At 41.8% G+C, this 72,089-nt stretch overlaps 1 pseudogene across 1 annotated transcript; it reads left to right on the forward strand.

The window, feature by feature from the left end:
• The first annotated feature begins 10,939 nt into the window (after positions 1-10,939).
• Positions 10,940-31,946, forward strand: LOC308244130 (protein SPT2 homolog; annotated as a pseudogene). Its single transcript has 3 exons — positions 10,940-11,450; positions 30,525-31,307; positions 31,406-31,946. The product of its transcript is annotated as a protein SPT2 homolog (transcript).
• Positions 31,947-72,089: the final 40,143 nt, after the last annotated feature.

The following is a 72,089-nucleotide window of genomic DNA, read 5'->3' on the forward strand; positions in this document are numbered from 1 at the left end:
CTCTGTTGCTTTGTGTGGCCTCATGCTGAGAATCAGGGTCCCTGTGTGTGCATGCACCAAGTATTGGAATCACTGGCTCTTAGTGTGAATGCACTGGGTGTCAGGGATCCCAGGCGCACACAATATGAAACAGAATGAAGTCACTGGTGCTTAGTGCTGCCTCCTGCCTGGAGAATCGGGGTCCCATACAGCTTGAAGGACTGGGTTGCACAGTAGCACTGTGTCAGCAGGAGGTCCACTCCTGCACTGCAGAAAACAGACTTCTGTGCGTGCTTGCCCAGAATCGAAGTCAGGTGGCACTGCCACCCTGTGTTGGCTTTGGGTTTGGTCACCTGATTGCGGGGAACATAGTCCCAGTTTTTGCATGCTCCCAGGCTCAAATTCCTGTAGCGGAGCTGCGGCCAGTGAGAGGGATGGGTCTATCAGTTACTATGGCGCTGCCCGCGAGCCTGCAAGGAGGAGATAGGCTTTGTGACTCACAGAAATCTGCAGCCAGGATGTCTGGATTCTTGGTGTCTGTGGGTCTGCAGCTGTGGTTGCAGGTCTCTGTCCCCAGTGACTGAAGGGTCCTGGTTTGTGTCTGAGTCCAGACTGGGTGGTGCCTAGTCCCAAGCAACTCTGTTTCTCAAGATGGCGTGGTCTCTGTGCCTGAGCTGGCTGCCCCGGAGTGTCCACATTGGGAGTGGGGCTCCACCATCTAAGACATTTAGTGTGGAAAACTGGACATTTGCCAGTTACTTCCAAAGACTACTAAAGCCTGTGGACCTACATAGGTCTATACTAATTGGTGGCAGCTGCATTTAAATCTGCAAGAGAATTAAAGGTTAATACAACATCCTATATAATAAAGAGGTAATATGCAAATTGACTGCCATGCCCTAGCGCAAGATGGCCGCCCCATGTGGTCACAAGATGGCCACTCCCATGTGGTTACAAGATGGTCACCACAAGATGGCCTGCAGGGCAGGGCAGTTGGGGGGGACAGGCCTGCAATGGAGGGCAGTTGGGGTGGACCAGGCCTGCAGGGGAGGACAGTTGGAGGGGACCAGGCCTGCAGAGGAGGGGAGTTGGGGGTGACCAGGTCGGCAGGGGAGGGCATTTGGGGGCAATTGGGCCAGCAGGGGAGCAGTTAGGCATCAATCAGGCTGGCATGGGAGTGGTTAGGGGACAATCAAGCAGGCAGGCAGGCAGGCAGGCGAGTGGTTAGGAGCCAGCAGTTCCAGATTGTGAGAGGTATGTCCGACTGCTGGTTTAGGCCCGATCCCCCAGGTATTGGGTGTAAACCGGCAGTCAGACATTTCTCGAGGGGTCCCAGATTGGAAAGAATGCAGGTTGGGCTGAGGGACACCCCCCCCCCCAATGCACGAATTTCATGCACCGGGCCTCTATACATGATGAAGTATAACATTGGCACTGTAGCCACTTCTGTCAGCCAAATCTTCTGCTACCAAACATGACACATGGTAGGGCTATACAAACATCTCAGGGAGGTTATTAAAGTTTATTTTTGACCTTTCTAAACAAAGTAAAATTGTCCTTGACTCTCTGGAGCCATGTTCATGAGAAGAAGGCATCAGCCAAGTCTATCATGTGGTGCATTGCTCTAATGCCATGTAGGGTGATCCATGCTCTTGGCTATAACCAGCACCTGGAAGTGTAGCAGGAAAGTCACCTTGCTCAGTTCTCTGCAAGCCACTGTCAGGGCTGTGCATGGCAGCTAGTTCTTTTCTCTAGTCACAAACACAGTCTTTCTAATTTCCCTAAAATGCATTCTGACATGGGAGAAAGTTATTTTGCTGTACACAGGCAGCTAACCTTTACACAACTGGGCTTGGACATCTGCCCAGCAAACTTTGGTCTACAAGTTCAACATGCAGCCTCAGGTCCTCCCAGCCCAGTGGGGTTTCAGCCAGTCCCTAAGTCCGACTCCTCCTTTCTAGGAGAGTCTGAAAGTCCTGAAGGCTCTCTGGTCCATGGAGAGTGCCTTCCCTTTACCCTTTCCTGTTAACCCTGTTTACCAGTTACAGGGCCTTGCCATCCCTGTATCTCACCACTGCTTAGTTTCTAGTGGCGAGTCAAACACAGCTAGGGCTGCAGGGAAAGACAAATTTGCACATAGCAAAGTGCTCCGGTGGTGGCTTGGGCATTAGGCCCTTGTCTTCCCACCTGTCCTCTTTCCTGGCAGAGACCTTGGCCTTTCTCACAGGCTTCTTGTAAGTAAGAACAGGGCATCTGGCCCCCTCCCCTAACCGGGTGTCTTGGCCCACCCCTTAATCTAAGGAGTTAAATCTTTCAGTTTCTCTGGAAGAGTTCAAGGCACTGGAAGCCCTCTAACTCAAAGGAAATGTTTTCTTTTTTAATAATTTCATTAATTTTTTGTAGTTTTAACTTTTTAATTAGTAAGCCAAATTCTTAAATCCTTTAATTTATTGTGCAGCAGCTCAGGTGTCAGGTTATTGTCTGGCATTCCCCACTTTCTCACTGCTACTGCTTCTTCCAGCCGCTGCAGGTGGCTCGGGCATCTACCACTCCCCCGCTGCCCCCCAATACTGCCTTCTTTAACCTGGTTTACTGGCCTATATTATTTAATTAATTTAATTTTAATATTTCTTTTCTCCTTCTTATTATACTGCATACAATCTTTATAAATTTTACACTTTTAAATTAGCCTTTAAACCTTCTTTCTATGTCCTTAAGAAATGCATAGCCATGCCTTAGACCTTCTATTTAGTATTTTTATTCTAATATTTTTTCTTATTCTTAGAAATCTCAATCTTTTAATGATTACTAAAAAGTAAACATCTAGCATTTATAATTCAGTTCATCAATATTATTTTTTGAGAGAGAGAGCAGAGGAATTTTTGTGTTACCTCACGGCCCTTGAGATGCTATAAAACTGTATTTCAGTTAAGTTAAAGTTTAAAGGGGATAAAATGGGACAGAAAAATTTATTGTGCTTTGTAAAAAGATTGCAGTCTTGAGCCCAGTACAGCTTAGATAAGACACCTGGTAGGCTACCAAGGACGGACCAGACCCCCATGCCAGCAGAGCGGTCTGCAGCCAGCAAAATCAACAAAAACCTATCTCTCCCCGCTCTCCCTGCTGATGCCCCCCCCCCCTTTTCTGCATTAACCATTTACTCTGTCCTTAGCAGGGGAAACAAGGCAAGTGGTCTGAAGTCCTGTATATCCAGGCTTTTTATACTCAGGGCACATCCTTCTTTTTGTGACAGCTGCTCATCCTTCCAGACTTTTTTCTTTTTAACTTTAAGCCCCCACAGGATCTTAAATCCTCCTCCTCCTTTACTACTTTCGATATCTCCTATGATCCCCCTGTCCCCTAGCCTAGGGCTCCTCGATCTCAGTAGGCTGAGAGCCTACTACCTTACCCAGCGAATCCCACCACCACCACCCCATCTCACACCCGCTCCAGAGCAGTTCTCGGCTCTCTTCCTTTCCCAGTCAGAGCGGAAGCTGTCCCTAATAGAGACCCATTGTAAATATATCAGAAAGGGCAGGCAGGTTGCAGGTCTCGGGACCACATGATTCTCTGCTTGCTAGAAGGGCTGAAAAGGCAGCCCACAAAGCAGTTAATTATGCCTTCTTTACAAATGGTTAACTTGAAAGGCTTTTTTCTTGCTTTTCCTTGGAACTTAGCCAGCCTTTGTTTTAAGCTTCTCTGGGCTACAACCTTTACAAATTTTTAACCTTTAAATCAATCCTAGAATTCTAAAATTTTAACCCAACATAACAAAATCATAAATCAGAGAAGAGCAAATTAAAGTCCCTACTACAAAACATAGACAGAAATTTTATTAGGTAAGCAGGCCAATTCCCTCTCTGACAGAGCAAAAAACCCCTGAGGAAAAAAGAAAAGAAATCCCAGCAGCTGCTTAAGGATTTTTGCAGTCTGTCAAAGCACTCAGCCTTAAATAAATCAAACGTTTTAGCCAGATGAGTCAACAGAATTACAGAATAAATCAAAGTAGCTTTTGATTTTACCCAGGCTTTCACACTTATATTTATAGACCAGTTAATGAACAGATAATTATGCCAAGACAGACAGACAAATGAAAGTGAGGATGGGTAATCTGTATCCATAGATTCATTCAGATGCCTGTCTGTCCATGTCGCTTGGGAGCTTAGATTTGTCTTATAAAACCCCAGGCCTGGTCACCTCTGAACAGGGGTGAGTCACCATTATGCCATATGACAAATCATGGAAATGCAGGTTAGGGCCCACTCAGACTCCGTAACTGAGGTTGTGGAGCCACACAATGGATAGGAGAGCACATGAACTCTCCCTCTGCATTCACACTCTTTCAGCAGACAATCACTCGTGGAGGTTAAACAGTTAACCAAAACACTGCCTAACTCCCCTAATAGCCCTGGGGGCACTCCCGGCACCCATGCCCCAGGAACAGGACAGGATTCTCAACCAATGTATTGGTGAGAACCTCACCAGAGAAGTTTCATCTGCGTCCAGTCCTTCTCTCGGTACTAGATGACTAGTCACAGGCATACAGACAGAAAAGTGAACTCAAAAGTCCTTAATTGAATTTGAATTTATTCAGCTCAGGAGGCTTTCTTTCTGATGACTCATAAAGAATGTAGGGGCATGTCAGGTGTTCCTTGTCTGTCTGTCAAGACCACCGAGAAGTGTCTCCGGGGCCCTGGTACTTCGTCAGGTGGTACCTCCCCTTAGAGATCCTCAGGGCTGGCAGCCAGCTGGGGGAGGCCATCCATCCAGGCGTCTGAGACCAGGTGCCACTAGGCACCTGTCTCTTATCTTGCTGGAGCCTCCAAATGTTGTATCATAAATCAGCGAGCTAGACAAGACACCATAATGGGTCAATTAGTTAAGAATCATCTTTATTTCATGCAGGTTCAGAGCAGAATACCTCTGTCAAATTCTGAACAAACACAGGAAGGAGTATTCCCTTTTTATGTCATTCTAGGTCTTTGTGCAAGTTATTTTTGCAGACAGCTCGTAACCTTGAGTATATATCATATCTAACAAACACCTGTCATATCTATACAACTTGTAACCTTGAGTACATATCATATCTATAGTAACACCTGGTATGGGAGTACATATCAGTATCAGTGTATCAGCCCCTTACGTTGGATGGCAAGCTTGGAAGGTCAGGCAGTTAAGTTTATCTTTCCTATTATTTAAGCTAAAAAGCAAAGTTATTTTACAGAATAAGAGACCATCTAAAAATGACGGAGTTGACTTACAGAGCAAGGGACTATCTAAAAATAGCAGAGAATTTCAAATAGCAGGTTTTCCAAAGGAGGAATTACTGTTATGCTTCACTCTACCATTTCCCAAAGCATTTTATATACCAAATGTTTCCTCATTGTTTTTCACATTCATTTGTATGTGAATTAATTGAACAGAATAGAAGGTTTAGTAAGTTACCGAAATCCATCAGTAAATTTTGTAAGATAAAGATGTCTCCTTAGATCAGTTGTGAAAATGTGCCTTATAAAATAAGTGGTGTTGGAACACAGGGCAAACAGCAGGTCACAGATACAGGACAACCAGCAGGATTTTTTCTGATTTGAGAGATGGGGTGGACATTAGTGAGCATTTCCTGTGGGACCACTTTTCATGAGCATGCCCTGCAGGCTGAACACCAGAATACTGGAGTGCACTGCTTACCTGAGCTGCGTGGTCCCATCTTAAAGTCTCTCTGGAGGCAGAGCCAAGGTGCAGAGGCTTGGACTGTCAGCAATGAATGAACTACACTATAAAACAGGAGAATTTGGCCTGGCCAGTGTTGCTCAGTTGTTAGAGGGTCAGCCCTCACTGGGAAGAGTTGTAGGTTTGATTCCCAGTCAAGGGCATGTACCTGGGTTGCAGGTTTGATACCCCATGAGTATAGGAGGCAACCAATTGATGTGTCTCCCTCACATTGATTTTTCTCTCTTTTTCCTGCTCCCTCCCTCCCCTCCACTATCTAAAAGATCAATGGAGAAAATGTCCTCAGTTGAGGACTAACCAAAAAAAGGTATTTTTTTCCAAGTTACAAAATGAAAACCCTGAGAAATCTGTTCTGTGTTAAAAAGAACATTGCTTGTAAATCTTAGAACCAGGCTCAGGTAGATTCCAGGGACCCCAAGCTTTAGAGTTTCCCTTTCTCATAACTGCTGGGATTGCACAGGAAGAGGTGCAGATTATGAAAGGAGCCACTTTGGGCTAAAAAATTAGGAAGAATTTTTATTCTCTTTAGTCTAAGAGACCAGGCTTGGTGAGCAAAGGAAAAACTTGTGTTGCCATTACAACAGTCTAGCCTATTATTTATAAACTAAAGGCCCAGTACATGAAATTCATGCACTGGGGGGTGGGCGCGTTCCCTCAGCCCAGCCTGCTCCCTCTTGCAGTCCAGGAGCCCTTGGGGGATGTCCGACTGAAGGACCTAAGCTGTCAGTTGGACATCTGAGCACTACTAGGGAGGCAGGAGTGGCTCCCGCCAGCACTGCTGCACAGGCCAGCGGTGAGCCCAGCTACTGGCTTAGTGGCTCTCCCACTGTGGGAGCACACTGACCACCAGGGGGCAGCTCTTGCTTTGAGCATCTGCTCCCTGGTTGTCAGTGTGCATCATAGCGACCAGTTGTTCTGCCATTCAGTTGATTTTCATATTAGCCTTTTATAATATGGGACTAGGGTGCCAGTACACGAAATTCGTGCACTGGGAGTGGGGGTGTCCCTCAGCCCAGCCTGCACCCTCTCCAATCTGGGACATCCCTCTCACAATCCGGGATTGCTGGCTCCCAACTGCTCGCCTGCCTACCTGATTGAATGCCCCTAACTGCTTCTGCCTGCCAGCGTGATCACCCCCTAACCACTCCCCTGCCAGCCTGATCGATGCCTAACTGCTCCCCTGCCAGCAGGATCACCCCCATTACCCTCCCCTGCCGGCCTGGTTGCCCCCAACTGCCCTCCCCTGCCAACCTGATCGCCCCCAACTGCCCTCCCCTGCTGGCCAGGTCACCCCCAACTGCACTCCCCTGCAGGCTCAGTCCCCCACAACTGCCCTCCCCTGCTGGCCATATTGTGGTGGCCATCTTGTGATGACATGGGCGTGGCCATCTTGTGATCACATGGGGGCAGCTATCTTGTGACCACATGGTGGTGGCCATCTTGTGACCACATGGGTGAGGCCATCTTGTGATCACATGGAGATGGCCATCTTGCGATGACATGGGTGTGGCCATCTTATGACCACATGGGGATGGCCATCTTGTGTGAGGGTGTGACAGTCAATTTGCATATTACATCTTTATTATCTAGGATTATCCCATGTTTTCCTCTAGAACATTTTTCCTAAAATGAAAATGGCTTTCTGTGTGCAGTTTATGTAAGCAATAAAATATAGAGTTAATTCAAAATTCTACCCCAAGAGTTAAAAAAACTGCTATCATTTTAAATATATCTCCCTTCAGACATCTCAACATGTGCACATTTCCTTTCTTCTGTTTTATCTCTATATAATTTACTATTTTAGGTTCTTAATATGGATGCAAAACATGTAAATTTTCAACTTTTATTCCTAATATGTGCATTTATGAGTGCACATTTTTTCATAAGTTTTGGTATGTGGTATTATCATTTAGTTCAACTTATTTTCTAACTTGAATTGTGATGTATTTTGGGGGTTAGAAGTGTATTTGACAACTTTTAAATATAAGGAGTTTCTAGGTACTTCAGTTCCTGATTTCTGGATTAACTACAATGACAACAAGAAAAATATTGTATATAATTTCAATTCTTTGAAGTTAGTTGAAACCTGCTTCATAGTCCAGCAGGTTCACTTGAAAAATAATTGAAATGCTCCTTCACTGCCATCTCGTGTTCATCTTGGGAGTAGCACCTTAGTGCAGGTCAGCAGGACAAGGGGGTGGCTATAGTGGAGCATCTCTAAGTGCTGAATTAAATGCTATTAAGGAGTATATTTCAGAACTTTTAAAATTAAGAACTTTCCTATCATCAACCAATCAACAAATGACAAGTGCTGGCAAGGATATGTAGAAAAAGGAACCCTCGTGCACTGCTGGTGGGAATGCAGACTGGTGCAGCCACTGTGGAAAACAGTATGGAATTTCCTAAAAAACTTAAATATGAAGCTCCCATTTGACCCAGTAATCACACTTCTAGGGCTATATCCCAAGAAATCAGAAACACCAATCAGAAAAAATTATATGCACCCCCATGTTCACAACAGCACAATTTACAATAGCTAAGATTTGGAAACAGCCTAAGAGCCCATCACCAGATGAGTGGATTAGAAAACTATGGTACATTTACAAAATGGAATACTATGTAGCTGTAAAAAAGAAAGAACTCTTACCATTCACGATAGCATGGATGGACCTGGATACCATTATGCTGAGAGAAATAAGCCAGTCGGAGAAAGATAAATATCACATGACCTCACATTTTTGTGGAATATAATGAACAAAATAAACTGATGAACAAAAATAAATCCAGAGACTTAGAAGCATCAAACAGACCATCCAACCTCAGATGAAGGCAGGGGAGCGTGGGGGGAAAGGGAGAGATCAACCAAAGAACTTGTATGTATGTGCAACTTGGGATTAATACCTTAGTGCCTTTCAGCAGGAAAAGTTGTTGGGTATAGTGGGTTATCTGATTGTTGAATGCAGTTTGCTGCTCAGGTTGTTGAAGTGTTTTACATCCTTACTGAAGTCTTGGTGTGAGGCTATTGGTTCTGAAAGAGGTATGCTCTGTCTCTGAATGAGAGAGGTGTGTTAAACTTATTACGATTATAAATGTATCTAGTTTTCCTTGTAGCTCTCTTCTATGTACTTCGATTTCATGTTATGAAGTGCTTGTGAATTTGGATATTCTTGGTAAAATGAAATTATTGATATGAAGTGCTCTTTATTTATAGTAATGCTTTTTGCCTTCAAGTCTCCTGTGTTATCATATACTTTTTATTTGGTTTATGTTTGCTTAATATATTTTTTTCCATTCTTTCACTTTGTACCCTTAGGTTTTCAGTAGCTTTCAGTTTTTATATTAGTTATGAGTAAAATGAGTTAATTTTTGGTTCAATATTTTTCCCCATTCAGTTGTTCCAACACTCTTTATTATATAATGCATATTTTCCCACAGACCTAAGGAGATATTTTTATTTTACCAAATTTCCATATGTATTTGAGTCTATTACTGGACTTTGTTTTCTGTTCCATCAGTTTATCTATTCACAGGACATTACCCAAGTTTTTTAATTACTGTAGTTTTTTAACACAACTAGAGGCCTGATGCATGAAGATTTGTGCAAGAATGGGCCTTCCTTACCCTGGCTGCCAGCACTGCCTTCGCTCTGGAGCCGCCTTTTCGCTCTGGCCTGAAGCCCTCTTTCTGCCTTGCCACGCTGCCCAGAGGCCCAGAGTGGCCAGGGCAGTGCAGAACACCTGCATCATCTCCATGGCAATGATGCAAGTGTCCTGCCCCACCCCCAGCTGCTCAGCGCCTGCAAATTAACCCGCCATCTTTGTTGGGTTAATTTGCATACTCACTCCTGATTGGCTGGTGGGCATCACAAAGGTATGGTCAATTTGCATCTTACTCTTTTATCATGTAGATACATTATTCTATCTGTTTGGGTAGCTTTTATTCATTCATTTTTTTCAGAATTATATTTAAAAATATTTTTATTAATTTCAGAGAGGAAAGGAGAGGGAGACAGAGAAACATCAATGATGAGAGAGAATCATCGATCAGCTGTCTTCTGCATGCTTCCCACTAGGGAGATCAAGTCTGCAATTGGGACATGTGACCTGACCAGGAATCAAGCTGTAACCACCTTATTCATGGGTCAACAACTGAGCCATGATGGCCAGGCCAGAATTTTCTTTTACATTTTTCATTTTAACATGTGAACTTAAATGAGCTTGTTTTGGTCTTAAAAATCTTGCTGATACTTTAATCAAATCATAATAAATTTATAATCAACATTGGGAGATTGACATCATTATGTTTTTTGGTTTTTTTTACCCAAGAATACGATGTTACTATCCAGTTGTTCAAGTGTCAGTTATTGGGTAGCATTTAAAAATTTTATTTATACAGATTGTGCACACTTTTGTTAAGATCATTCCTAGGCATCTTATGTTTTGTTGCCATTGTACATTTTCTTTGATTATATATTTCATGTACTGTTTTAAAGGATATGTATTTATATGCATGTTATCTCTCTCTTCCTCTCTGAAATAAATTAAAAAATATGAAATGAGTAAGATTATTGATTGTTAGTAAAAAAATCAATATGAACTTTTGTTTCTTCACCATATAAGCAAGTATTCAGACATTTTGGGAGTACAAGTCTATCACCATTTCCTGAACAAAGATTTAAAAAAATATATGGTAATACTGATTTTCAGAGAGAGTGGAAGGGAAAGGGAGAGAGAGACTGAAACATTGATGAGATAGAGATATCACTTCAATCAGCAGCCTCCTGCACGCCCCCTTCAGGGGATTGAACCCACAACCCTGGCATGTGCCCTGACCAGGAATTGAACCAGCAACCTCTTGGTGCCTGAGAGAATAATCAATCCACTGAGCCACACCAGCCAGGCTGAACTGAGATTTAACAATTAAACTAAAATAACTTATTCTCAACTGAATGATTATGTCAATGAATGCGGAACAATCTACTAATTTATCTTGTGGATGTAAAACTTTTATTTAAAGTTTCAAAGGTGGGAGTGCAGCATTGGACTTGTAAGGATATAGGCTGCTTGAGGAAGGGGGCAGGCAGACCGCCTTGGACAGTGCCAGAATTGGTCATGCTGAGTAGAGGTAGGAAAGAGGCGGCCACCCAGTTCATTTGGCTGCAGCTGCCAGTGGGTAAGATGCACTTTCATTCCTCTCTGAGAGCCGGCCCATTTTATCTAGTTCAGTCAACATGGATTTCAGGGAAATTCTCAAGATAGCTTCTGAAGGACAAGGAACCAACAGCATACCAAAAAGGTATAGTTTGGCAGTGGGTCCTCACAAAAAAGACCCCAAAGTTAAGGGTGTCCAATTAGCAGCATACAAGCTTTTCTCAGAAGAAAAGTGGAGGAGCTCAGACAAAAAGCCTTAGAGAAAAAAAGGAGAAAAGAAGAACTAGTGAAAAAGTGAATTGAGCTAAAACATGAGAAGAAAGCAAGAGCTATGGCCAAGAGGACAAAGGACAATTTCCATGGTTAAATGGGATTCCTGTTGAGGAAAAGTCATAGAAAAGACAGGCAATGGAAAGCCACTAGACAGGGAACAGACCAAGAGTATGAAATGGAAGAATTCTTAGAATACAATCAAGCAGCATCAGAGCAAGAACCTCCTCCCAAAGTTGAAAGTAAACCAAAGGTCCCCCTTAAAAGTGCCCCACCATCATGAACTTCACTGACCTACTCAGGCTGGCTGAGAAAAAGCAATATGATGTGAGAGTCCATGTCCCGCGTGGTTCTGGCTTTGGGATCTGGAGAAGGGCTGTGAGCAAATGATGAAACAAGACAAGAAATAATAACTTGGAATTAATGGGGGCCAGGCGCAGAGTCCAATGCAAGGGCAAGGACTTCACTGGTGCCCAGGCCCTGCCAGCCTTTTATTCAATTTTAGATACACATATTGCCCTTAGGCAGGCAATTCTGGTAACAGACAGACTATCTTAAAGGTCAGTAAATATTAGTAAAGATTTACTTTGAGAGTATTTGGTCAGGAAATTGCTTGAGCTGTTGTGGAGCAAGCGCGAGTGAATGACCACTGGAGTCCAGACCAAATTAAAATTTAGGGAGCCTTTATTAGCTGGCCAGCTGGCCGGCCAGCCGGCCGGTGACTGCTCTGCCTTTACCCATGCAAGGAGTCCAGAGAGCAGCCCCGACCCTTTGTGCAGGACCACTTTTAAGCACATTAACCACATCCTGTTTTTGCAGACCAAGTAACCCAAGACAAAACAGTTTTTCCTAAGCAATGTCAGGATCATGCCATTGACAACCATGTTATTCACAGGGTCATCCTGTTCTTCAGAAAGCTGACAGTGATCTATGAAAGAAGGCCTACATGCTGGGAAGGGGCCATGAGACCGTATCTCAAGGCCTGGCCTGGTGTCAGCACTGACAACTCTATCTGGGTAAAGGTCTCTCTGGAATGGGCAAAAATTCCCACTCTCCAACACAGCCACCATTGTCTCAACTAAACAATCAGTGCATAGCTTTGGCCCTAGCCAGAGCTCAAGGTTCACGAGCCTTCTGCGTTCCTTGTTTACACTTTTCTTATAGGGAAGGCAATGGGTAGCTTCCAACATCTCCCCCTTCTCTTTTTCTTAATAAATGTTGAAAAGTGAATGCCACCTGAAGGCTTCAAGTCCTTTTAAGATTCTTCATTCCACATCTGCAGACTAGAAATAAACATAAGAATAAAAATGAGACAAGCAATAGTGGTTATGCTGAGAGGCAAATGTAAGGAGATCCAGTGGAAGTGATTAAATTCTTTCATGTTTTTTTTAAATTTCTGCCAGGCATCTAAGGAATTAGTTTGTAAGTTTGCCTGGGATAATTGTACAACATGCTGTTGTAATTCTAAAATATCAAGGGTTGTGTTACCTTTACTCCAAACACCAAGGTGATTTTTTATTGATTCCCAATAGGGAAGTGGGAGGGGCGCATGTAACACAAATCTGGGAAAAATTATAATAACACTACAAAGATATTCTTTGCTCTAAGCTGTGGATTTTATCACCCATCCACAAGACTGTAGACTTTAATGCTGATAATTCTATCTCAAACTGGCTATCAATTCGTTTTTGTATAGACCGGTTGTACAAACTGAAAAGTTTGAACAGTTTGTACCATGGATGAAGCAGCAATTCCCACAGAAGTAAGTAACGTTACAAGGGCAAAGAGTCCTGCAATTAACATTCCAGGAAATCTTTTTTGTCTTTTTAAGATTTTTACCAGATCATGTAACATTTAGTAGGTTTGATGAGATTCCCAAGGCTCGGTTAGGTTGGTAAGAAACTAAGCAAAAGCCGGTTGTTTTAAAATCATGAGGGAATCCTTTTGGAATGTAAAATTAATACAATGGGATAGTGTGCAGCCTATGCATGACACCTCATACAGATGGATTTTAATATTAAAGTGCATCTGGATGGGGCCTGAGAGGAGTACAAACGGATCAAATACACAGGTGGTGGCAAATACTGTCTTATTGGGAGTTCCCCATAAGATATGAATGGAATTATCTGAGCTATAGTTAAAACTATACTATTTAATAGGTGCAAGCGCAGCAGCTCATTTCCATTATGTGTTTTGTAGGGGCCAATTGTCATGTTGAAATTGAGATCCAACAAATCCTCCTCCATGCCATGAAATGGAATGATTAGCTTCAACATATAGATAGGATGCGTTCCCCTTCCATTTTAGGGTGCGATTGTTACTATATGCAGACCTGTAGGGGCTCCAATCCACAAAGGAAAAACTGTTATTAAGTTTGCTGGTAGTAGGGTAATCACTATAACAGTCTTGCCAATTAATTTCTTCCTAGGTGGGGTCCCATTCATAAGACTTTTTACATAATGGCTTAGTGTGTGGGGGGGGTGTCTTAGTAAGGTTATATTTTCTGCACCTCTCCCCAGAGCAAGTAGTGATAGTAGATGTATTTGGGCTTTTGCTTCCCCCTCCTTTAGTGTCCATGTTAGCCAGAAGCTTCTTTTTAATTTTACACACAAAGGACAGTGGTTTGGTTCTGTGTCATACAAAAAGGAAGCTAGGTGGTGATACCCATGTAATTATACTTTGCCCATATACTTCCTTGCCCCACCAGTGGTCCTCCTGGGTGACCAAGGTGTTTGGTGTTATTGGTGACTACATTGGGCAGGAGATCAGCCCACATAAGGGGTCTTACCCATGGAGGGTCAGGAGCATAAGTCCAAAATACTTCCCCATTTGCCCCGGTAGCATTACCGCACAGCTGATGACTGCTAGCAGGGCAAGAAAGACATTCTCAGGCGTTCTTGGAGTTCTGGTCTCCTCACAAATTCGCTCAGATTTCTGGACCATCTTCTTCTCCATCCCCTGGTGACCTCTGGGCTTTGTCTCATCCTCCTCCCACTCCTTATCTTCAGTGGGTTGCTTGGGGCTGCTGCTATCTGTGGCTGGGGTAGTCGATTGTCTGCAGCTGTAAAGCATGGCTCCAGGTGCAAGGTCCTCATTAACCTGGCCATTTCCTCCCTCGGATCCATGTTGAACTTTAATATTTCTTTTGGGAATCCACATGGGCTTCGAGAAATTTTCTGGAAATATACAAGCGTAGCCTTAACCAAATGTTAACAGGGGGTTGGGACCCTTCCATAAACCAGACTCGGAATCTTTCCATTTAACCAGACCATTTTCCTTTGGCTTATTCTGACACCAGTTTATTTCAATGGGTGTTGCCATTGGCATCACAAGGGAAAAAATTTAAAGTAATTAAGGCTTAGTGTAGTCTACCTACAGGTGATTTCTCCATATTCCCCCTTTTCTGTTTTTTAATTTGGGACTTTACCTATGATGTTGGCATTCTATAATTGCCTGTCCCTGCGAATTATATGGTATTCATGTAATGTGCTGAATTTTCCACTTTTTACAAAATTGCTGGAAATGACAGGTTATGTAAGCTGGTCCATTGTCAGTTTTTTTTTAAATATATTTTATTGATATTTTACAGAGAGGAAGGGAGAGGGATAGAGAGCTAGAAACATCAATGAGAGAGAAACATCGATCAGCTGCCTCCTGCACACCCCCCACTGGGGATGTGCCAGCAACCACAGTACATGCCCTTGACCAGAATCGAACCTGGGACCCTTGAGTCCGCAGGCCAATGCTCTATCCACTGAGCCAAACCGGTTTCAGCCCATTGTCAGTTTTAATGATTTTTGGAATGGCCATGATGGAAAAAGCAGCCAGGCAATGATTAATAACCTGTTTTGCCATTTCTCCTGTAGATGCAGTAGCCCATAGGCCCTTTGAAAAGGTATATACAGAGACATGTAATGCCCCAAGGTGTCCAAAAGGAGTATAATGCGTTACATCCATTTGCCAGATATGTTCCCTTATCAATCCTCAAGGGTTAATTCCTGTATTAAACCCTTAAGGCAGATGTAACATGCAAGTGGGACATTCTCTGATAATCTGTTTTGCCTGCTGTCGAGTGATCAAGAATTGTTTGGACAACATTTTGGCAGGCTGATGTAAAAGCTGATGAGATTCTGAGGCCTGTTTTAATAAAGCAACCAAGTGATCAGCATGTGCATTTTCTTTTGTTAGTCTGCCAGGTGAGCCAGGTGAGCCCACTGTGAGCCCTGATGTGAGTGTACAATCTGCTGAACTTGTTTAAATAGTAAAAAATAAACTCTGGTCACTGAGCCATTTTAACAGAGCAGTTTCAATTCTATTCACTAGGCCCACAGCATAAGAAGAGCCAGAGATAATATTAAGAAGCTCTTGGAAATCCTGCAATGCAGCCTTAATAGCCTCTAATTCAATTCTTTGTACAGAAGTATGACTGGTCAGTATGACTCGGTCTGAATTCATTGTATGATAGGCAGCTTTACCACTTGATGATCCATCAGTAAAAAGAGTTAATGCTCCAGGAATAGGTTCCTGCCTAGTAATTTTTGGTATAGAAAGGGGGTATAATATAAAAACGGTCGTAATTTGTCTTTTAAAAGGTGACAACTAAGTTCCCCTGAATATCCACTTAGTCCAATTTGCCAATTCAAATCTGTTTGAAATAATATTTCTAATTGCTTCCCAGTGAGGGGAAGGTAAATGCATTGGGGTTCTTCTCCTCTAAGCTGCCTGCAGCACTTTCTAAGTTGAGGTATCAACTGAACCATAAGTTCTATATATGTAACCACAGTTTCAGAGGATTGATGCCCTAGGTGGACCCATTCAATAAAAGCAGGAGTGTTTTTTTTTGGAAGATGACTTCAGTGGGACTATTTGCAGTAGGGTTAATCTGTCCCAATAAAGGCAATTCAGGCTCTACCCATGCTACTTGGGCTCAGGAGATTGCCTGCTCAATTCTTAGCAACTTCTTCCTAGCTTCATCTGTTAAAGTTAAGGATGAGGAAAGATTAAAGTCACCCCTAAGTATATTAAATAAATTTGTCACTTCTCCTGTAGAGATTTTCAGATAAGGTCTTAACCAGTCAATGCCCCCTAATACTTTTTGAAAGTCAGTTAAAGTTTTAAGGCAATCTTATTTCCACCTTATAAGGCCTAATACATTGGTTTTCAATTGTGGTTCTCAGATATTTGAAAGGCGTTTCTTTCTGTACCTTTTCTGGAGCAATTTTTACATTGACAAGGTCTGCTCTTCCCATGGACTTGCTAAGAGCAAGTCATCCATGTAATGAATAATGTAACATCAGGAATATTTGTCCCTTAAAGGCTGAACAGCTTGAGCTACATATTTTTGACACTAGGTGGGGCCATTGGCCATTCCTTGAGGCAAAACTTTCCATTGATATCTTTTCATGGGTTCTATATTGTTAATAGCTGGCACTGAAAATGCAAATCTCTGTTTATCTTGAGGTGCCAAGGGAATGGTGAAGAAACAATCCTTAAGATCTACTACTATAAGAGACCAATCTAGAGGGATTTGCAAAGGCGCTGGGAGTCCAGGCTGTAAAGCTTCCATGGTTTGCATAGTAGTGTTAACCGCTCTAAGATCATGTAACAATTGCCATTTTCCTGCTGCCTTCTTAGGTATAGTAAATATAGGTATATTCCAAGGACTATTGGAAGACTCTACGCTCTATTTGTTCCTGTATTAATTCATGAATATGACCTAATTTCTCCTTGGTTAATGGCCATTGATCCACCCATATATGTCTATCATCTTTCCATTGTATAGGATCTGCATGAGGGTGAGGAGATCGAGCAGTAACCACTCCTCAAAAGGTCGGTATCCTAATCCTCGTCTTCCTGGGTTTCCTTTGGCTTGGATGGGCTCTTTAATTTCCTGATTATTTTTTCCAAAGCTTTGACCAGTCTGATATCCCATCTAAGTTATTAACTGCTGTCCTTTGCTGGTAATAATACAAGCTTGTAAACCTTCTAAAACATCCCGGCCCCATAAGTTGACTGCAATCCCAGAGACTATGTAAGGCTGAAATCATCCTGTCTGTCCTTCTTCATCTTGCCACTTTAATACTGCAGCCCTGCATTGTGTATTATCAGGAAATCTGACCCCCATGATAGAGCTTATAGCTTCTACCATGGACCAACTTGGAGGCCAGAATTCTTTGCTGATAATGCTGACATCCGCTCCAGTGTCTGTCAGCCTTTAAACCGTTTTCCCTCTATTTTTAAATTAATCATAGGATGGGTTTTGCTAATTTCATGTATCCGATAGATATCTGAGCTTCCAAATCCTTGTGTTCCTTTTTCCTATTTATAGCTTCGCCTTGCTGAATAAAAGGGAGAAGTAGTATCTGAGCAATTCTTTTTCCTGAAGTAATTTGCATAATATGATTACATTCTAATATTACCTTAATTTCTCCCTCATAGTCTGAATCTATGACTCCAGGCAGAACAGTTAGTCCATTCAGAGTTTTTCCACTTCTCCCTAAGATTAATCCTAAAGTTCTTGGTGGCACAGGTCCCCAGATTCCTGTAAGAACAGCTTGCCGAACCATATCGGGGATCAAAGTGACCGGTATAGTACTCTTAAGAACTAGGCCTGTGCTCCCTGGAGTGGCTCAGATGAGGGAGTCCACTGTGGGCCTTGCAGGGCAAATTTCCCCGATTGATGATGGGGTTGGGGGCCGTTTCCCTGTGGTTGGCCATTCCCTATGTCTTGATCTAATGGCTGCCGATTTTTATGAATTTTCGATCTACATTAACCAACCCAATGGTTTTTTTTCTGACTTCTAGGACACAGAGAGGTTTAATCTGTTGATTGAATTGAGAGGCAGAATGCTCACACCTTTCCCTAGATCACCACATTGTGTCCTTCTTGGTTGCTTACATTCTTTTTTAAAATGTCCTGTTCTTCCACAATTGTTACACCTTTTATTCCCCACTGTTACAGCGAGTAAGTTTGCTTGAAAGGTGTCTGACCCCACATTCTGACACTCTTGAATCTTTTCTGTAATGGTACTATTTTTTCTCAGAGGCATCAGGCATTTCTTACAATCAGCATTGGCATTTTTATAAGCTAATTGCTGAATTAAAATGTCTCCTGCTGTTTCATGTTGAATCTGTCATCTCACTGCTTGAGTGAGGCAAGTCACAAAGTCAGAAAATGACTCTCTAGGCCCCTGCATACATTTACTAAGAGCTCCCTCAGGGTCGCCTTTTGATGGTAAAGCCCACCAAGCTCTTCTTCCACAAAGTCTAATTTGCTCATATGCCTGTTGCACATAATTTAGCTGATTTTGCTTGTCATTATATTGTCCCAGTCTTGTCAGCATTTCATAAATTATTTGAGCATTCAGCCTGCAGTTTGCATGGGCGTGCTCCTGACATTTGTCCAAAAATTCTCCCTTCCATAGTAAATAATCTGCTCCTTGAGCCAGAGAATACCAATCGTAAGGAGCTAAGAATGCTTCAGAAATATTAGTCATAATTTCTCCAGTAAAAGAGCTATAGGACCATTCTGGACTTTGCTTTCACGCGAGGCCTTTATCATTTTAAAGTCAAATTTTTCATGCTGTCTTATTATATGATTCACGAGCTGTGGGTCAGCTACTTGTATAATAGAAAAAGTAAGTTGGTCCTCCACCGTCATGTCCTTTAATCTTTCTCGGATAGCTCTTTGCATAGGTGATTCTATTAATGGTGAATTAAATGTTTCAGGATTAGGACATGGAGGTGGAGGGGGCCATGAAGGCCATTCCTCCAATTTTTCTTTTTGCTCCTCTTTAGGAGAGGAAGGTGCAAGGGAGGGAGTTTATCCTCTTTTCTGTTTCTCTAAAAGGCTCTAGCAAATGCAATACCATGTTCCACAAGGAGAAACAATTTGGAGGCAAATTTTTCCCCTGCTGCTGAGGTTTTTTCAAGTTCTGACTCTTTCCCAACATTCAACATCTAATGTACCTTCTTCAGGAAACCAGGGATTATGTTCTATAATAACAACAAAAAGTATAAAAAAATACCTTATGACACTTTAATTCCTTTATCCTTAAGCATGCAAACCAAAAGTCTACAATAAAGCTTCTCCCCTTTTGACAAATTCTGCCCCATTGGCCTAGCTAAAAAAAGATCTTCCCACCCTACTTACAGATCTCGACTTCCGTAGCTGGCTATGGGCTTTGCACACTGTGAATTTCCCCACCTATCCGGTGAATTCTTTTTTCCCACCTTGCTGGTTAAACTTTGTTTTTCTGCTCCAGGCAAATCTTCTTCTCTAGACATCCATCATTCGAGGTGCCAGATGTGAGAGTCAACGCCCCACATGGCTCAGGGTTTGGGATCTGGAGAAGGGCCATGGTCAAATGATGAGAAAAGACAAGAAATAATAAATTGGAAGTAATGGGGGGCCAGACGGAGCGTCCAATGCAAGGGCAAGGACTTCACTGGTGCCCAGGCCCTGCCAGCCTTTTATTCAATTTTATTTTATTATTTTTTATTATTTTTTATTTTTTAATTGTTTGAAGTTTTACAAATAGTAGTACATATGTCTCCTTTTTTTCCCCCCATTGACCTCCCCCCGGCCTCCCCTTCCCCCCAGTACATGCCTTTACCTGCCCCCCCGCCAGTGTCTTTTATCCATTGGTTATGTTTATATGCATGCATACAAGTCCTTCGGTTGATCTCTTACAGCCCCCGCCCCCCAACCACCTCTGCCTTCCCGCTGTAGTTTGACAGTCTGTTCAATGCTTCTTTGCCTCTGTATCTATTTTTCCCCCATTTCTTTCCTTTAAAAAATCTTGCCTCTGCAGACTAGAAATAAACATATAATAACAAAAAATGTTTGAGTCCCAATTTCAATGTCCAACAGTTCTGAGTCCCCGTTTCAATGTCAAACAGTTCCTTAAGTGTACATGTCAGCAATGATATCTTGGTGGTTGGCACATGGTGGCAATGCAGGTCCGACCCTCTCTGGTTTGGTCCTAGGCAACCTGCTGAGTCACACAGCTGCTGACTGCTAGCGTGGCAAGGCGTCGTCAGTGTCTTCCATCTCTGGACTGTTTCTCCTCTTGTCTTTGTTGTTGGAGCAGACCTGTTAATTCCTCTCTGTTGCAGGAAACCACATGGTCTTGGAGTTGTTTTCTGAAAATATACAAACATATTCTCGACCAAAAGTTAATAAAGGAATCTTTTCTATATAATTGATTTGGGGTCCTTTTTATTTTTGCCCAAAGGATTTTCCTTTGTCTTATTTAGACACCATGTGTGTTTTTCATGGGTGTCTTGCTGTTAGCATTACAAATGAAAACTAATTTTGTAAAGTAAAAGTTTTCTAGATGTAATTTACTTATAGGATATTTTTCCTTACATGATATTACCCTACTACCCCCCCTTTTTTGATAAATGGAGGCTTTTGTAAACTTTATAATGCAGTCTTGATAACTTTATATTTTAATTTTTTGCACAAAAATATGACTGCTTTAGTTTCATTGCATGTTCAGGAATTTTACCATGAGATGAACTACCAATAGAAATTTTAGTTACCACATTATGAACAGCTTTTTGTCCAGTACAATTAAATTTTCTTGAATATTCACTTACTTCAATTAGCCTATTTAAATTAATCTGAACACTTGATTATTATTTTACTGTCAAATTTAATACTCTACCAACAATCTTAATTTACCCTATAAATATTAGTGGAAAGGATTATTTGCATTCTTGAGTAGGCCCTGAGCACTCCTGGTGCTAGGCTGGATATAGATATAGGGCAGCTGCTGTTGGCCAAGTCTCTGTTAGCTGTGTCCCAATCTGAGCTGGGCGTGAGAAGCAAAGCAGCCATGGGGGCAGGAGACCTCCCTCAGACGGGGTGAGGTTCAGGCCCCTGCAAGGTTGGGTGGGTGAGGGTCTGTGCCCCACCTCTGTTGATCCACAAGTTCTCTCCTGATTGCCCCTTTGCGACTGTGCCTGTGTTAGGTTGTTCCTTCCCTGAGGAATCTTACCCGTCTCTGGCTAACCAGTCATCCTTCAGGGCCAAACAGGGTGATGTGAGGTTCATGTCTGTCTCCTTGGTAGCCTATGCCCCCATGGCCTCCACGCCCAGCACCTGCCTTGGGATCCCCTGGCCTGCTGGCGGGGCCCCGGCACTGATCACATATCTCGGGGAACTCAGGTTTCTTCTCCAGGGAGGGCCCAGCTCACACGATTGGGCAGAGACAGATCCATGGTACCAGCCACCATGAGGCTTCAAGCTCATCATGAACAGAAAGCTCAGGCAACTGCTGAGGGCAATTGGATTGTGAGAAGAGGGTCCCTCTTGGCACAAAAGGCAAGAGGAGGCAATATAGAATGCTCAAGTGCCTTCCCAGTGCCTTAATTCCTTCTGAAAGGGATTATATCATTTCATGTCTTTTTTTTTTTTTTTAAATTGTTGCCCAACATTCCAAGAATTAGTTTGTAAATTTGTTTGGAATAATTGTACAATATGCTGTTGTAAAATATCTAAAATTATAATGACATTGTAGAATAATATCATGTAAGGATATTCTTTGCTCTAGGGCATGGCAATTCAATTTCAAACTGGCTGCCAATTTCTTTTTGTAACTTTATATAAACTTTGTCAGGAAGGCAAAAACACAAATTATTCCCCCATAATCCCCCACCCCCCACTTATGCCCCACACCCTTGTTGTCTGTGTCCATTGATTAGGCTCATATGCATGCACACAAGTCCCTTGGTTGATCTCTCCCCCTTACCCCCACCCTCCCCTACCTTCCCTGAGGTATGAGGTGCTGTTCGACATTTCTCAGTCTCTGGATCTGTTCTTGTTCATCAGTTTATGCTTTTCATTATATTCCACAAATGAGTGAGATCATGAGATATTTATCTTTCTCTGCCTGGCTTATTTCACTTAACATAATACTCTCCATCTCCATCCATGTTGTTGCAAATGGTAGGAACTCCTTTTTTACTGCAGCGTAGTATTCCATTGTGTAGATATACCGCAGTTTTTTAATCCACTAATCTGCTGATGGGCATTTAGGCTGTTTCCAAATCTTAGCTATGGTGAATTGTGCTGCTATGAACATAGGGGTGCATATATCCTTTCTGATTCGTGTTTCTAGTTTCTTGGTATATATTCCTAGAAGTGGGATCACTGGGTCAAATGGCAGTTCCATTTTTAGTTTTTTGAGGAAACTCCATACTGTTCTCCACAGTGGCTGCACCAGTCTGCATTCCTACCAGCAGTGCATGAGGGTTCCTTTTTCTCCACATCCTCGCCAGCACTTGTCATTTGTTGATTTGGTGATAATAGCCATTCTAACAAGTGTGAGATGGTACCGCATTGTTGTTTTGATTTGCATCTCTCTGATGATTAGTGACTTTGAGCATGTTTTCATGTGTCTCTTGGCCTTCCTTCTGTCTTCTTTCGAAAAGTGTCTATTTAGATCAGTTGCCCATTTTTTGATTGGGTTGTTTATCTTCTTTTTGTTAAGTTGCATGAGTTCCCTGTAAATGTTGGAGATTAAACCCTTATTGTTGATATCATTGGCAAATATGTTCTCCCATGCAGTGGGCTTTCTTGTTGTTTTATTGATGGTTTCCTTTGCTGTGCAAAAGCTTTTTATTTTCATGTAGTCTCATTTGTTTATTTTCTCTTTAGTTTCCATTGCCCTAGGAGCAGTATCAGTGAAGAAGTTCCTTCGGCATATGTCTGAGATTTTTCTGCCTGTAGATTCCTCTAGTATTTTTATGGTTTCCCATCTTATGTTTAAGTCCTTTATCCATTTTGAGTTTATTTTTGTGTATGGGGTAAGTTGGTGATCTGGCTTCATTTTTTTGCATGTGTCTGTCCAATTTTCCCAAAACCATTTGTTGAAGAGACTGTCTTGACTCCATTGTATGTTCCTGCCTCCTTTGTCAAATATTAATTAAGCATAGTGATTTTAGGTCGATATCTGGATTCTCTATTCTATTCCATTGGTCTATATGTCTGTTCTTGTGCCAGTACCAGGCTGTTTTGAGAACAGTGGCTTTGTAATACAGCTTGAAATCTGGTATTGAGATACCTCCTACTTTATTCATCTTTCTCAGGATTGCTGTGGCTATTCGGGGTCTTTTTTTATTCCAGATGAATTTTTGGAGAGTTCTTTCTAGGTCTGTGAAATATGCCGTTGGTATTTTAATGTGGAGTGCATTGAATCTATAGATTGATTTGGGTAGTATGGACATTTTAATGATGTTGATTATCCCAATCCATGAACATGGTATGTTCTTCCACCTGTTTACATCTTCTTCTATCTCTTTTTTCAGTGTCGTGTAGTTTTCCGCGTATAGGTCTTTTACCTCCTTGGTTAGGTTTATTCCTAAGTATCTTAATTTTTTTGGTGCGATGGAAAATGGGATTGCTTTTTTAGTCTCTCTTTCTGTAAGTTCACTATTGGTGTATAGAAATGCCATAGATTTCTTGGCGTTAATTTTGTATCCTGCTACATTGCCAGATTCACTTATTAAGTCTGTTAGTTTTTTGATGGAGTCTTTTGGGTTTTTTATGTACAATATCATGTCATCTGCAAATAAGGACAACTTTACTTCTTCTTTTCCAATTTGGATGCCTTTTATTTCTTCTTCTTGTCTAATTGCAATGGCTAATACTTCCAGTACTATGTCAAACAGGAGTGGTGAGAGTGGGCATCCCTGTCTTGTTCCTGTTCTTAGGGGAAGTGGTTTTAGTTTTTGCCTATTGAGTATGATGTTAGCTGTGGGTTTATCATATATAGCTTTTATTATGTTGAGGTATGATCCTTCTATTCCCACCTTGTTGAGAGTTTTTATCAAGAAAGGGTATTGGATTTTGTCAAATGCTTTTTCTGCATCAATTGATATGACTATGTGATTTTTATCTCTCAATTTGTTTATGTGATGTATCACGTTAATTGATTTGCGGATATTGTACCATTCTTGCATTCCTGGGATAAATCCTACTTGGTCATGGTGTATGATCTTTCTGATGTACTGCTGGATCTGATTTGCTAGAAATTTGTTGAGGATTTTGGCATCTACGTTCATGAGGAATATTGGCCTGTAATTCTCTTTCATTGTGTTGTCTTATCTGGTTTTGGTATTAGGGTGATGCTGGCTTCATAGAAGGAGTTTGGAAGTGTTCCTTCCTCTTGAATTTTTTGGAATAGTCTGAGGAGGATATGTTTTAGTTCTTCCTTGAATGTTTGGTAAAACTCTCCTGTGAAGCCATCTGGCCCCGGGCTTTTATTTGCTGTAAGCTTTTTGATGACTGCTTCAATTTCTTCCATAGTTACTGGCATATTGAGCTGTTTAGATTCTTCCTGATTGAGTTTTGGAAGGTTATATTTTTCTAGGAATATGTCCATTTCCTCCAGGTTGTTCAGTTTGTTGGAATAGAGTGGTTCATAGTATTTTTTAACAATCCTTTGTATTTCGGTGGGATCTGTCGTTATTTCACCTCTTTCATTTCTGATTTTGTTTATTTGGGTCCTCTCTCTTTGCTTCTTGGTGAGCCTGGCTAGAGGTTCATCAATCTTGTTTATCCTTTCAAAGAACCAGGTTTTGTTGATCTTTTGTATTGTTTCTCTGGTCTCTATGTCGTTTATCTCTGCTCTGATCGTTATTATTTCCTTCCTTCCACTTACACTGGGCTTTTCTTGTTGCTCCTTTTCTAACTCTTTGAGTTGTTGGGTTAGGTAATTTATTACCATTGTTTCTTGTTTTTTTGCATTATGCTTGTAGAACTATGAACTTCCCTCTCAAGAATGCTTTTGCTGTGGCCCATAGATTTTGGATTGGTGTGTTTTCATTGTCATTTGTTGCCATGATGTTTTTTATTTCTTCTTGATCTCTCTGGAAACCCAGTCATGGTTTAATAGCATGCTGTTTAGTCTCCATGTGTTTGATTTCTTTTGGTTGTTTTTATTGTAGTTGATTTCCAGTTTTATGCCACTGTGGTCTGTTAAGATGCTTTATATGATTTCTATCTTCTTGAATTTGAAAAGATTTTGCCTATGTCCCAAAATATGTTCTATTTTTGAAAATGACCCATGTGCACTTGAGAAGAATGTATATTCTGTGGCTTTGGGGTGAAATGTTCTGAAGATGTCAATTAATACCATCTGGTCTAGTGAGTCATTTAGGATTGATGTTTCTTTGCTGATTTTTTGTTTAGAGGATTTGTCCAATGGTGATAGTGGGGTATTAAAGTCTCCTACTATGATTGTATTGCTGTCAATCTCTCCCTTGATATCCTCCAGGAGATTTTTTATGTATTTGGGTGCTCCTGTATTGGGTGCATATATGTTTACCAGAGTTATTTCTTCTTGTTGGATTGCTCCCTTTAGTGTTATGAAGTGGCCTTCCTTATATCTTGTTATGTTCTTCACTTTGAGATCTAATTTGTCAGATATAAGTGTTGCTACCCCAGCTTTTTATTTTCATTTCCATTCGCCTGGAAGACCTTTTTCCATCCCTTCACCCTCAGTCTGTGTGCATCTTTTTTTCTGAGGTGGTTTTCTTGTAGACAGCAGATATATGGGTCTTGTTTTCTTATCCAATCCGTTACCCTATGTCTTTTGATTGAGGCATTTAATCCATTTACATTTAAAGTTATTGATAGCTACTTATTTGTCGCCATTCCTATTCTTTACACCTGTGTTCCTTCTTCGCTTCCTATTTCTTTTTTTTTTTTTTTTTTTTTTTTACAGCAGACCCTTTAGCATTTCTTGCATTGCTGGTTTGGTGGTAATAAATTCCCTTAGTCCTTTTTTGTCTGTGAAGCTCCTGATTTCACCTTCAATTTTGATTGATAGCCTTGCTGGGTACAGTATTCTTGGATTCAGACCCTTCCTTTGCATGACTTTGTATATTTCATTCCATTCCCTTCTGGCCTGATGAGTTTCTGTTGAGAAATCAGTTGCTAGTCTGATGGGGGTTCCTTTGTAGGTAACTTTCTGTCTCTCTCTTGCCGCTTTTAAGATTCTTATTTTTTCATTGGTGTTTGCCAGTTTAATTATAGTGTGCCTTGGCGTCAGTCTTTTGGGGTTCATTTTGCTTGGGACTCTGTGAGCTTCTTGGATTTGTGTGGGTTTTTTCTTTCCTATATCAGGGAAGTTTTCTGTCATTATTTCTTCAAACAGGTTTTCTATTCCTTGCTCTGTTTCCTTTCCTTCTGTAACCCCTATTATGCGGATGTTGTTTTGTTTCGTGTTGTCCCAAAGTTCCCTTATGCTCTCTGCCTGACTTTTAATTTTTTTTCTAGAAGCTGCTCTACTTGAGTATTTTTTCCCATCTTGTCTTCTAGCTCACTGATGTGGTCCTCTGCTTCTTCTAGTCTACTCTTGATGCTTTCTATTGAGTTCTTTACAGCAGCAATGTCATTTTTCATTTCTTCTTGGTTCTTCTTCATTTCCTCTTGGTTCTTACTCATATTGTCGAATTTGTCTTCCATTCTTTTCAGCCACCTAATGACCATTTCTCTGAATTCTTTCTCTGGCAGGTTGCTTGCCTCCATTTCGTTTACTTCCTTTTCTGGTGAAACCTGCTTTTCTTTCATATGCGGGCTGTGTCTTTGTCTTTCCATGGTCTCTCTTCTCTGGATGTCTGGTTATGTAGTTCTCTCTCTCCTGCGTTGATTTAAAGGCACAAAATACAACACAACCAGGTACAACACACAAGGCACTAAACAGAAATGTATTCACGATATTAATAACCTCCAATAAAGTTGGCCACCAGAGAAAGGCAAATTAGGGAATAGGAGAGAAAGAAGAACAGGAAAAAGAAAGAAAGAAAAAAAAGGAGTGTCAAAATGAAATTGGGAAAAGGAAAAAAAAAAGTAAGAGATACAAGAAAGAGACTAAGAGAGAAAGGGGAACAAACTATATATATGGGGAGAAAACTCCAATAGAACAACCACTAATCCCAGCAAATCCCAGTAACAAGTACCTGGGGAATAATACAAACTACAGGACCAACTAATATCAAGTGAAGCAAGGGAAAACAGAAGCAAAAAACAAACAAAAACAAATCAAACAAAAAAACAACCATCCAAAAAAAGAATAAGCAAAACAATCTCACAAAAAAGCATAAAAATTCGATATAATCAACATTCAAGCAAACAACAACAAAAGGACAGAGTGAAAGACATTTTTTTGGATAGTTAAGATAGCGAAGAGAGAGGTGTGTTTGGACTTGGAGCAGAGGATTGTAGATTAGACATATACGTCGGGTGAAATTATATCAGGAGGTAAACAGAAAGAATAGGGAAAATCTAAAGCAGAAAAGGGGTAAGATAAACAGGACACCAAAAGGGGAAAGGTTAGGAAGAGAGTGATGGCATAAAGGTAGAGTTGAGATAGAGTAAAACGGTGCTAAAGGAAAGATGAAACTAGAATGTAGAACACTAATCCCAAAGTAAAATAAAGAGAAAATAAAATGATACTTTAAAAAAAAAAAGGTAAAATAGTAGTAGTAATGATACCGATTGAAAATAAAAATGTAATAATTAAAAGGGTAAAATCAAGTGAGGAAAAAAGAAAAAAATTGGTTTCTTGAGTAAAAGATGCAAAAAATGAAAATAAAAATATAAAAATAAAAAATAAAATAAATAAAATGTGCAGTAGTGAAGGTCATTCACTTCCTCTATTGTTCTGTTTTGCATGCCTGTTTCTCAGTCCGGACAGTATTGCAGTTCCCTGCGTTCCACTGCTCCTCAGTGTTGTAAGCCAGTCCTGATTTTTAAGCAGGCAGTGTGTCTTAATTTCTCGTATTCCTTTATTTTTGATTACACAAGAGTCAATTTGTGATTCAGCCGCTGGGTGGTAGTGTTTCTGGATTCACTTCCAGATCTCTTTGGCCTCTCTAGCTTGTATTTACATCTTCTTTCCCTGTGGCACTCAATACAGGTTTATGGAAGTGGGCTCAGAGCTGGCTCTCCGATCGTCACTCCCTGCTCCGATCCCCAGGTTCCAGAAAAACACTTTCCCCTGAAGTCTCCCAGGGTGTCCCCAACTGGGTGATCCTATGTATTGGGCTTAGTAATCAGAAGCAAGGATTTGAAGAGGAAAAAGCCCAAGTGTGCGAACAATGGGTGTGCGTGCAAGTCTAAGCAGCCGGCACACCTTTGAAATTCTTAGGCTGTCCCTGCACGTCAGATCAAAATGGGTTGCTTTTTAGAGATCCCTTCTGTTAGCAGCTCTGAGGACCCCCTTCCACATTCACAGATCACACCAGCTCCAACAGCCGTGGATTTTCTAGGCTCAGACTTCCCTGGTCCTCCAGCTCCCGCAAAACGCGCGTTCCTCTCTCCCGTCGGGACCAGAGACCTCACCTTATCCCAAGCAAAACCTGACCTTTCCGTGGTTGAGTGTAGAGCTCCTCTGAATCCGTGTGTTTGCGCCAACTGGGGACTGGTGTTCTGGGGCTTGCAGCTGTTCCGTGGGTGCCGCAGTTGTGGATTTTCAGGCTTCCCATAAGCTCCACTTTCCCTTTCCAGATGGCGCCAACTCCGCATCAGAGCCGTAGTTCTGGGAGGGAACCCAGCCGTAGTGAGGGCTGCCGGGTCAGGGGAACCCTGTCTAGCAGTCCCCCACCTTCTTCTGGAGTTTAGCTGTCCCTTAACTTGCCAACAAACACTCCTCGTGGAACCCTCAGCTGTTCTTTCTTTCTACTCCAGGACAAGGCTCCGAACATGTCTGTCTATTCGGCTGCTATTTTTTTTCCCCACACTGAATTCTTTCTCTGTTAAGCTGCTAGCCTCAATTTCATTTATCTCCCTTTCTGGTGATTCCTCTTTTTCTTTCCTTTGGGCGTTGCTTTTTGTCTCCCCATGTTTTCCTGTATAGTTTTAATTGTAGATCCAATTGCTTTGCTACCCAGGTTCTTTTGGTGATGGTGCTACTAGTGTAATCTCTCAGTTCTCCTGGGCTTGGTAATCTAGTGTAGCTCACTACTTGAGCTATTTGGGTTCTCTTGATGTAGGCCTGCAAGCTTGAGAGGCACAACTGTGGTGTCTAGAAGTCAGCAGCCATGGAGGGGAGTATCCCAATTTTTGCTGTCTTGCACCCTTAATTGAAATCACGTGTGCCCAGTGGGGACTCACAGTGGCACCAAGGAACTGTCTGTCGGGGTGATGTGGCTCAGGGGGCCTGCACTCTGGACAGGTGTGGCTGTGATGCCCAGAGTTCTGTAGTTATGGGGTGGGCAGACTCAGCTTTCGCTGCTGCACCTGTGGTGGATAGGCACTTACTCCCAGTGGTGGCTCACAGGAGCACCCGCGGTAAATTCACCAGCGAGGCACACTGAAGCACTCTGAAATGCCCTGGCAGTGTAGCTGTGTAATTGAGGTGCCTAGCTTCTAAAGATTTCTCTTTAGGGCAGATCCTATGGCCTCAGGGAGTATTCAGATTCCATGGTGTTATTCAGGGTGAGATCTGGGTGTGGCTATATTGGTTGCCTGGAGAATGGAGGGAGGGGTTATCTTTCAGGAGAAAATAGCGACTGGGGCTTAGATATGACTCAGCACCAGACTCACTTCCACCTCTCCTGGACTGTCCGCTGCCTACACTCCCCAGATTCCACAAGCCCACTCCTTCTTCTGCACCTCAGCCACAGGTAAGTGTCTGTATCCTAAAGGTCCTATGAACTAGGTTCAGTGGAGAAATGTGCAGGCCCCAGCGTGAGGAGGGACCGCTTCTCTGCAAGTTCCTCTCTTGTCAGCACTGCATGGTCCGGCAGCTCTTCAGGGCTGCCTTTGAGCTCAGATCCCAAATCCAGGGTCTAAAATCCCCTACCTCCCGCAGTCCCGTGGACGCTTTTTTTTTTCTCTTTCAGTCAAACGCTTTGCCTGTCCTCAGGGATGCGGCTTGGCACCATGTAGTTTCTCCCTGACCTTCTGGGCACAGAGGTTCAGCAGATTCTACTGACTAGATCTTTGATTTTACCTTTATTGGGGGGATCTCTGCCCTTCCCAGCTGCAAACTGTCTCAGCAGCTGCGCCTCCTTCGCCAATTCCGGCTGGATTCCACTCGTTTCAGCTGCTCCCTCTATTTGCTCCGGGACAAGGCTCAGGACACGTCCGTCTATTCCGCTACCATTTTGTCGCCCCTCCTTTTATTCAATTTTAGATACAGATATTGCACTTAGTCAGGCAGGCAATTCTGGTAACAGAAAGACTATCTTAAAGGTCATTAAATATTAGTAAAGATTTACTTTGAGAGTATTTGGTTAGGAAATTGTTTGAGCCACCATTGTCTCAACTAAACAATCAGTGCATAGCTTTGGCCCTTGCCAGAGCTCAAGGTTCATGAGCCTTCTGCATTCCTTGTTTACACTTTTCTGATAGGGAAGACAATGACTAGCTGCCAACAGTATGAACCAGTGGAAACCAAGGTAGTGAAAAAAAACAACACAGAATAGTTGCCTATGATTGCACAAGAACTTAGAAAGTGAAAACTTCTTGAATGAAGACATATGAATAAGAAGCCTGAAGCAGATGCAGGACTACCTCTGACCAAAATGGTGCCCTCTCATACAGAAAGTGTGGGCACAAAACCTAGAAGAGTTTCCAGGGACAAGCATCCTTCTCCCAAAGGTACTCCCCTTCCTCATGCTGAGAAGAAATCCAGACCCAGCACAGATAATAAGAAACATTTAGGTTTGTTTTCATCCAAATCCATGCCAGGAGAGAGGACCAAAGTAGGATCTAGCAACTGTTCCCAAGCCTCACTTCAGAAGGACCATGACAAGCCTGTTTTCAATGGGGCTGGAAAGACCCACTTGAGCACCTTTTCACCAAGTGTTCCAAAGACTTCTGCTAAAGGGACTCAGAAATCTGTTACTGAGCACACAACCAAAATACCTCCTCTCCATCCTAGCCATTCCAGACCTGGACCTGTGGTCTCCCCACATAAGGCTAAGAGTCCAGGTGTCAGGCAGTCAGGCAGCAGCTCCAGCCTAGCTACTGGGCAGCCCATCACGGGGAGTCTTCGGCCTATGGTTAGTTCTGGCTCCGTTCCTAGGCACCAGAATGGCAGCTCCAGCTAAGGACCTGAGTGATCAATCAGTAGGACCAAGAGGCCAGCCAGTGACTTAAATCCTCCTGGAAGGACAGTCAGCAGTACAGGTGGCTCTGATGACCCATCAGTGGCCCAGGTGGTTCTAGGAAGTCAGTGGTCAGTTCTGGTGACTCTGGGTGGCCTGTGCACAATCCACATGACCGACAACCAAAGAGTGTCTCAGTAACCCCCAAGAGGTCAGTCAGTGGCTCTGGGAGATCCGTAAGTGGCATACTTTCAGCTGGACAGACTGTCAGCAGTTCAGGCCCTAGAAGACCAGTGAGCAGCTTGGGACCTGGGTGAATAGTTAGTAGCTTAGATCCCCCCATAAACCCAAATGCACTTTTGTCTCAGAAACAATATCTTCTAAGAATATAATTATCCAGTCCTCCAATGGACAGATGAATGGAATGAAGCCTTCTTTAGCTAGCTACAGATCTGTCCAACGTTCTCAAGGGTTTCCCTTCCCTGGTGGTTACAAAAGACAGTGAGAATATGAAGAGGAGGAAGATGAGAACTATGACTCCAAAATGGAAGATTTTATCAAAAATGAAGGAGAATCTCAGGAAGAAATATCTAAGCACATTCTTTGGCTATGACCAAAAAAAAAAAAAATATATACAAAGATGAAGAAGCAAAGAGTTTAAGACCAGTTATGCAAGAGGACTTACAGGAAATGAGATAGGAGGAAGAAGCAATGAAATGCGGAGAGGTCAAGAAGCTGAAAAGACATTAGCTGCTGCTTTTATTTAATTTTGTGAAACACTGGAGACACTCTACTGCAAAGAAGTCCTGTCTTTGGACTGAAGAAGCCCATTATCATTTTAGATTTACTAGTGGCCCAGTGCACGAAATTCGTGAACAGGGGTGGGGGGAAGGTGTTCCTGAGCCCGGCCAGCACTCTCTCCAATCTGGGAACCCTTGGGGGATGTGCAGGATCGGGCCTACTCTGGCAGTTGGACATCCCTCTCACAATCCAGGACTGCTGGCTCGTAACCGCTTTCCTGCCTGCCTGTGTGCCTGCCTGATTGCCCCTAACCACTTCTGCCTGCCAGCCTGATCACCCCCTAACCACTCACCTGCCAGCCTGATTGACACCTAACTGCTCCCCTGCTGGCCTGATTGCCCCCAACTGCCCTCTCCTGCCACAACCTGCCTTCTCCGCCGGGACCCGCCTCCTCTGCGTGAGGCGGAGGAGATGCTGAGACCCCTAGGCCTCACCACATGAAGTGGCTGCTGGGCCCCGCTTCCTCTGTGCACTTGGCCATCTTGTGGCAGCCATCTTGTGGCAATGTCACAAGCAAGGGCCACCTAGGCTTTTATTAGTATAGATACTTGGATGCTCAAGGACAAGGAATGGATACTATACACTGAGTGGCCAGATTATTATGATCTCTGAACACATAATTATCTGGCCACTCAGTATATATATCCTATCTAATAAAAGAGTAATATGCAAATTGACCATACCTCCACTACACCCACAAGCCACGCCCACCAGCCAATCAGGAGCGAGTATGCAAATTAACCCAACCAAGATGGCTGAGGCCACAGAGAGAGCAGGAGGGTTGGGTTTTTCCAGCAATAGAGCATACCAAGCTTTCTGCCTGCACTGGCTGGCCCATGCCTCCGCTCAAGGCTATAAGTTTCAATTATAGAAGATAAATCCCAGATACTAGGGCCTCCTCTTGGGTTGCCAGGGGGCGTGGCCAGCCTACAAACCACCACAGGCCCCTCACCCAGCTGCCCCATGCCCCGAGAAAACCCCCACCCTGATCTGGGACATCCTTCAGGGCAAACCAGCCGGCCCCCACCCATGCACCAGGCCTCTATCCTATCTAATCCTATCTAATAAAAGAATAATATGCAAACTGACCATCACTCTAACACACAAGATGGCTGCCCACATGTGGACAAAGATGATTGCTCCCATGTGGACACAAGATGGCCACCACAAGATGGCCAGCATGGGAGGGCAGTTAGGGGTGACCAGACCAGCAGAGGGAAGTTGGGGGCAACTGGGTTGGCAGGGAATGGCAGTTGGGGAGGGGGGACCAAGGCCTGCAGGGGAGATCAGTTGGGGGTGACAAGGCCTGCAGGGGAGAGCAGTTAGGGGCAAACAGGCTGGCAGGGGAGCAATTAGGCATCAATCAGGCTGGCAGGGGAGTGGTTAGGGGGTGATCAGGCTGGCAGGCAGAAGTGGTTAGGGGCAATCAGAAAGGCAGGCAGGGAGCAGTTGGGAGCCAGCAGTCCTGGATTGTGAGAGGGATGTCCGACTTTCCTCGAGGGGTCCCAGATTGGAGAGGGTGCAGGCTGGGCTGAGGGACACACCCCCCTGAGCAAGAAATTCATGCACTGGGCCTCTAGTATATATAAATATATGTATGTGTGTGTGTGTGTGTATGTATATATATATGTATATATGTATACATATATATACATGTATATATACAAATATGTATGTGTGTGTGTATATATATGTATGTAGATATATATATATATATATATATATATATATATATATATATATATATATAAAAGGCCCAGTGAGTGCATGAATTTGCATGGGTGGGTCCTGCCATTCTGGCCAGGAGGAGGGGACATGGGTGGTTGGCCGGACTGCCTGCTGGTCAAGGGGATAATTTGCATATTAGCTTTTTATAATATAGGACATACACTGAGTGGCCAGATTATTATGCATTCAGAGATCATAATAATCTGGCCACTCAGTGTATATTTTGAGCATAAAGTATTTTCAAATACTTTCTAGGGTGAAAGCTGTAGTACAGATGACATAATGCCCAGTGAGTGCTCTTAGGAAGTTAACTGCTCATAGGTGCCAGCCTCGATCCTGATGAGCTATGCACTCTAATATGGGGCCCACTCAACAGCCAGCCAATCTTCTTTTGTTTCTTTGCTATTTTAAAAAGGAAAAAATATTGGCTCTTGACTTCCATAATTCTGTTGATGGGTGAGTAGGGCAATGACCGGCTCCCAATCAAACTTATTTTGTCTTTTTATGAAGAATCTGGCCCTTCCATGAATGTTGTAAGCAATAAAGTGAGCTGTTCTAATCTATATATTGGATTGAGAACTTGAAATGTAGAGTAGGCTTTATAATTATGCTAGAGGCCCGGTGCATGAAATTCGTGCACGTGGGTGTGTGTCTCTCAGCCCAGCCAGCACTCTCTCCAATCGGGACCCCTCAAGGGATATCAGACTGCCCGTTTAGGGCCGATTCTAGTAGGATCGGGCCTAAATGGGCAGTTGAACATCCCTCTCACAATCCAGGACTGCTGGCTTTCAACTGCTTGCCAGCCTGCCTGCCTTCCTGATTGCCCCTAACCACTTCTTCCTGCAAGCCTAATCACCCCCTAACCACTCCCCTGCCAGCCTGATTGATGCCTAACTGCTCCCCTGCCAGCCTGTTTGCCCCTAACTGCCCTCCCTTGCAGGCCTAGTCACCCCTAACTGCCCTCCCCTGCAGGCCTGGTCTCCCCCAATGCTCTCCCCTGCAGGCCTAGGTTCCCCCCCAACTGCCCTTCCTTGCTGACCTTGTCACCCCCAACTTCCCTCCTCTGCCGGCCTGGTCACCCCTAACTGCCCTTCCTGCAGGCTTGATTGCCCCGAACTGCCCTCCCTTGCAGGCCTGGCCCCACTCTTCCCCTGCTGGCCTGATCGCCCACAACTGCCCTTCCTTGCAGACCTGTTGCCTTCCAACTGCCCTCCCCTGCAGGCCATCTTGTGGCGGCCATCTTATGTCCACATGTGGGCAGCCAACTTTGAACACATGGGGCAGCCATCTTGTGTGTTGGAGTGATGGTCAATTTGCATATTACTCTTTTATTAGATAGGCTAGAGGCCAGGTGCACAGGTGGGGGCCGGCTGGTTTGCCCTGAAGGGTGTCCCAGATCAGGGTGGGGGTTCTCTTGGGGTAAGGGGCGGCCTGGATGAGGGGCCTGTGGTGGTTTGCAGGCCGGCCATGCACCCTGGCAACTCAAGCGGAGGTCCTGGTATCTGGGATTTATTTATCTTCCATAGTTGAAACTTTGTAGCCTTGAGCAGAGCCAAGCCTCCTGCTCGCTCCGTGGCCCCCGTCATTTTTGTTTGGATTTACTTATCTTCTATAATTGAAAATTTGTAGCCTTGAGCAGAGGCCTGTGCTGTCCAGGGTGTGCAGGAAAGCTTGGCTTCCTCCATTGCCAGGGACACCCTAGCCTCCTGCTCTCTCTGTGGCCGCAGCCATCTTGGTTGGGTTAATTTGTATACTTACTCCTGATTGGCTGGTGGGAATGGCTTGTGGGTGTAGCAGAGGTAGAGTCAATTTGCATATAGCTCTTTTATTAGATAGGATGGATGTCATCTCTGTGACTTTGAAGTAAAAAGAAGAATAAATTATATTGTATTCTATATTCATGGATTGGAAGCTGAGCATTCTTATTCACTGATTTAGGTGATTAGGCAATTAACAAAAAAATTTCAAGTTAAAAAACAAGTTATGCTATATGGTGTAAGAATATTCTTTTCCAAATTTTCCTTTCAGATTCATTGTAAAATAGACAATGTTATTGTGCTGATTTTTATCTAAAAAGTCATTTTATATTATAGAAAAATATTTTATTCAAAGATTAGAAATGGAAGAGTAATAGTTTAAAAAATAAGCAAGTGACACGTGAGGTTCCCCTTACTCCCTCATTATAAAGATATTTTGGAATCCAAAGTGCCATTGTGTCTCTTGATGTTAATGACTTTGTATTTTTATCTAAAAATTCCTTAACAATTAATGGCAAAAAAACAAAAGCTAAATTCATGTGTATCAAGAGAATAAAAATAAATAAATAATGTTTCAAAGAGTACCAAAATTTTGCATTGGATGTACTGATTTTAAGCTCATTGTTAAGAAGTAAAAATTGTCTCCCATTCCTTTCTAAAAGATTTAGTTGGAAAAAAACTGGTGTAAGAAGAGAACTTTAGCAGGAGTTTCTTTTAATTTTTAAAAATTCTTTATTGTTTAAAGTATTACATATGTCTCCATTTCCCCAATTGGCCTCTCCATGGCTGCTCCCACCTCCACCCCCAACACATGCCCTCACTCCCTATTGTCTGTGTCCATTGGTTATGCTTCTATGCATACATGCAAGTCCTTTGGTTGATCTCTTACATCACCCTCCCACCCTCCCCTGCCTTCCCTCAGAGGTTGGATGGTCTGTTCGATGCTTCTAAGTCTCTGGATCTATTTTTGTTCATCAGTTTATGTTGTTCATTATATTTCACAAATGAGTGAGATAATGTGATATTTATCTTTCTCTCCAGGACCATCGATGCTGTTGCCAATGGTAGGAGTTCCTCCCTTTTTACAGCACTGTAGTATTCCATTGTGTAGATGTACCACAGCTTTTTAATCTATTTATCTGCTGATGGGCACTTAGGCTGTTTCCAAATCTTAGCTATTGTAAATTGTTCTGCTATGAACATAGGGGTGCATATATTCTTTCTGATTGGTGTTTCTAGTTTCTTGAAATATAGTCCTAGAAGTGGGATCACTGGGTCAAATGGCAGTTTTATTTTTAGTTTTTTGAGGAAACTCCATACTGTTCTCCACAGTGGCTGCACCAGTCTGCATTATCACCAGCATTGCATGAGGGTTCCTTTTTCTCTGCATCCTTGCCAACACTTGTCATTTGTTGATTTGTTTATGATAGCCATTCTGACAGGTGTGAGATGGTACCTTATTGTCATTTTGATTTGCATCTCTTGAATGATTTGTGACTTTGAGCATGTTTTCATATGTCTCTTGGCCTTCCTTCTGTCTTCTTATGAAAAATATCTATTTAAATCTGTTGCCCACTTTTTTTTTATTAGGGTATTATATGTGTACATATCTTACCATTGCCCCCCCACCCCACTCCCATACATGCCCTCAGCCCCCAATGTTTTGCATCCGTTGGTTACTCTTATATGCATGCATATAAGTCCTTCAGTTGATCTCTTATTTCCCCCACCTCTCCCTAACCTTACTGCTGTAATTTCACGGTCTGTTTGATGCCTTACTGCCTCTGTATCTATCTTTTTGTTCATCAGTTTATAATGTTTTTCATTATCCCCAAATGAGTGAGATCATGTGGTATTTTTCTTTCATTGACTGGCTTATTTCACTTAGCATAATGTTCTCTAATTCCATCCAGGTGCCTACAAATGGTAGTAATTCCTTCTTTTTTATGGCAGCATAGTATTCCATTGTGTAGATGTACCACAGTTTTCTTTTTTTTTTCCATTTTTTTATTGAGGTATTATATGTGTACATATCTTACCATTGCCCCCCCCACCACCACACTCCCATACATGCCCTCACCCCCCAATGTTTTGCATCCGTTGGTTACTCTTATATGCATGCATACAAGTCCTTCAGTTGATCTCTTATTTCCCCCACCTCTCCCTAACCTTACTGCTGTAATTAGACAGTCTGTTTGATGCTTTACTGCCTCTGTAACTATCTTTCTGTTCATCAGTTTATAATGTTTTTCATTATCCCCAAATGAGTGAGATCATGTGGTATTTTTCTTTCATTGACTGGCTTATTTCACTTAGCATAATGTTCTCTAATTCCATCCGGGTGCCAACAAATGATAGTAATTCCTTCTTTTTTATGGCAGCATAGTATTCCATTGTGTAGATGTACCATAGTTTTCTGATCCAGTCATCTGCTGACGGGCACCTAGGCTGTTTCCAAATCTTAGCTATTGTAAATTGTGCTGCTATGAACATAGGGGTGCATATATCCTTTCTGATTGGTGTTTCTGGTTTCTTAGGATATATTCCTAGGAGTGGGATTACTGGGTCAAATGGGAGTTCCATTTTCAGTTTTTTGAGGAAACTCCATACTGTTCTCCACAGTGCCTGCACCAGTCTGCATTCCCACCAGCAGTGCATGAGGGTTCCTTTTTCTCCGCATCCTCGCCAACACTTGTCGTTTGTTGATTTGATGATAGCCATTCTGACAGGTGTGAGATGATATCGCATTGTCGTTTTGATTTGCATCTCTCGGATAATTAGTGACTTTGAGCATGTTTTCATGTGTCTCTTGGCCTTCCTTCTGTCTTCTTTCGAAAAGATTCTATTTAGGTCCATTGCCCATTTTTTTATTGGATCATTTATCTTCCTTTTATTAAGTTGTATAAGCTGCCTGTAGATGTTGGAAATTAAACCTTTATCAGTGATACCATTTGCAAATATGTTCTCCCATACAGTGGGGTTTCTTGTTGTTTTGTTGATGGTTTCTTTTGCTGTGCAAAAGCTTTTATTTTGATGTAGTCCCATTTGTTTATTTTCTCTTTGGCTTCCATTGCCCTAGGGGCAGTATCACTGAAAAAGTCCTTTTGGCATATGTCTGAGATTTTGCTGCCTGTGGATTCCTCTAGTATTTTTATGGTTTCCCGTCTTATATTTAAGTCCTGTGTCCATTTTGAGTTTATTTTTGTGTATGGTGTAAGTTGGTGATCTAGTTTCATTTTTTTGCATGTATCTGTCCAATTTTCCCAACACCATTTATTGAAGAGACTGTCTTGACTCCATTGTATGCTCATGCCTCCTTTGTCAAATATTAATTGCGCATATTGGTTTGGGTCGATATCTGGATTCTCTATTCTATTCCATTGATCTATATGTCTGTTCTTGTGCCAGTACCAGGCTGTTTTGAGAACAGTGGCTTTGTAATACAGCTTGAAATCTGGTATTGAGATCCCTCCTACTTTATTCTTCTTTCTCAGGATTGCTGTGGCTATTCAGGGTCTTTTTTTATTCCAGATGAATTTTTGGAGAGTTCTTTCTAGGTCTGTGAAATATGCCGTTGGTATTTTAATGGGGAGTGCAATGAATCTATATATTGCTTTGGGTAGTATGGACATTTTAATGATGTTGATTCTACCAATCCATGAACATGGTATGTTCTTCCATCTGTTTACATCTTCCTCTATCTCTTTTTTCAGTGTCCTGTAGTTTTCCGCATATAGGTCTTTTACCTCCTTGGTTAGGTTTATTCCTAAGTATCTTAATTTTTTTGGTGCGATGGAAAATGGGATTGCTTTTTTAGTCTCTCTTTCTGTAAGTTCACTGTTGGTGTATAGAAATGCCATAGATTTCTTGGCATTAATTTTGTATCCTTCTACATTGCTGAATTCATTTATTAAGTCTGTTAGTTTTTTGATGGAGTCTTTCGGGTTTTTTATGTACAATATCATGTCATCTGCAAATAAGGACAACTTTACTTCTTCTTTTCCAATTTGGATGCCTTTTATTTCTTCTTCTTGTCTAATTGCAATGGCTAATACTTCCAGTACTATGTCAAACAGGAGTGGTGAGAGTGGGCATCCCTGTCTTGTTCCTGTTCTTTGGGGAAATGGTTTTAGTTTTTGCTCTTTGAGTATGATGTTAGCTGTGGGTTTATCATATATAGCTTTTATTATGTTGAGGTATGATCCTTCTATTCCCACCTTGTTGAGAGTTTTTATCAAGAAAGGTTGTTGGATTTTGTCAAATGCTTTTTCTGCATCAATAGATATGACTCTGTGATTTTTATCTTTCAATTTGTTTATGTGATGTATCACATTTATTGATTTTCGGATATTGTACCATCCTTGCATTCCTGGGATAAACCCTACTTGGTCATGGTGTATGATCTTTGTGATGTACTGCTGGATCCGATTTGCTAGAATTTTGTTGAGGATTTTGGCATCTACATTCATGAGGGATATTGGCCTGTAATTCTCCTTCATTGTGTTGTCTTTATCTGGTTTTGGTATTAGGGTGATGCTGGCTTCATAGAAGGAGCTTGGAAGTGTTCCTTCCTCTTGAATTTTTTGGAATAGAATGAGGAGGATAGGTTATAGTTCTTCCTTGAATGTTTGGTAAAACTCTCCTGTGAAGCCGTCTGGCCCCGGGCTTTTATTTGCCGGAAGCTCTTTGATGACTGCTTCAATTTCTTCCATAGTTACTGGCATATTGAGCTGTTTAGATTCTTCTTGATTGAGTTTTGGAAGTTTATATTTTTCTAGGAATATGTCCATTTCCTCCAGGTTGTCCACTTTGTTGGAATAGAGTTGTTCGTAGTATTTTTTAACAATCCTTTGTATTTCGGTGGGATCTGTCGTTATTTCACCTCTTTCATTTCTGATTTTGTTTATTTGGGTCCTCTCTCTTTGCTTCTTGGTGAGCATGGCTAGAGGTTCATCAATCTTGTTTATCCTTCCAAAGATCCAGCTCTTGGTTTTGTTGATCTTTTGTATTGTTTCTTTGGTCTCTATGTCGTTTACCTCCGCTCTGATCTTTATTATTTCCTTCCTTCTGCTTACACTGGGCTTTTCTTGTTGCTCTTTTTCTAACTCTTTGAGTTGTTGGGTTAGGTAATTTATTACCATTGTTTCTTGTTTTTTGCAGTAGGCTTGTAGAGCTATGAACTTCCCTCTCAAGACTGCTTTCGCTGTGTCCCATAGATTTTGGATTGTAGTGTTTTCATTGTCATTTGTTGCCATGATGTTTTTTATTTCTTCTTTGATCTCTCTGGTAACCCAGTCATGGTTTAATAGCATGCTGTTTAGCCTCCATGTGTTTGATTTCTTTGGGTTGTTTTTATTGTAGTTGATTTCCAGTTTTATGCCACTGTGGTCTGTTAAGATGCTTTATATGATTTCTATCTTCTTGAATTTGAAAAGATTTTGCCTATGTCCCAACATATGGTCTATCTTTGAAAATGACCCATGTGCACTTGAGAAAAATGTATATTCTGTGGCTTTGGGGTGAAATGTTTTGAAGATATCTATTAATTTCATCTGGTCTAGTGAGTCATTTAGGATTGATGTTTCTTTGCTGATTTTTTGTTTAGAGGATTTGTCCAATGGTGATAGTGGGGTATTAAAGTCTCCTACTATGATTGTATTGCTGTCAATCTCTCCCTTGATATCCTCCAGGAGTTTTTTTTATGTATTTGCGTGCTCCTGTATTGGGTGCATATATGTTTACCAGAGTTATTTCTTCTTGTTGGATTTCTCCCTTTAGTATTATGAAGTGGCCTTCCTTATCTCTTGTTATGTCCTTCAATTTGAGATCTAATTTGTCAGATATAAGTATGGCTACCCCAGCTTTTTTTTCAGTTCCATTTGCCTGGAAAACCTTTTTCCATCCCTTCACCCTCAGTCTGTGTGCGTCTTTTTTTCTGAGGTGGGTTTCTTGCCAACAGCAGATATATTGGTCATGTTTTCTTATCCAATCCATTACCCTATGTCTTTTGATTGGGGCATTTAATCCGATTACATTTAAAGTTATTATTGATAGGTACTTATTTGTCGCCATTCCTATCTTTACACCTGTGTTCCTTCTTCGCTTCCTATTTCTTTTCTTTTTTTTTTTTTTTACAGCAGACCCTTTAGCATTTCTTGCATTGCTGGTTTGGTGGCAATAAATTCCCTTAGTCCTTTTTTGTCTGTGAAGCTCCTGATTTCACCTTCAATTTTGATTGATAGCCTTGCTGGGTACAGTATTCTTGGATTCAGACCCTTCCTTTGCATGACTTTGTATATTTCATTCCATTCCCTTCTGGCCTGATGAGTTTCTGTTGAGAAATCAGTTGCTAGTCTGATGGGGGTTCCTTTGTATGTAACTTTCTGTGTCTCTCTGGCCGCTTTTAAGATTCTTACTTTGTCGTTGGTGTTTGCCAATTTAATTATAATGTGCCTTGGCGTCGGTCTTTTGGGGTTCATTTTGCTTGGGACTCTGTGAGCTTCTTGGATTTGTGTGGGTTTTTTCTTCTCTATATCAGGGAAATTTTCTGTCATTATTTCTTCAAACAGGTTTTCTATTCCTTGCTCAGCTTCCTTTCCTTCTGGAACCCCTATTATGAGGATGTTGTTTTGTTTCGTGTTGTCCCAAAGTTCCCTTAGGCTCTCCTCCTGCCTTTTAATTTTTTTTTCTAGAAGTTGCTCTACTTGGGTATTTTTTCCCATCTTGTCTTCTAGCTCACTGATGCGGTCCTCTGCTTCTTCTAGTCTACTCTTGATGCTTTCTATTGAGTTCTTTACAGCAGGGATGTCATTTTTCATTTCTTCTTGGTTCTTCTTCATTTCCTCTTGGTTCTTGCTCATATTGTCGAATTTGTCTTCCATTCTTTTCAGCCACCTTATGACCACTTCTCTGAATTCTTTTTCTGGGAGGTTGCTTGCCTCCATTTCGTTTACTTCCTTTTCTCGTGATGCCTGCTTTTCTTTCATATGCGGGGTGTGTCTTTGTCTCCCCATGGTCTCTCTTCTCTGGGTGTCTGGTTATGTAGTTCTCTCTCTCCTGCGTTGATTTAAAGGCACAAAATACAGCACTATTAGGTATAACACACAATGCACTGAACAGAAATGTATTCACGATATTAATAACCTCCAATAAAGGTGACCAACAGAGAAAGGCAAATTAGGGGATAGAAGAGAAAGAAGAAGAGGAAAAAGAAAGAAAGAAGAAGAAGAAAAAAAGGAGTGTCAAAATGAAATTGGGAAAAGGGAAAAAAAGAAGAAAAAAAAAAGTAAGAGAGACAAGAAAGGGACTAAGAGAGAAAGGGAAACAGACTATATATATTGGGGATAAAACTCCAATAGAACAATCACTTATTCCAGCAAATGCCAGCAACAAGTACCTGGGGATTAATACAAACTACAACACCAACTAATATTGAGTGAGGCAAGGGAAAACAGAAGCACTAAAGAAACAAAAAAATAAACAAAAGAAGAATAAGCAAAACAATCTCACAAAAAAGCATAAAAATTTGATATAATCTACATTCAAGCGAACAACAACAAAAGGACAGAGAGAAAAACAATTTTTTGGATAGTGAAGACAGCGAAGAGAGAGGTGTGTATGGACTTGGATCAGGGGATTGGAGATTAGATATATAAGTAGGGTGAAATTTTAATGGGGGTAAACAGAAAGAATAGGGAAAATCTAAAGCAGGAAGGGGGTAAGATAAACAGGACACCGAAAAGGAAAAAGTGAGGAAGAGAGTGATGGCATAAAGGTAGAGTTGAGATAGAGTAAAATGATGCTAAAGGAAAGATAAAAATAGAATGTAGAACATTAATCCCAAAACAAAATTAAGAGAAAATAAAATAACACTTAAAATAAAAGATAAAATAGCAGTAGTAATAATACGGATTGAAAATAAAAAATGTAATAATTAAAAAGGTAAAATCAAGTGATGAAAAAAGAAAAAAAATAGTTTCTTGAGTAAAAGATGCAAAAAATGAAAATAAAAAAATAAAAAATAAAAATAAAATGTGGAGTAGTGAAGGTTATTCACTTCCTCTGTTGTTCTGTTTGGCACCCCTGTTTCTCAGTCTTGACAGTATTGTAGTTCCCTGCGTTCCACTGCTCTTCAGTGATGTAAGCCAGTCCTGATTTTAAGCAGGCGGTGTGTCTTAATTTGTATTCCTTTATTTTTGATTACACAAGAGTCAATTTGTGATTCAGCCCCTGGGTGGCAGTGTTTCTGGATTGACTTCCAGGTTTATCTATGGCCTCTCTAGGGAGTGTTAGAGCCTTCTTTCCCTGTGGCACTCACTACTGGTTTGTGGGAGTGGGCTGCCTCAGAGCTGGCTCTCCGATGGTCTCTTCCCGCTCCAATCCCCAGGTTCCAGGAAAACAACTTTCCCCTGCAGTCTCCCATGGTGTCCCCAACTGGGTGATCCTATGTATTGGGCTTAGTAATCAGAAGCAAGAATTTCAAGAGGAAAAAGCCCAAGTGTGCGCACTCCGTGGCTGCGTGTAAGTCTATCACACCCCTGAAATTCTTAGGGTGTCCCTGTACATCAGATCAAAATGGGTTGCTTTTTAGAGAGCCCTTCTGTTAGCAGCTCTGAGGACCCCCTTCCACATTCACAGATCACACCAGCCCCAACAGCCACGGATTTTTCTAGGCACAGACTTCCCTGGTCCTCCAGCTCCCGCAAAACGCGCGTTCCTCTCTCCCACCAGGACCAGAGACCTCATCTTATTTTAGGCGAAATCTGACCTTTCCGTGGTGGAGTGTAGAGCTCCTCTGAACCCTTGTGTTTGCGCCAATTGGGGAGCGTTGTTCTGGGGCTCGCAGCTGTTCCGTGGGTGCCGCAGTTGTGGATTCTCAGGCTTCCGATAAGCTCCACTTGGGGACCCAGCCACAGTGGGAGCTGCCAGGTCAGGGGAACCCTGTCTAGCAGTCTCCCACCTTCTTCTGGAGTTTAGCTGTCCCTTAACTTGCCAACAAACACTCCTCCTGTGACCCTCAGCTGTTCTTTCTTTCTGCTCCGGGACAAGGCTCGGAACACGTCAGTCTATTCTGCCGCCATTTTTCTGTCTCCTGTACCACAGTTTTCTGATCCAGTCATCTGCTGATGGGCACCTAGGCTGTTTCCAAATCTTAGCTATTGTAAATTGTGCTGCTATGAACATAGGGGTGCATATATCCTTTCTGATTGGTGTTTCTAGTTTCTTAGGATATATTCCTAGGAGTGGGATTTCTGGGTCAAATGGGAGTTCCATTTTCAGTCTTTTGAGGAAACTCCATACTGTTCTCCACAGTGGCTGCACCAGTCTGCATTCCCACCAGCAATGCACAAGGGTTCCTTTTTCTCCGCATCCTCGCCAACACTTGTCGTTTGTTGATTTGTTGATGATAGCCATTCTGACAGGTGTGAGATGGTATCGCATTGTCGTTTTGATTTGCATCTCCGGATAATTAGTGACTTTGAACATGTTTTCATGTGTCTCTTGGCCTTCCTTCTGTCTTCTTTCGAAAAGATTCTATTTAGGTCCGTTGCCCATTTTTTTATTGGATCATTTATCTTCCTTTTATTAAGTTGTATAGGCTGCCTGTAGATGTTGGAGATTAAACCTTTATCAGTAATAACATTTGCAAATATGTTCTCCCGCACAGTGGGGATTCTTGTTGTTTTGTTGATGGTTTCTTTTGCTGGGCAAAAGCTTTTTATTTTGATGTAGTCCCATTTGTTTATTTTCTCTTTGGCTTCCATTGCCCTAGGGGCAGTATCAGTGAAAAAGTTCTTTTGGCATATGTCTGAGATTTTGCTGCCTGTGGATTCCTCTAGTATTTTTATGGTTTCCCATCTTATATTTAAGTCCTGTATCCATTTTGAGTTTATTTTTGTGTATGGTGTAAGTTGGTGATCTAGTTTCATTTTTTTTGCATGTATCTGTCCAATTTTCCCAACACCATTTATTGAAGAGACTGTCTTGACTCCATTGTATGTTCGTGCCTCCTTTGTCAAATATTAATTGAGCATAGTGATTTGGGTCGATATCTGGATTCTCTATTCTATTTCATTGGTCTATATGTCTGTTCTTGTGCCAGTACCAGGCTGTTTTGAGGACAGTGGCTTTGTAATACAGCTTGAAATCTGGTATTGAGATCCCTCCTACTTTATTCTTCTTTCTCAGGATTGCTGTGGCTATTCGGGGTCTTTTTTTATTCCAGATGAATTTTTGGAGAGTTCTTTCTAGGTCTGTGAAATATGCCGTTGGTATTTTAATGGGGAGTGCATTGAATCTATAGATTGCTTTGGGTAGTATGGACATTTTAATGATGTTGATTCTATCAATCCATGAACATGGTATGTTCTTCCATCTGTTTACATCTTCCTCTATCTCTAGTGAAGGTCATTCACGTCCTCTGTTTTTCTGTTTGGCACCCCTGTTTCTCAGTCCGGACAGTATTGCAGTTCCCTGCGTTCCACTGCTCTTCAGTGTTGTAAGCCTGTCCTGATTTTAAGCATGTGGTGTGTCTTAATTTCTCGTATTCCTTTATTTTTGATTACACAAGAGTCAATTTGTGATTCAGCCCCTGGGTGGCAGTGTTTCTGGATTGACTTCCGGGTCTATCTATGGCCTCTCTAGGGAGTGTTAGAGCCTTCTTTCCCTGTGGCACTCACTACCGGTTTGTGGGAGTGGGCTGCCTCAGAGCTGGCTCTCTGATGGTCACTCCCTGCTCCGATCCCCAGGTTCCAGAAAACAACTTTCCCCTGCAGTCTCCCAGGGTGTCCCCAACTGGGTGATCCTATGTATTGGGCTTAGTAATCAGAAGCAATTATTTGAAGAGGAAAAAGCCCAAGTGTGCGAACTCCGGGGCTGCGCGTAAGTCTAGGCAGCTGGCACACCCCTGAAATTCTTAGGGTGTCCCTGTACGTCAGATCAAAATGGGTTGCTTTTTTGAGATCCCTTCTGTAAGCAGCTCTGAGCACCCCCTTCCACATTCACAGATCACGCCAGCCCCAACAGCCACGGATTTTTCTAGGCACAGACTTCCCTGGTCCTCCAGCTCCTGCAAAACGCGCGTTCCTCTCTCCCACCAGGACCAGAGACCTCATCTTATCCCAGGCGAAATCTGACCTTTCCGTGGTGGAGTGTAGAGCTCCTCTGAACCCGTGTGTTTGCGCCAATTGGGGAGCGTTGTTCTGGGGCTCGCAGCTGTTCCGTGGGTGCCGCAGTTGTGGATTCTCAGGCTTCCCATAAGCCCCACTTTCCGGTTCAAGATGGCGCAGACTCCGCATCCAAGCCCGCAGCTCCGGGAGGGGACCCAGCCGCAGTGGGGGCTGCCAGGTCAGGGGAACCCCGTCTAGCAGTCCCCCACCTTCTTCTGGAGTTCAGCTGTCCCCCAACTTGCCAACAAACACTCCTCGTGTGACCCTCAGCTGTTCTTTCTTTCTGCTCCGGGACAAGGCTCAGATCACGTCTGTCTATTCCGCCGCCATTTTTCCCTCACTCCTGTTGCCCACTTTTTGATTGGGTTATTTGTCGTCCTTTTGTTAATTTGTGTGAGTTCCCTGTAAATGTTGGAGATTAAACTATTATCGGTGATAACATGGGCAAACATGTTCTTCCATGCAGTGGGCTTTCTCGTTACTTGATGATTTCTCTTGCTGTGCAGAAGCTTTTTATATTGATGTAGTCCCATTTGTTTATTTTTCTTTAGTTTCCATTGCCCTAGGAGCTATATTGGTGAAGCTATTGCTTTGGCATATGTCTGAGATTTTGCTATCTGTGTATTCCTCTAAGATTTTTATGGTTTCCTATCATACATTTAAGTCCTTTATCCATTTTGAGTTTATTTTTGTGTATGATGTAAGTTGGTGGTTTAGTTTCATTTTATTGCATTTATCTGTCCAATTTCCCCAACACCATTTATTAAAGAGACTGTTTTGACTCCATTTTATGCTCTTGCCTGCTTTGTCAAATATTAATTGAACATAATGGCTTGGGTCGATTTCTGGGTTCTCTGTTCTGTTACTTTGATCTATATGTCTGTTCTTGTGCCAGTACCAGGGTGTTTTGAGAGCAGTGAGTTTGTAATACAGCTTGATATCTGGTATTGAGATCCCTCCTACTTTGTTCTTCTTTCTCAGTATTGCTGCAGCTATTTGGAGTCTTTTATTTTTATTTTTTTATCCCAGATGAATTTTTGGAGAGTTCGTTTTAGGACTGTGAAATATGCAATTGGCATTTTAATGGGGGAGTGCATTGAATCTATAGATTGCTTTGGGTAGTATGGAAACTTTAATGATATTGATTCTATGGTATGTTCTTCCATCTGTTTATGTCTTCCTCTATCTCTTTTTTCAGTGTCCTGTAGTTTTCTGAGTACAGGTCTTTTACCTCCTCAGTTAAGTTTATTCCTAGGTATCTTAATGTTTTTGGTGCAATGGTAAATGGGATTTTTTAAACCTCTGTTTCTGTAAGTTCACTATTGGTGTATAAAAATTCCATAGATTTCTTGGCATTAATGTTGTATCCTGCTACATTGCCAAATTCATTTATTAAGTCTAATAATTTTTTATGGAGTATTTAGGTTTTTTTACGTACAGCATCATGTCACCTGGAATAATGACAGTTTTATATATTCTTTTCCAATTTGGATATCTTTTATTTCTTCTTCTTGTCTAATTGCTATGACTAGCACTTCTGGTACTATGTGGAACAGGAGTGGTGACAGTGTGCATCCTTGTCTTGTTCTGTTCTTAGGGGAAATGGTTTTAAATTTTGCCCATTGAGTATGCTTTAGGTTGAGGTTTGTTGTATAAGAAAGGCTTTTATTATTTTGATGTATCATCCATCTATTCCCACTTTGCTGAGGGTTTTTATCAAGAAAGAGTGTTAGACTTTGTCAAAAGCTTTTTCTGCATCAATTGATATGACTATGTGATTTTTTATCTCTCAATTTGTTTGTGTGATGTATTATGTTTATTGATTTGTGGATATTGTACCATCCATGCATCCCTGGGATAAATCCTACTTGGTCATGATATATGAATCTTTCTGATGTAATGCTGGATCTGATTTGTTACAATTTTGTAGAGGATTTTGGCATCTATATTCATGAGGGATATTGGCCTATAATTCTCTTTCTTTGTGGTGTCTTTATCTGGTTTTGGTATTATGGTAATGTTGGCTTCATAGAATGAGCTTGGAAGTGTCGCTTCCTCTTTAATTTTTTGGAATAGTCTGAGCAGGATAGGTTTTAGTTCTTCTTTGAATGTTTGGTAAAACTCCCCCGTGAAGCCACCTGGACCTGGGCTTTTGTTTGCTGGAAGTTTTTTGATGACTGCTTCAATTTCCTCCATAGTTATCCACCTATTGAGATTTTTAGATTCTTTCTGATTGAGTTTTGGAATGTTGTATTTTTCTAGGAATATGTCCGTTTCCTCTAAGTTGTCTAGTTTGTTGGAATAGAGTGGTTCATAGTATTTTTTTTTTTTTACAACTTGTGGCCTGGTGCATTAAATTCATGCACATTAAAAGGAAATTAAGTAGAGGAAACATTTTAATATTGTTATTTGACCTTTCTCTATAATAGAAGTTTCAGAGATGAAAGAAAATTAGTAAAATGTATATGGAAATCTGAAATCTTCCTCCTGTCAGTATCTGGGGCGTGCCACGAGACCCAGAGTCAAGTCACCTCCCACCTCCGTGTGCCTTGAAATCACTTGAGACCCAGACCCAGCTGGACCCACCCCCATCAAGCCCCACATTGGCTGGGGTTGCAGCCTCATGTCCCCCGGCCCAGCACCAGGCAGGGGGCACAGCCTAAGGTCCCCCATCAAGCCCCACTGGGTGGGAGGCATGGCCTCAGGTCCCCCAGCTCAGACTCTGGTCTCCTGACCTGGCCTCCAGTCCCCTACCCTCAGCACTGGGGCAGGGGGCATGGCCTCAGGGTCCCCGGGCCTGGCCTCAGGTCCCCCGGCCCTGGTGTGATGGCATGATGGCATGACCACGTGATGACCATTTGCATGTTAGCTCTTTATTATATAGGATACTTTGTATTTCCGTGAGGTCTGTTGTTATTTCATCTCTTTCATTTCTGATTTTGTTTCTTTGGGTCCTCTCTCTTTGCTTCTTGATGAGCCTGGCTGGAGGTTCATCCATTTTGTGTATACTTTCAAATAAAGAGCTATTGGTTTCATTGATCTTTTGTATTTTTTTTTTTTGTCTCTATGTCATTTATTACTGTTCTGCTCTTTATTATCTCCTTCCTTCTGCTCACTCTGGGCTTTTCTTTTTGTTCTAATTCTTTAAGTTGTAGAGTTAGATGATTTATTATCATTTTTTTCTTGTTTTTTAAGGTAGGCCTGTAGAGCTATAAACTTCCCTCTCAAGGCTGCTTTCACTGTGTCCCATAGATTTTGGATTGTTGTGTTTTCATTATCATTTGTTTCCAGGATGTTTTTAATTTCTTCTTTGATCTCTTTGGTAACCCAATCATTGTTTAATAGCATGCTATTCAGCTTCCAAGTGTTTGATTTTTTAATTGTTTTTATTATAGTTTATTTCTAATATTATGTCATTGTGGTCTGAGAAGATGCTTGATATAATTTCAATCTTCTTGAATTTGAAGAGACTTTGCCTGTGACCCAATATGTGGTCTATCTTTGAATATGTCCCTTGTGCACTTGAGAAGAATGTATATTTACTGGCTTTGGGATGAAATGTTCTGCAGATGTCAATTAAGTCCATCTGATCTAGTGAGTCATTTAGGATTGCTGTTTCTTTACTGATTTTTTGTCTAGATGATTTATCCAGTGATGTCAATGTGGTATTAGAGTCCCCTACTATGATGGTATTTTTGTCAATCTCTTCCTTGATATCTTCAAGGAGGTGTTTTTGTTTTTTTACATATTTGGGTGCTCCTGTATTGGGTGCATATATGTTTATCAAGGTTATATCTTCTTGTAGTACCGATCCCTTTAGTATTATGTAGTGGCCTTCTTTATCACTTGTTATGGCATTTACTTTGAAGTATATTTTGTGATATATAAGTATTGCTACCCCAGCTTTTTTTTTTTTCATTTCCATTTGCCTTGAAGATATTTTCCCATCCCTTCACTTTCAGTCTGTGTGAGTCCCTTGTTCTAAGGTGGGTCTCCTGTAGACAGAAAATGTATGGGTCATGTTTTCTAATCCATTCAGCCACTCAATGTCTTTCAATTGGATCATTTAGTCCATTTATGTTTAAAGTTATTATTGATAGGTAGTTGTTTGTAGTCATTTTTATTTTTTGTGCCTGTGTTTCTTCTTCCCTTTTTATTTCTTATTTTTATACCCTTCCCTTTAGCATTTCTTGCATTGCTGGCTTGGTGGTAATAAACTCCCTTAGCCTTTTTTTTTTTCCTGTCTGTGAAGCTCCTTATTTCCCCTTCAATTTTGAATGATAGCCTTGCTGAATGTAATATTCTTGTATTCAGTTCCTTGCTTTGCATCACTTTGTAAACTTCCTTCCATTCCTTTCTGTCCTGATGTATTTCTGTTGAGAAATCATTTGATAATCGAATGGGAGATCCCTTCTACATAACTTTCTGTCTCTCTCTTGCAGCCTTTAAGATTCTCTCTTTGTAAACTAGAAACACGAATCAGAAAGGATATATGCACCCCTATGTTCATAGCAGCACAATTCACCATAGCAAAGATTTGGAAACAGCCTAAGTGCCCATCAGCAGATGAGTGTATTAAAAAACGGTGGTACATCCTCAATGGAATACTACGCTGCGGTAAAAAAGAAGGAGTTCTTACCATTTGCAACAACATGAATGGGGCTGGAGAGCATTATACTAAGTGAAATAAGCCGGGCAGAGAAAGATAAATATCACAGGATCTCACTCATTTATGGAATATAATGAACAACATAAACTGATGAACAAAAACAGATCCAGAGACAGAGAAACATCAATCAGAATGTCAAACCTCAGGGAAGGTAGGGGACAGTGGGGATAAGGGGGAGAGATTAACCAAAGGACTTATATGCATGTATATAAGCCTAATCAATGGACACAGACAACAGGGGGGGTAAGGGCATGAATGGGGGGTTGCTGGGTAATGGGAAAATAAAGTCACATATGTAAAACCTTAATCAATAAAGAAATTTAAAAAATTATTCTATCTTTGTTATTAACAACTTCCATTGTAATTACAATGTGTCTTGGTGTGGGTCTTTTTGGGTTCATCTTGTTTGGGACTCTCTGTGCTTGTGTGACTTTTTTCTTCCCCACATCAGGGAAGTTTTCTGACATTATCATTTCAAATATGTTTTCTAATCCTTATTCCTCTTCCTGTCGTTGTGGCACCCCTATTATTTGTACGTTGCTTTATTTCATGTTGTCCAAAAGTTTCTTTAGGCTCTCCTACTGTCTTTTAATTTTTTTCCCCAGTTGCATTTCAGTTTGTGTGCATTTTGCTGCCCTGTCTTCTAATTCATTAATTCGGTCTTCCCCTTCTCCAAGTCTATTGTTGAAACTTTCCATAGTGTTTTTTATTGAAGCTACACCCTCTTTATATTTTCTTGGTTTTTACAAAAGTTGTTGATTATTTCATCTGTCTCGTTTATGAACTGTATAACACTTATTTTGAATTCTTTTTCTGACATATTGCATACCTCTGTTTCACTTAGCTCAGTTTCTGGCAATTCCTTTTCTTTCCTTTGGGGATTACTTTGTCTCCCCATTTTTGCTCTCACTGAAGGACCTAGGTGTCAAGTCATGCGGGGGCTGCACCACAGGCAGCAGTGGCTCCTTGGATGCTGGCTGCTCCTCAGGCAGTCATGGCAGTAGCTGCTCCTCAGTTGGCAGAAGCTCCTCTAGTGGGTGCTGCTTGTGCCACTGCTCGCAGCAGTGGTGGCTCCTCTGGCTGGTGGGGGTGGGCTGATCTTCCACCTGCTCCTTGAACAGGGTGGAGGGGCTGCTTCTGAAGCTGCTGCTCCTTGGATGGTGGTGGGCAGCTCATGCAGCTGCTGCTCCTCAGATGGGAGCGGGCTGTGCATGGATGCTGCTCATTGAATGGGAATGGGCTGTTTGCACAGCTGCTGCTCCTCGGACAGGGGCAGGTGGCATGCAGTTGCAGATACTTGGATGGGGGCAGGCTGCTTGTGAGGCTGCTGCTCCTCAGGTGAGGGTGGGCTGTACAAGGCTGCTGCTCCTCGGATGGCGGCACACTGCTCGCGGGACTGCTGCTCCTCAGTACTGAAGACTAGAAGGCCAATATCAAGGTGTCACTGTCAGGGTTGAATTTCCATAAGGACTCTTTTCCTGGTATATAGATGTCTGCTTCTTCACTGTGTCCTCACATGGATTTTCTTCTCTCTCTGGGCTTACTATTATTTCCACCGTGATGAAGTGGCTCTCACTTCTTCCTCAACTTGGCAGAGAAGAAGCGTGAAGGTGCTGAGTTTCTCTTAAAGTTGCAAAACCAGCCCTGTGGCCACATCTCTTCGAGGATGTGCGGAAGGTTCCCCTAAGATGAGTGGGCAAAACTCAGATACCCATGGAGGCTGCCCTGGTCTTGGAGAGAAACCCAACCCAGGCCCTGTGGAAGCTGCAGGCCCTGGGTCTACCCATGCACTAAATTGTATGCTATTGCCTCCTTTGTCAAATATAAATTGAGCATAATTGCTTGGGTTGATTTATGGGTTCTCTGTTATGTTCCATTGGTCAATATGTCTGTTCTTGTGCCAGTACCAGGCAGTTTTGAGAACAATGGCGTTGTAATATATCTTCATATCTGGTATTTTGATTCATTCAACTTTGTTCCTCTTTCTCAGGATTGCTGTGGCTATTTGGGGTCTTTTTCAGCTCCATATGAATTTTTGGAGAGTTTATTCTAGGTCTATGAAATATGCCATTGGTACTTTAATGGGGATTGCATTGAATCTATAGATTACTTTGGGTAGTATAGACATTTTAATGATGTTGAGTCTACCAATCCATGAACACAGTATATTCTTCCATTTGTTTACATCTTCCTCTATCTGTTTTTTCAATGTCCTATAGTTTTCTGAGTACAGGCCTTTTACCTCCTTAGTTAAGTTTATTCCTAGGTATCTTCGTTTTTTTGTTGTTGTTGGTTTGTTTTTGCAATGATAAATTGAATTTTTTTTTACTTTCTCTTTCTGTGTGTTCATTATTAGTGTATAAAAAGCCATACATTTCTGAGTGTTAATTTTGTATCCTGCTATATTGCCAAATTCATTTAAGCCTAGTCATTTTTTGATGGAGTCTTTAGGGTTTTCTATGTACAATATCATGTCATCTGTGAATAATGACAGTTTTACTTCTTTGGCAACTTGGATGCCTTTTATTTTTTCTTCTTGTATGATTGCTATGGTTAGCACTTTCAGTTCTATGTGGAACAGGAGTGGTGAAAGTGGGTATCTCTGTCTTGTTCCTGTACTTAGGGGAAATGGTTGTAGTTTTACCCACTGAGTATGCTGTTGGCTGTAGGTTTCTCATATGGCCCTTATTATGTTGAGGTATGATCCCTCTATTCCCACTTTGCTGAGAGTTTTTTATCAAGAAAGGATGTTGGGTTTTGTCATGTGCTTTTTCTGCATCAATTGATATGACTCAGTGATTTTTGCCTCTCAACTTGTATATGAGATGTATCATTTTGATTGATTTGTGGATATTATACTAGCTTTGCATCCCTGGAATAAATCCCACTTGGTCATGGTGTATGATCTTTTGAATGTAACGCTGGATCCGATTTGCTAGAATTTTGTTGAGTATATTAGCATCTATGTTCATCAGGGATATTAGCCTGTAATTCTCTTTCTTTGGTGTGTCTTTATCTGCTTTTGGGATTAGGGTAATGCTGGCTACATAGAAAAAGCTTGGGACTCGCTATGATGATGGACTCGCTAGACCAGAGGCTGGGTGTGCCTTGAGTTTTATACCTTTATCATCTGTTCTGAGCTGTACTTCCTTCTCCCATGATTCTGGTCCTTCACTTGTCCACTTCAGATTCTCGGGGTGGTGGGGGTACATGCACAGTTCCTCTGGCGTGCAACTCCCCATGAGGACCCAGAGCCCTGTGGCATGCAATTCACTCTGCAGCCCCAGCACTCAAGGCAGAATGGCACCCTAGGACCCTCTTGCACATACAGCATTTTCCTGTGACCTATGGCTAGGGATACCAGGTCACACCAGCAGCTCTGACCTGGGCTCGGGGTAGGGCATGTGCTGTGTTACAGCTCTGTGGGGAGCCTGACGGTGGAGCACACACTGACTGAAGGTGCTGTCTGTGTGTGGGGGAGGTCAGGAGTTTCTTTAAAATATATTTTTTTATTGATTCCAGAGAAGAAAGGAGAGGGAGAGATAGAAACAATGATGAGAGATCGGCTGCCTCCTGCATGCCTCAAACTGGGGATCAAGCCCACAACCTGGGCATGTGCACTAACAGGGAATCGAACCATGACCTCCTGGTTCACGGGTTGATGCTCAACCACTGAGCCACACCAGCCAGGCTACCAGGAGTTTCTTGATATGCCTATCTTACCCCCCTCATCATATACTTTTTGGGATTACCTAACTAAAATTAACATGCCACATATCCTGTACTTTTTCTAAATATTACCCATTTCACCTCTACAGTCTAAGACCCTGTTTCCCCATTTTCAACATTTTCTATTCCTAATATTACCTCATTGTCTTTGGTATTCATTTATATGTGAGTTTTCCTTGTGCATGGATTAAGCGTTGTACATCTCTTGTTAATTTGATCGTGTCAATTTGGTTATTAGCCAAGTTGTTAGAATTTATACGGTATGAGGTAAATAAGAGCCGGCCTTGTGAAATTATCAGCTGTGACATGGTTAACTTCTGACACCACTACAGCCAAGAGATCATGGATACCTGCCAGCAAAGGTAAGCATTATTATTATTTTTTCATTCTGTTAGCCTTTTGTGTGTAGTACTGCAGGGTTTGGTAGAATTTTGAAGTTCTGCAAGTTACTTTTTCCTCTTATACATACACATTGGCATACAAAAAGTATTTGTGAAACTAGCTGCTTGGGCTTAGAGTGACATGGGTTCTCTTTATTGAATCATGGATTTGTGTACAACGTGAGGATCTGGTTCAGTTCATGCATCTGGCATCTGACAACTGAGGTCTGTTGTCTGTCTCCAACTCCACATGTGGCTATGGCATCTTAGTTATAGATCCCTGTTATATGTCCAGGGTCTGTGGTTTTGGATCAAATATGTATTCGGCTGTGTTTCTGGCATTTTGGGTCTCTTTGGGTATGTCTTTGTGCCCGGGGTTCTTGTGTGGGGTCCAAGTGCAGCTATAGATTCCGATTCTGGTGTATGGAACCTGGTATTAAGAATTAGCTGCCAGTCTCTGGCATCTGGTTTCTGGCTTCTGTGCTGCATAGTATGCTTGAGTCAGGGGAATCACTTCAAGTTTGAGTCCCAGGGCCAGCATCCAGCTTTTGCTTTGTGGTCGCTGTAGGGTACAGCTTCTGGAGTCCAGGGTGTGTGTTTGGGGTCCTGATTTTGGCTCTGGTGTCTAGTGTCTGTCAACTGATGGTCATTGTGATGAATTCAATACTAACAAGAGTCCCCAAGTTTATAGATTTGAGGCATGTTATTAAAAAGCTAGGAAAATTCCTTGACAAGTGGAATGGGAAATCTGAAACTCTAACAGGGCCTAGTAATTTATAGGCACAACTACTAAATCACAAGAACTTATCTTCCCTAACCTGGGATGCTTAGGAGCAAATGGGTTACATGTTCCAGACCATGCCCAGCAGACCCATGTTGCTTCAAATCCCTTTCCAGGGACATTTTTTAAGGTGAAACTGATCAGAGAATGACCCACGTCACTGTATACATTCATTGTAATACATCAGCATATCAAATGACACACCTGGGGAGTTGATGAATATTCTATTGAGATATTCCATTGAGGCCTCCTCTAAAATTTCCACTGTTAAACACCAGGTAAAATCTTTGTCCTGGCCATTGTGACTACCTTCACTGAATGTTGTCCCATGCATCAAAAGGTCAACTCTTCAATTCCAGGTTTGGACACATGTCCAGGTTGTGAGTCCAACAAGAGGCAACTGATTGATATATCTCTCACATCGATGATGTTTCTCTTTTTTCCTCTCTCTCTGAAATCAATAAAATCATATTTAAAAAATTAAACAAATGAAACAGGTAAAACCCTTAAGACAAAGGTGTGTGTTTTTCCTTACACGTGTGTGTTCCCTTCTCTTATTTCCTACTTTTACTTTGTTTTTCCTAAGCTCTAAAGGTCCCTATGAGACTTGCAACCAGGGGATCAGTGGGCAGTGGCAGCTTGTCCCAGGCTATCACCTTGAACCTGCTCCAGGGCACCCTTAATCTTGTTTCTTCTATTTAATCCCTCCCTTTGTTTCACTATGTGGATGAAAATGGGCCACATGCTAAGCTGACAAGGTTAAGGGTTAACAGAATTCAGGCTACAACGTGAGACAGGAGGAAAAATGGTTGGCTGGTATTTAAATTTGCCTTTTCCATTGGAATTGCTTTCTGAGAATCTGAGCAAATGCCCTTGCAGTATAAATGAGAGCTGAACTCATTCAGCTCTGAAGATAAGGGGTACGTCCTCCCTCCAGCCCAAATCTCAGATGCTCTAAGATGACTAAGAATCTTTATGGAGGTGTCAGAGGTCATTCCTCACGACGTGTGGGGTCCCCTTAGGGAACCTCCAACTCAACTGTAATTAAGAAATTGACTCATCCAGGGATGCCCATATAAAGGTTGGTCACCTAGTGGTCTGAATCCTCACTCACAGCTGTATGAGATAACCAAGGAGAGAAACCAAGGCATGTAAGAAGGTTGAATGCCACTTGAGGACTAAGAGCCTCATGGTACTCATAAGCAGCAGACTTTGACTCACTACATTACCTCCCTACAGAATTTACTCAGACTGCCAATGTTCAAAACAAAAACCCACTACAATTAATACGGGAAATTGTGCTTCCAAGGCCAGAAACTTCGCGAGCCCAGCTCTTATTAATACTCCTGATAGAAATCCTGTTACTGGTACTTGCTTTACAGAAATAGCAAGATCTCACTAGAAATCTCATTTTAAAATGGCCATATTGCGTTGGTCTCTGGGTGCCTAAATTTAAAATAATAAAATATGCTAGTAAAAGTTGTAGGAAATATTGGTTGCCTAATTTTTCACTATCATTGAAAATTGGGGTTTCCAAACATTAAAAATTCTCATACCTTAAATTACTTTTAATTTAAAAAATGAAAATACAGCCATGTCTGGTGTGCTCAGTGGTTACAGCATTGTCCTATGTGTGGGAGGCAACCAATAGATGTGTCTCTGTTACATTGATGTTTCCCTCTCTCCCCCCCTCACTTTTCCCATTCTCTAAAAATCAATGGAAAAAAATATCCTCGCTCCTCAGGTGAGGATTAAAAATATATGGAAATATATATTTAAGGAAAAAAGGTGAATTACTTTTGAATTATGTATATGGTCTGTAGCATTTGTATGATATGTATTCATCTTTGTATTATGTGCTGTGCATTTTCTCTCTGCAAATGGCATTACAGGATATAATCATTTGCTGGCCTAAAAAAATTAAATACTTATGTAAATTAAACAAAATCTTGTAGTCTGGATAAAATATTTAATACTAAAACTATTTTAAAGTTTAATTGATGTCTTACCCAGTTTTTACAAAATGTATATCATAATAATTAATTACTAGAGGACCCATGCATGAAATTCATGCAAGAGTAGGCCTTTCTTCCCCCAGCTGCCGGCACTGGCTTCCTTCTGGCACCTGGAACCCAGGCTTCCCTTGCAGCCCTGTGTTCATCCGGAAGGTTGTCTGGAAGGACGTCTGGTCTAATTAGCATATTAAGCTTTTATTATTATAGAAGCTTGTTTTACAACCTTTTCAAATTTAAAATTTAAGAGACTTTTTAATTGACCGAAAAATGACTATGTTATTCCAATGGATCCTGAAATACCTCCAAAATTTAATCTCTCTCTCTTTGCAAAAAGAGTTTTAAAAGTAATTAATACTGGAGAGATGCTGCTCCTTCCTGCAGTGGGAGGGCAGAGGGGGCGGTGGAACCGCCAGGCCAGGCCTGGTGCTGTTTATCTTTCACTTTCCTTGGATTTTAATAGGTATTTGGTATTTTAATAGGAATTGCATTGAATCTATAGATTGCTTTGGGTAGTATGAACATTTTAATATGTTGATTCTACCAATCCGTGAACATGGTATATTCTTACATTTGTTTATATCTTCCTTATCCCTTTTGTCAATGTCCTATAATTTTCTTAGTACAGGTCTCTTACCTCCTTGCTTAAGTTTATTTCTAATTATCTTAACTTTTTGTTAAAAAATATTTTGGTAAATGGGATTGTTTTCTTGCTTTCTCTTTCTGAGAGTTCATTGTTGGTGTATAAAAATGTCATTGCTCTCTGGGTGTTAATTTTGTATCCTGCTACATTTCTGAATTTATGTATTGAATCTAGTCACTTTTTGATGGAGTCCTTAGGGTTTTCTATGTACAATATCATGTCATCTGTGAATAATGACAGTTTATTTTCTCCTTTCCAATTTAGATGCCTTTTATTTCTTCTTCTTGTCTAATCGCTATGGCTAGGGCTTCTAATACTATGTTGAACCAGAGTGGTGAAAGAGGGCATCCATGTCTTGTTCCTGTTTTTAGGAGAAATGGTTTTAGTTTTTTTTTCATTGAGTATGATGTAGGCTTGTCATATATTGCTTTTATTATATTGAGATATGATCCTTCCATTCTCACTTTGCCAAGAGTTTTCATCAAGAAAGTGTGTTGGATTTTGTTAAATGCTTTTTCTGCATCAGTTGATATGAGCATGTGATTTTTGTCTTGCAATGTGTTTATGTGATGCAACATGTTTATTGATTTGTGAATATTGTACCACCTTGCATACCCAAGTGGAAAAATCCCACTTGGTCATGGTGTATGATCTTTGTAATGCATTGTTGGATCCAATTGGCTAATATTTTGTTGAGGATTTTAGCATCTCTATTCATCAGGGATATTGGTCTGTAGTTCTCTTTCTCTGTAGTGTCTTTATCTGGTTTTGGAATTAAGGTAATGCTGGTCTCATAGAAAGAGCTTCAAAGTGTTCCTTCTTCTTGAATTTTTTGCAATAGTTTGAGGAGTATAGGTGTTAGTTCTTCTTTGAATGTTTGCTAAAACTCCCCCATGAAGCCATCTGGGCCAAGGCTTCTGTTTTCTGGAAGTTATTTTTTTAATTATTATTGCTTCAATTTCATCAGTCATTATTGGTCTGTCAGAATTTTCTGATTCTTCCTGATTGAGTTTTGGAAGATTGGAATTTTTCTACGAAAAATGTGTCCATTTTGTCCAGGTTGTCCATTAATTTGGAATAAAGGCATGCATAGTATTTTTTATGATTCTTTGTATTTATGTGGGGTCAGTGGTTAATTCACCTCTTTCATTTCTGATTTTATTTATTTGGGCTCTCTCTCTTTGTTTCTTGATGATTCTGCCTAAAGGTTCATCAATCTTGTTTATCCTTTCAAAGAACCAGCTCTTGGTTTTATTGATCTTTTGTTTGTTTGTTTTGTTTTGTTTTGTTTTAGTCTCTATGTCATTTATTTCTACTCTGATCTTTAGTATTTCCTTCCTTCTACTTACTCTGGTCTTCTCTTGTTGTTCTCTTTCTAATTCTTTAAGTTTTAGGGTTATATAACTGATTACAAGTCTTTCCTTCTTTCTTTCCTTTTGTTTATTTATTTATTTATTATTATTATTTTTTTTGAGGTTAGCCTGTAGTGCTATGAACCTCCCTCTCAAGGCTGCTTTTGCTGTGTCCCATAGATTTGGGTTTGTTGTGTGTTCACTTTCATTTGTTTCCAGTATGTGTTTTATTTCTTCTTTGATCTCTTTGGTAGCCCACTTATTATTTAATAGCATGCTAGTTAGTCTACATTTGTTTGAGTGTTTTTATTGTAGCTGATTTTTAATTTCATGCCATTTTGGTCTGAGAAGATGCTTGATATGATTTCAATATTTTTGAATTTGTAGAGACTTAGCTTGTGTCCTAACATGTGGCCTATCTTTGAAAATGTCCCATGTGCACTTGAGAAGAACGTATATTCTTTAGCTTTAGAATGAAATGTCCTGAAAATGTCAGTTAATTCAATCTGATCTAGTGTGTCATTTAAGGTCGCTATTTCCTTATTGATTTTTTTTTTGGTCTAGAATATCTATCCTGTGATGTCAGTGAGGTGTTAAAGTCCCCTGCTATGATTGTATTACAGTTGTTCTCATCCAGGAGTTTTTTTATGTGTTCAGGTGCTCCTGTATTGGGTGCATACATGTTTACCAGAGTTATATTTTCTTGTTGTATCAATCCCTTTCGTGTTATGAAGGGGCCTTCATTATCTCTTATTATGGCCTTCACTTTGAAGTCTATTTTGTCAGATATGAGTATTGCTACCCCAGCTTTCTTCTCATTTCTATTTTCCTGGAATTTTTTTCCCCATCTCTTCACATTCAGTTTGTGTGAGTCCTTTTTTCTAAGGTGGGTCTCTTGTAGACAGCATATATAAAGGTCATGTTTTTGTATTCATTTAGCTATCCTGTGTCTTTTGATTGGAGCATTTAATCCATTTACATTTCAGGTACTTGATAGGTACTTGTTGGTTGCCATTTTTATTCTTTAAGCCTCTGTTCCTCCTTCTCTTTCTATTTCTTCTTTTTACAACAGCCCCTTTAGCATTTCTTGGGTCAAAACCACATTCATAAGGGCTTGATTTTTTTGGCATAAACATTTGTTTGGGGAAGATAAAATGTGATTATTACAAGTAAAGATGCTAGTATTGATAAATAAAGTAAGTACAAGGTTAATTATTCTTTTTTGGATTTTACCAAAACTAACTAATTGGAAGTCAGTTGTACTAATTAATACTAAAAGAATAGGATCCTCATTGATAAATAGGGACATATAAGAGTAATCATATGACATTTAAAAAGTGTCATTATCAGGCAGCAGCTTCAAATCCAAAACGATGAGATGTGATGTGGAATTTTAGTTGGTGTAGGAGGCATACAATAAGGAAGGTAGAGCCAATAAAGCCTGTGGCTATAAAGGACGTTGACCTGTAGACACTGTCTGAGATAGAAAATGATGTTTTGTGATATTCTGAGGTTTGAAGTAATGTGAAGTACAAGCCTACACAAATCATAATGAATAGTGCTTGAACCATGTGCTTGCAACTCCCTAATATTAAAGTATAATGAGCTGAAGGGATAGAGATGCCAGAGCAGGTGTATTTACATGAGGTACTTCTAAGGGATTAAGAGGATTGATGCCCGATGGGGATCAATAATCACGTAGTTCTGGAGTATGGACTAGCTTTGAATGATAGAAAGCTCAGAAAAGTCCTGAAAAGAAAAATACTTCAGAGACAATAAATAAATAAAATTATATTGTAATGGAGTCCTTCTTGTACAATTGGTGTATGATGGCCTTAAAATGTGCTTTCTCAAACAATATCTCATCATCACTGGTAAATGGTTAATATAGCAGTAACCAGGCCTACACTTAATAATAATGGTGAGTTAAAGTGAAATCATATAAATAAGCCTGATGTTATGACGAAGGCTGATAGGGCTCCTGTAAGTCATAAGGGGCGAGAGTTGACTATGTGGTATGTGTGCATTTGGTGGGTCACTAACCATTGTCATGAAGATGAAGACTAACCAGTATGGTGAATACATAAGCTTTAGTTAGAGCTACTCGCAAATTCTAGAATAGTTAATAGGATAAGAACAATCAATGTCATGAGGGCACTGGTTATACCAATGCGTATTAGAGCTGGGGTTGCTCTCCCATTAAGTGGATAAGTAGGTGATCTGCAGTTATGTTGGCTGTCAGTTGTACTGCTAGTATTACTGGTTGCATGAATAGGCTGATTGTTTTGAGGATTACAAATATGCAGATAAAGGGAATTGGGGTTCTTTGTAGTAAAAAGGGTGCAAGTGTGCTTTGGTTTCATGTCAAAAGCCAAAAATTACTGTGTGCTCATACTAGTAGAGGGAAAGCTACTCCAAGATTCACTGAGAGTTGAGCAGTAGGAGTAAATGAATGGGATAAAAGATCTAATGTTTTTTAAACCAAAACATATAATTAGTAAGATTAATATAAGCTTTCAAGTGTGGCCCTTTTTACGATGAACTAATATTTGTGTTGTTGTTAAGTGAATAAGTCATTGTTGAATTGAGAGTAGGAGGTTATTAATATAAGCTATGTAGTTGATGGAAAGAGCATATTTGGAAATATAATTAAGATGACAAAGGGTAAGCCTATTATCATAGGGGTAATGAAAGAGGCAAATAGATTTGAGTTCATTTAGTTTCTCAAAGGGTTGAATGTTTTAGCGATTTAGTTGTTAGAGGTTCTTGGTTTGAATAGTAAGAGTGTTTTGAAATTTTAAGTTGTATTATCCTAATATATAAAAACCCTGGGTCCATCACATCCGCAACAACTGGGAGGCTTGACCGTTCACCAGGCTGTGCGCGCAGCAGGTGAGCGGGCTTAACTGCTTACCTCTCAGAGAGAGAGAGGCGGGGCTGATCAGCAGTGGCAGTGGCTGCTGGTGAAGCCCGGATAGAGAAGCAGGGTGATCAGACCCTGCTTCTCTCTCCCTCGCCAGCAGCCAAGCCTCTCTCTCTCTCTCTCAGAGGTCAGCAGTTCAGCTGCTCACCAGCAGCCTAGAGCGGCTGCTAATCAGCCGAGCCTCTATGAACAGGCCTTGAGATAGGCCCAGAGAGGCTGACTGGCATAGAAACTGACCAATCAGAACCAAATTGGCAGGCAAAGGAGGGCAGTTGGGGGCGAGATCAGGCCGGCAGAGGAGGGCAGTTAAGAGTGATCAGGCAGGCAGAGGCAGTTAGGGGTGTTCAGGCTGGCAGGGAAGGGCAGTTGGGGGGCAAGATCAGGCTGGCATAGGAGGGCAGTTGGGGGCGATCAGGCCGGCAGGGGAGGGCAGTTTGGGGCAATTAGGCTAGCAGGGGAGCAGTTAGGTGTTAATCAGGCTGGCAGGGGAGCGGTTATGGGTTGGTCAGGCTGGCAGGCTGAAGCAGTTAGGGGCAATCAGGCAGGAAGGCAGGCAAGCGGTTAGGAGCCAGCAGTCCAGGATTGTGAGAGGGATGTCCGACTGTCGGTTTAGGCGCAAGGGGTTGGGCCTAAACCAGCAGTCAGACATCCCCCAAGGGGTTCCAGATTAGAGGGTGCAAGCTGGGTTGAGGGAAACCCCCCTCCAGTGCACGAATTTCATGCACTGGGCCTCTAGTTATAAATAATCTAAGAATGATTGATAAAATTGTGATAAATAAGATGATGTATCTAATTGAGGCATATCATTAAGAGGTTAAAAATAAAAAGGGACATATGTAATATTTTCAACAATAAAGATTTAAAAAAGAGAGTAAGAAGGTTTAAACTTCCAATCTACAACTTAAAAGGTTAATGCTAATTAGCTTCATAATGAAAATATAGTAAGGAGGATGATCATTTTTGAAATATTTTAGTGGGATTATTTGGAGAATGATTGGCATAAAACTATGATAGATCCACAGATTTCAGAGCACTCCCCGTAATATAAGCCGTGTTGGGTGGATACAAGTGTTGTTTGCTTGGCAGGGCCCAGAATAGCATCTGCTTTTAATCCTAGTGGAGGGATAGCTCATGAGTGTAGTCCATCTTTGGATGAGATCAATATTCGAATTGTAATCTCTATAGGCAATACTACTTGGTTATCAACCTCTAGAAGGCTGAGCTCTCTGGGTTTAGGTCAGATGTGGGGATTATGTTTGAGTCAAAATTAAGGTCTTCATAATCTGTATATTCATTGCTTCAGTATCATCGGGGGCCTATTGTTTTAATAGTTATAGAAGGGTTGTTAATTTTGCCTATTATATACAGAATTCATAGCTAGGGCAATTGTAATTAGAATAGCAGCTGGTATAATTGTTCCAATAGTTTCTACTTCTTGTGCATCTACAGTACTTGTATGAGTGAGGATGGCAATATAAGTGAAATAATGTATAGTACAAGAGAGCTAATTAGGAAAACAATTATTAAGGTCTGATTCTGGAAGTGTGATAATTCTTCCATAATTGATGATGCTGTGTCTTGAAAGCCTAGTTGAAATGGATATGTCATAGAGATATATAGGTGTTCCACTTATAATTTAATTTTGACAAAGTTATATAAATTTTACTAATATCTCAATTATAGAGAAAGAAGTATGGCTATGACATTAGCTTGAAATCAATTTAAGAGGGCTTGATTCCTTCCTTTCTTACTTGGGATTTATGTCTGTAGGCTCTTCAAATGTGTGCTAAGGCGGAGGACATCTGTGTAGCCATGCAAGATTACTTGTTGGCAATTTTACTATTAAGACTTCTGGTTTAGACGCAAATGATTCTCATATCATGCAGACTGTAAGTATAACAGTAATTAGTGAAATGAATGAACCTATAGATGATACAGTATTTCAAGTTGTATAAGTGCCTGAGTAATCAGAGTAGCATCATGGTATTTTTGATAAGCCTAAGAAATGTTGAGGGAAAAAGGTTATATTAAAGACTACAAATGTAATAAAGAAATGGATCTTTGCTCTCAAGTTGTGTTTAATGTATAACCTGAAGATGAGGGAAATCAGTGCATGAATCCACCTTTAATAGCAAGTACAGCTTCCATAGGAAAGCCATAGTGCAAATGTGCTACTACATGAAGTAAGTGTATGGTGCAGAGCGGGCCACAGTCCAGGCACCCAGGGCCGCTGTGGACAGAGGGTGCACAAAAACACAGAACACAGCTATTCTCGATGTTTGTGATTCCATTGCTTCATCAGCAGCGCCTGGACCAGCACTCACGTGAGCCATGGAATCACAAACACCAAGAATCCTCCCTTCGGTTGGTATTTGTGTGCATCTCTTTTAATAGCTTCCCTCAATTCCTCAACTGTTGTGCGTTGTGTACCCTAAACTTTAACTTTTATGTATGTTGAGTATGATGCTCATTAGACCCCCTACCGTGACTAGAAAGATAAAGCCCAGTGGTCAGAGTATAGCTGGAGATCATTTAATGTTACCTCCAAGAAGGCGAGAAGGGTTGCTAAGCAGCTAAAAACTTTCACTCCAGTTGGGACAGCAATGATTATAGTGGCTGATGTAAACTCTGCTTACATGTCAACATCCATGCCTACCGTAAATATGTGATAGGCTCAGACAATAAAATCCAATGGACATTATAGCTCATACCATTCCCATATACCTGAAAGGGTCTTTTTCCCCCCTAAATAATATGTGACAATGTGTGAAATAATTCCACATCCAGGGAGGATAAGGATATAAACTTCGGGATGACCAAACAATCAGAGTAAATGTTGATATAAGATGGGGTCTCCTCGTCCAGCAGGATAAAAAACAGTAGTGTTTAAGTTCCAGTCTGTTACTAGTATAGTAATTCCAGCAGCTATGACTGGGAGAGAGAGCAGGAGTAAAACAATTGTAATTAAAACTCATCAGACAAATAATGGTGTTTGATATTGAGAAAGGGCTGGTGGTTTTATATTAATAATAGTGGTAATAAAATTAATAGCACCCAAAATTGATGAAACGGCTGCTAAGTGCAGGGAGAAAATAGTTAAGTCCACGGAGGTTCCCATGTCGGCAAGGCCGCGGGCTAAAGGGGCATAAACTGCTCAGCCAGTTCCTGCTCCAGCTTCTGCTATAGAAGAGGCGAGTAGTAGTATTTCTGAGTGACTTCCTGGGTTAGAAACCAAATTTAATATATTAAATACAGGTGTACACACTCGTGATATATATATATATATGCTGCAAGGTGTCTCCAGAATATATGTACTACAGGGTGCCCTCCTAAATTGTGCACACACTTTAACAGCTGATAACTCAATTTTCACTCCTTCTCAGGGCTAATGGAATTATTGTAATGGGTGAAGCCAGGCTAAGCTCTGAACAAAGATGTATTCTCTGGACTTTCTTATGGGAACACATACAGGATGAAGTGCATGGTGCAGAGCGGGCCACAGTCCAGGCATCCAGGGCCGCTGTGGACAGAGGGTGCACAGAAACACAGACCGCAACGATTCTCGATGTTTGTGATTCCATTGCTTCAGCAGCAGCAGCGCCTGGACCAGAACTCACGCGAGCCATGGAGTCACAAACACCAAGAATCCTTCCTTCAGTTGGTATTTGTGCGCATCTCTTTCAATAGCTTCCCTCAATTTCTCAACTGTTGTGCATTGTGTACGCTAAACTTTAACTTTTGTGTATCACCATAAAACGCCTCGTGGAGAAATTTTCTTCATTCAAACCTTAGTCTGTCTTCACCCATATCTTCAAATCAGTTAAACCTGAAAAAGAGTGAAAATTAAGTGAGTTATCAGCTGTTAAAGTGTGTACCTTTTCGGGGGGACACCCTGTATTTACATCAATTGGCAATCTTACTCTTGGGGAGTCTCACCTGCTGTGTGTATGTGGCTGGGTTCCTGACACAGCATTTTGTTTCCTGTTGTTTACTAAGGGGCTCTTCCTGGAATGTACTAAACCTGGTGATTTGGGTTTTATAAATATGTTTTCCTTTTGAGTTAATGTACTGAGAAAGAATTGGGTATGCTAACATAGTCTGTTTTCCGAGTATTTTGAGGTGTGTATTAAATAGCCATTGATCCTGGAACACAAGGATGGGTTTGTAATAAAATGAGATGGAGTAGAAGTGAGTCCTAGTTTTCCTCGCCACTTGTCACTGGCAGCGTTGTCAGGCTCTGGGCTCCCTGCGTCAGCCCCCAGGCTCCCCGCATCAGCCCCCCAGGCTCCTCACATCAGCCCGCCAGAGTCCTGGGCCCCTGGAATCCTGACCTTCCTTGGCCACGAGGTCAGAGAATGGGGAAGCGAGGTTTCCTGTTTACCAGGCAGTAGCTTTTCCCAGACTTGTGTGTATTTTATATTCCCATAAGTTGAATCCCATTTTCATATGGGATTTATATCACAGCATGAGTTCAGCTTAAAATGATCCTTTGGATTTTCCAAGGCTACTCAGCTAGGAAGAGCCAGATGAGGGAGGAGGATGGCATGTGAAGATCCCCATCTGACTTATCTCCTGGTGGCCTGTCCAGCTGCCACCTGCATGTCCCTTCCTTCTTCTACAAAACTCTTCTGTTAGGTTCCTCCTCTGGCCTCCTTTCCCATTCTTTCCCGAGGCCCTGCATCTGTGGGAGTCGTCCACTCAGCGAGCTGCCCTCCCCAATGCTTGGAGCCAAACTGAGCAGCAACCCCTGCAGGCCTCCTCCCCTGCGCCTTTGGTTTGGAGGGTCTGACACTGGCCAGTCACCCCTTGGAGCTCTCAACCTCTGTCGCATGATTCTCTCCCCTCTGGGACAGCTCTTCATGGCTCAAACTTGCCAGTCCCTTAGTCACTCCCTCATTCCTTCCACAAACACTCATTGAATTCTTCCTGTCACTCCTGGGTTCCACCATGGAGGCAGCTCCCTCCCTGCCCCCTCTGCAGGGCTGACCCACCTGCTCCCCTAGCACTGACACTCCTGAGCTTCAGGCCTGAGGTCCGCTGCCTAAGGCCCACTGCCTGGGCTGCAGGCTTCCTCCACTCTCCCTGGCTCCTCTGAGCTCCCTACTTATCCAAGGACACCAGCTGTCAATCACAGAAGCCAAAAGTGTGTGGTGCAGGCTTGATCCCTCCTCTCTCCACTTCACACATTTGTTAGGTCCCTTGAACCTGAGAATGGGTCTGGAATCTGCCTGCCCCATCTTAGCTGACTGTTCTCATGCCAAGTCCACAAATTTCAGTCCATTTTCAGTGTGATGACAGCTCGTTGCCCTGAATATTTGCCCCTCCTGGCTAAGTCTACTTTGGGCTAAAGAAGGGATAGAAGCCATCATTGATGCCCAGGTGGACATCAGCTTGAGACTGCAATCATTTTTGCCATACAGGTCTGGGAGCCATGACACCTATGCAGCTTGGCCTCTAGGGTTGCTTCTAGCCCAGCTCTCTCCAACCCAGGGAATCATGAGATCAGTTGCCAGCTTTCTACCATGAATCTTTCCAATTTATCTATCACATCTGTTTTGGAACCATTTAGACAAGTATCTGCTCATGTCCCGAAGATCTTCAAGCTGAACCTGGGACTTTGGATGTAAAGCAAATAAGCAATCCATGTCTGCTGTTGCAGACCACTCAGAAAATTTTCAGAACATCGAGGTCATCACCACAAACATGGAAACTAGAAACGAAGAAGCACATTGGATTGCTACAGTGGTCTTCACTCCTCCATCTAGTGATGATGTGACCACATATTAGAAATTGTCTCCTTTGGCTTGACTCTAGAATTTCAACTTGATATTAACTCATAATGAATGATTTTCTTAGACAATGTTCCTCTTTAAATATCTGATGGTTAGCGCCCTACAGTACACCTGCTGCCGCCCAGTTGTAGCAGAGAATTCACCTGATCTTTAGTTCCCAAAAGGAAAGTAAACAAAAATATACTCATTCCAAAACTAAAAAGTCTCTTCTTTCCTTAAACAAGAGGGGGAGTGACAAAATTTCTTTGTGGATATTGAAGGATAGCCTTGTTAATAACATTATATAAATGTCACCTGTATTACATAACAGTACAACTTCGTATACTCTTTATGTGCTCACAACCCAAAGTCTAGTCTCCTTGTATTTGAGCCCTTTTGCCCCCTTATCATCACTCATGATTTCCCTCTCCAGAAACCAGCATGATTGCTTTTACATGTCAGTGATTTTATTTGTAGCATTGTTTTGCTTCTGGCTTTTACATTCCATAGATGAGGGAAAATACAGAATGTGCCAACATACCCCCTGGATTAATTAAGTGCCCCACTCTAAGGATATTTTGTGATAAGCATCATAGGAGGCACAAATAGCTTTTTATATTTTTGCCCATTGAGTGAAAGCTGTCCTCACACCTCTGTCCCTCGCTGTTGATGGGAAATAGTGGCAGAGCCATGACTCAGCATATGCTGTCATGCCAGATCATTTGACCTTCAAGCACAGTGAGTGAGGAGGTGACCTGCAGGAAGCTGCCCACTGTGATAGTTTCCTCACCCTTGTTGTTCAAGAACATTTACATGGGGCTCTGTCATGCTGCAGCTATGCACTCTGCAGTTGTTCACCAAAATCTCTTGTATCGTACCCATTGAGTGAAAACTGTCCTCACACCTCTGCCATATTCCAATGTGAATAATTTCCCATTCATGCTTCTTTTCTGCCCATTTCTATGGTAGACATTTTGGCCAGAGCCATGAATCAGCATGTACTTGCATCTCAGATCATTTGTTGTTCAAGCAGAATGAGTGATAGTGACCTGCTGGGAACTCTGGTCCCTGGGATGGGTTACCTGGCCCTGCCCTTCAGGAATGTCTGCAGGGTTCTGTTGGGCTGCAGCTGCTTGCTCTCTGCTTGGTCATCAAGATCACGCTAGCTTATTGCCAGGCCACATCATTTCTCCCCTTGTCAACAGGTCATCAGGAGTTTCTCATGAGTCCAAAGCTAGGCTGCAAACGGGATCGAGGACAATTGGGCCAGCACTTACATGACTTCCCTGAGCTTCCTAAATCCTCCCAGGTGAGATCACGTATGAACCTCTTTAGATAGATGTTGTAGTCATTCTGTGTGTCACCAACCTTATGGCTCCATGGGTTCCATCACACCCATGTCATAATGGACAGCTGGGTTGCCTGGTCACTTGGAGGCCCATGGTTAGACTTTTCCTCTTTGAAACCAAAGAAACCCTTTGAGACAAACCTCAGTGCATTTTGAGGGGCGACAGGCCCTTCCACTGCCTCTTTGCCCCTTATACCAGGGTGACTTCGGGCTGAAGGGTGTTTGGAAACCATCTGTGTGGTGCTCATGGAACTGAGAAAGGGAATGTTTCCCTTAACACTTAAAGGCCCCTGAACGACCTTGGTGCCTGGGGTTACTTCTTCCAGGCACTGTGCAGCACAATGCAACCTGAGGCTCCGGTTTGCCAGCTTCTGACTCAGTTCCTGCTGTCTCTGTGGCTCAGGAGGTGGGAACATCGTGGAGGGATTCTGCTGCCCTGTTTTTTTGTCTTCTTTAGTTTTCTCATTCTGGACACTAAAGTGACAAAAGAGGGAAGTCTTAAATGCCGGTTGACTGGGTGGAAAAGATTTTGCATGATGAATGATGGTCTAAGCATGTGGCTTCCTTATTAAGAAAGAACTTTAGCCCTAGCTGGTTTTGCTCAGTGGATAGAGCATCAGCCTGTGACTGAAGAGTCCCAGGTTCAGTTCCACTCAAGGGCACATGCTCGATCCCCAGGAGGGGGCATGCAGAAGGCAGCCAATCAATGATTCTCTCTCATCATTGATGTTTCTTTCTCCCTCTCCCTCTCCCTTCCTCTCTGAAATCAATAAAAACATATCTTTTTAAAAAAGAAAGAACTTTATCTGCCCAATTTGACACAAAGGAGGGCACAGTGGTTCCTCAAAAGAACAACAACTATTTGTTGATTATTACAAGACCTTGGTTGTAAAGTTTGAGCATTTACACTTTTTTTTCACCCACAGGTCTTTCTAAGGTCCCAGACAGAATCGCTATCTGCCAGAGATACTCAGAGGACCATCATGTCTGCTGGGTATATGGATCCGATCACAGAACAGCTTGCAGAGCAGCCTGGACCTGTTTCAGTGCCCTGTGTTTTTTCAGGTCCAACTGGAATGGAGCAGACCTTATTATCTCTTCCTAAGTTTGCTGCGGTCACATGCTCCACTGAGGAATCTTCTGCCTCTAAAATCCAGAGGCGTACTGGGCACTGTGCCTCCATCATTGTCTCTGCGGGGGCTGGATGACAGCAATTATTTTTTAATATATTTTCATTGATCTCAGAGAAAAGGGAGAGAGAGAGAGAAGCATCAATGATGGGAGAGAATCATCGATTGGCTGCCTTCTGCATGCGCCACACTGAAGATCCAGCCCACAACCCGGGCATGTGCCCTGACTAGGAATCGAACCATGACCCTCTGGTTCGCAGGTCAATGTTCAACCACGAAGCCACGCTGGCCGGGCAGCAGCAATTATTTTCCACCTCAGAACAGTTACTTCTCCTGCTGAATACCACTGGACACAAAAATATTTCACTGAGTGAGAGGAATTCTGAATTTTAGTCAGATTTCTTCTTAAACTTCTCTCTCTCAAAGTTTAGCACGTCTAGAGTTGGTTCCCACTCACTAGGTCTAGTGAGCGAAATGTCATCTTTGTAATGGACCAACAGGAAGTACATCCTTTGGATGGGAAAGACATTCAAGACCTCTGCAAAGGGGCATAAAGCTGTAGAGCTGACTCACCCCAGAAGTGAGATAATGAAGGTATATGCCGGCCTTGCCAGCGGAGGGAAGGCAACTTAGATTGAACCATGAAACACAAGGAGGAGGCATTGCCTGCACTGTAACCACATTGGTCCAGCACCAGCAGC

The sequence above is a fragment of the Plecotus auritus genome (assembly GCF_963455305.1).
Source record: "Plecotus auritus genome assembly, chromosome: 3".
Lineage (NCBI taxonomy): Eukaryota > Metazoa > Chordata > Mammalia > Chiroptera > Vespertilionidae > Plecotus > Plecotus auritus.